This window comes from Alligator mississippiensis, chromosome 3 (genome assembly GCF_030867095.1).
Source record: "Alligator mississippiensis isolate rAllMis1 chromosome 3, rAllMis1, whole genome shotgun sequence".
NCBI lineage: Eukaryota > Metazoa > Chordata > Crocodylia > Alligatoridae > Alligator > Alligator mississippiensis.
Window position 1 is genome coordinate 204,445,151 of NC_081826.1, and position 72,089 is coordinate 204,517,239.

The window sequence follows — 72,089 nt, forward strand, 5'->3', positions numbered from 1 at the left end:
ACTGGCAGTGGTGACATGGCAGAGATACAGGACAGCCTCAGGTGGCTGCACCAGGAAGCACTAGCCATTGGGTGGGGGAGAAGCGGCTTTTCTCCTGTGCTGAGCACCAGTTTGTTTTGCGCCTCAGCCCAGACGGGCAAGCGCGGGGTCAGGGCTGCGTACACTCACCTTGCCTGTACCATGGGGCTGAGGCGGGGGGACTGAGGGTGAGTGGGTGCATGGGAGCCAGTGACAGCCAGGCAGGAGCACGGTGTCTATGCTGGTGCCCCAGAGCAGGGAGGCAGGGCTGCCAAGGCTCTATGGAGTTGGGCTCCCAGGAGGGAGATGGGGAAGCCAGGCTTGGATAGAGGCAGAGTTTGCCCAGAGCCTGCCCCTCCCCTCCTCCCACAGCAGGCAGATCCTCTGCCACCACTCCTGCAAGCCCACGCACCATCAGCTGCTCCTGTCGTCCCTGGTGCTAATGTTGCGCTGGCTGGCCAGTGGAGGAGTGGGGAAATGGCTGCGGCAGGCAGAGGGGAAGGGGCAGTGAGCGGGCTCACAGAGTGCAACAACAGCCAGGTGGGAGTGTGTGACTCATGCCGGTGTGCCAGTGCACCAGGGCTAGTGCCGGCAGGACCCAAACCAGGCTGGCAGGAGTGCAGGGCAAGGGCTGCCTGGGGCTCTATGGAGCCAGGCTGGTTCCCTTGGCTTCCTCCTGGTGCAGTGCAGCCTGGCTTCACAGACCTCTGCCAGTGTGGCCCTGTTCTGGCCACCCCGCCCTTGCCCCCACCAGTGCTAGCCCCAGTGCTAGCACAGGCCTCGTGCTCCTGCCCAGCTGTTGCTGCACTTCATGTGCCCACTCGCTGTCCCTTCCCTCACTTGCCGCAGCCATTTCCCCGTTCCTCCCCTGCTGGTTGGCCATCCAAGCTTCAGTGCCGGGGACAGCAGGAACAGATGGATCATGCTGCCTGAGCAGCGAGTGGCAGGGGAAGTGGGGACGGGGAAGCGGCAGAAGGGCAGCAGTGGTGGATGGGGCAAAGTGGCAGAAGAAGCATGGGGCTGTGCCAGTGACCTGAGGCCAGGAGTGGGAGGAGTGCAGCGCCCAGGGCTCTGCCTACCACAGAGGGGGCTGTGGGAAACCCTCCCCTTCCACCCAAGAAACAACCCTCCCCAGCCACCCTCCCCACACACACAGAACCCTACAAAACCAACACCCACCCACACACCTATTCCCACCCACAATATACAAGAATAAGACCTCATTTTAAGCTATGATACTATCACCTGTATGTACACTACACATACACACACTCACATGTAAATCAGGACAAAAATATTTTTTGAAATGAAATTAAGGAATGTTGTAGTACACATTTGATTTTTAGAATATAATTTGGTATTTTTCTGGTTCTGATAGCAAACCCCCCTTGCTGAAAAGAGTACTTTCAGGGGACAAGGGGAGGGACTTCTGGTGGCAAAGGTCAGAGATTAGAGAGCGGAACTTCCAGTCCCAGAATAGCAACCAGGGGGCAGGGCCCCTATCAAAGGACGAGGCTACCCATGCGGCCCCCAATGGCTTGCCAAAACTCTGCAAGCAGCCCTTCACCCAAAATAATTGCCTGCCCCTGCTCTAAGTACTAGCAGTTATTAGGGTAAGTTTTCCAGCTGAATTATTTATCAAGGATTCACTTAGTAGGTCTTTTTGACCTCTACTATAAGTCAGCTTAGACCCAAAGCTCAAGCACCATTAGTTTATATTCTAAATGTGGTAATTTAAAACATTTTGAAATTTGAAATGTTTATTATATTGTGTACTCATTTTTCCTTATAGGCACTGCTATGGCTGAAATTTAAAAATGCTAGGACAAGAAGCAATTTAAAGTTAGGTTTTAAAAGCACCAGCTATTCTGCTCCTCTTTTGGCATGCCTTAGCTCAGCATTTCCTCTTTGCTGGAGAGGCACGGCTTCAGATCTGAACACAGTTTTCCTTTCCAATCTCCAAATATCCAACCACAAATATAATGATCAAGTGGCTTCCACAGTATCATGTGAATATCTAACAAATTAAGCATGTAATTTAAAAAAAAAAAAATCACATTTGTTTTAGGTAGTGCTGGAGTGATACACCTTTGACAATACAGGAAATGTGTGAAAGGCAAGGATTTTTGTGGCTGATTTCTTCAGGATTGGAAGGCTGTACTGCATTTGAAAGCTTGTTGGAGAACAGGTCTAGACATACTGTCTTGCAGGAGAAAGTCTTCTGGGAGCAATTTAACCTTGGTCCTTTGTGGGGTTATTTTTTTTGTGAAAGGTAATTTTTACTCTGGGAGAAAAAGCCCTAACATCTGTACAATGGAGGTTTCTCTTGGGGACTTGCTGGGAAAATGACAATGCTGAGACCCTGAAGAGCGAGAGCTTGTAATGCTGACACTGCAGCCACAGTGAAGTGGGAGGGAGAATGACCCTGTGCAGATCTCCTCAGCATGCTTGGCAGGCTCCCTTAGCCAGCCTGGTAACAGAGGGCAGCAGTGCATACGTCAGCCCCAGTGATTGGCTACCCCAGACTGCCCACAGTCAGCCTGTGTTGTCAGCATCTTCAACACTGGGAGTGATTTAACCCTGGTTGTTCCCAGGTTACCTTTCACCTGCAGCCGCCATTTTTACTGCAAATGAAAAAACTCCAACATATGTATGCTGGCAGTTTCTCTTGGGAGAGCAGCAGCAACTCTCCCAAGAGAAACTAGGAGCACCTGCAGGAGGCTGAGCTGGGTGTCTATCAAAACAAAAACTTAGAAGTCTCCCCGATTATTTGAATGCACCGACACAGCCAAAAAAAGTCTGTACATACACTGAATGCCTGTCCCTGGCCTCATGAGCCTGGCCCAATCATGCAGCTGGTCCAATAAAAAAGATTATCCAAAAAAGACCCTTCTGGTTCTTTCTGACAGCCAGTCTGCAGCTTCTGTCACCTGACTAAACATAAGACGGCAGAGGCAGGTCCAAACCCAGATTGTCCCTGCTGGACCAGTCAGACGCGCAGCTGCTGTTAGGACCCTTCTTTCTGTTTCCAGCTTCTGCTTCACAGCTCCTCCCGCTGTCACCTACGCTAAGCAGCGCCCGGGCCTGCGCCGGCGACCGCCGCTGCGAGGCGGGGAAGCGCCGCGGACAACACAAAGGCAGCGGTGGGGGGCGGGCGGGGAGGAACAAACCGCGCGACCGTTAACGGCCAGTCGCGAGCCCGAACACGAGCCCGCGGCGCATGCGCAAAACGCCTCCGTCCGCCCGGCCCCTGTTTACTGCAACCAAACCGGGAGCTTGCTGCTTCGCCAGCCCGCTCCCTGCCTCCCGCCTCGGCACTGACCAGCGTGAGGGCGGCGCGGGTGGCCTGGATCTTCCTTTTGCTCACGGCGCGGACCGTGGCTCTGACCACCGAAGAGGCCATCTCCTCCCCCCGCGCCTCAGCCCCGTCCTCTGCCCTCTGCCATGGGCACCGCCGACGTCAAGGCACTGCGCAAGGCGTGACTGCGCAGTGTGTTCGGCAAACGTCATCTCCCCCAGCCGGTTCTGCCTGGCGATTGGATGGAAGCGGGGGACCAATGGCCGCTCTACTCCTCCGGCCGTTGCTAAGCACCGGTGCGTTTCTTCCGGTCACCTCCCCTCTCAGTGCAACGCTAGACCCCAGCGGCTCGTGCCTTGCTGTGGGGGGGCTGACACCCGCCTCAAGGCGCATGCGCAGGGGTGGGAGGAGGTGAGCTCTGGTACGGGTTTCTGCTGTAGGGGGCCCAGGGCAGCACCTCCTGCGCATGCGCCGAAGTGAGCAGCCGAAGTGAGCGCCTGCTGCAGAGGGGAGTGCCACGTTAGCCCTGCCCCCTCCTCAGTTTACTACCAGCCGCACGTACAGGTTGCCATGTGACTTATGACACACGTGTCACCAGTTAAGAGAACACAAGAGGCTTTGGTGCAGTGGGAGAGGAGGAAGCCCTGCCCATCTCTCCTTAAAAAGACAAGGCTACAAAATGCATTTATTGCAACCTGCTTTGGCTGCAAGAGCTTGGTCATCCCGTGCATGTTTTCCATACAGAGATAGTTTGCTGGCCTCAGCAGCAGGCGAGCCTGGGTGGTCCATCAGGGACTGACTCCTCCAGAGAGGTACCGGCTTCCCTAGCCAACCTCGGGGTCGGTCATGCGCTTGTCCTCAGTCACCAAAAAGCCTGGAGTCTGTTCACATGGGCAACTGAAGGGCAGGTCGGGACCCTGCAGCTGGATTCCTAACCAAGGGATATGCACTGGCTGTGGGTTCAGGGCAAACAGGCATTAAAACAATGCATCTCAGTCTCGGACAAATAATGGAATGATTTTACATTCCTTGCTCACCCAGAACTTAATTCTACTCCAAAAGAGATTTTGGAGGGTATTTGGGGGGGGGGGGTAAGAGGGGGAAAGTTGGGTAAGGATTAGGCTCTAAATTTGCTTTAATCACCTAGGAATGTCCCACAGAACTTAGTCAACGTCAGAGGAAATGTATTCCAACTATGTACCTGCGTGGTTAACATTCAGTGTGATATTTAAAAAAAACAAACAAACCTACCATATTTGTTCATGTAGGCAGCACGTTTAGTAGCTAGGGCACAGCCAAACTGTTAAAAGAGGAGTGCTTTTTTTGGCCAGCCACTGACTCTCTGAAACATCGACCATGTTATTCTACCTCTAAAATTTTTAGCTCAGGAAATCAAGTCTCACAGGGGCACTAGAAAGATTAATTATTGGCTCTAACCTGCTTTGGCCATGCAATACAACACATACGTGCCATTAAAAAGTATGTTTGGTCAAACATTTGGTCAATTTTTTTAACTTCTTGATTCAACTTTGGATAGTTAACTATTTGGCTAATTAATCGGGCTTCAGGATCAGAATCGCATTAATAGCCATATGCATTAAAGAATGCTAATCGGGTGCCCTGAATAGAAAAACTCCAGACAGTTCTTTGAGTCAGATATGCAAAAGATAAATGTAACTACTTAAGTAAATGATTACTGAAAAGAGACTATCCCAAGTTGTTAACAGCAAATAGAAACAAAAAGTGCAATATACTGCTCTACATGTGTTTACTTGAATGCCCAATGCCTACATGTAGAAAAGGAAGGGTGTTACCCCCAACACAGAGAGCTTTCACAAAGATAAGCAGATGGGGGTGGTGGTAGCATTAACTGCTGGAAAAAGCACTTGGAGACTCCAGCCCTAGTTCCATAATTAGGAACGGTGTTTTTAGGGATCTAATTCCTGTTGCAATCAATGGAATGATTAGGATCGACTTTAACAGGAGCTGAATCAGCATCAAGCTTAAAACGCAGATGAATCATTTCAATCGTATTTATAAGGAAAAGTAATCTATGCTACAAATCTAGTTGTAGAACGGATCATTATAGGATGCTCTATGAGAGTTTACGTACAATAGGTTTTCTTCTTAGCAACAACAATGAACCGAGACAACTGAAAGATATGAACACTTTAGAAATATTCTGAAGCCTTCAAATCATACAGTGGATAGCCTGGGAATGCAGAAGTAATATGTCTAGCTAGCATGTGCCTGTAATAATCAGTAGTCAATCAAGTCATCCCAAAAAGTTTTAGATTAATAGATTCATAGCTTCATAGTTGGTAGGGTCGTAAAGGACCTGAGCAGATCATCAAGTCTGACCCCCTGCCATGGGCAGGAAAGAACGCTGGGGTCAAGTGACCCTGGCTAGGTGCTTATCTAGCCTCCTTTGGAAGACCCCCAGGGTAGGAGCGAGCACCACTTCCCTGGGAAGTTGGCTCCAGATCCTAGCCACCCTGACTGTGAAGTAGTGCCTCCTGATATCTAGCCTGAATCTATTCTCAGTCAACTTATGGCTGTTATTCCTTGTTACTCCAGGTAGTGCTCGGGGAACAGGGCCTCTCCCATTGCCTGCTGGTCTCCCTTGGCCAGTTTGTAGATGGCCACCAGATCCCCTCTCGGTCTTCTCTTGTGGAGGCTGAACAGGTTCAGGTCCCGCGGGTAGCCTCCCCTCATAGGGCCTGCCTTGCTGCATCGATCATGCGGGTGGCCCTCCTCTGGACCCTCTTGATGCTGTCCACATCCCTCCTAAGTGCGACGCCCAGAACTGGACACAGTACTCCAACTGCGGCCTGACCAGTGTCTCATAGAGGGGAAGGATCACCTCCTTGGACCTGCTCGTGATGCATCTGTGGATGCATGACAAGGTGCGGTTAGCCTTCCTGACTGCGTCCTCACATTGGCGGCCCATGTTCATCTTGGCCATGTTCATTAATCAATAATGACTTCAAGATCCTTTTCTGCCTCTGTGCTGACAAGAGGTTAAGAGACTCAAAAGCCAACGTCACATTTTAAATAAAATCTAATACATTCTCTCAAGCAAGAGTCTACTCATGAGTAAATTTCACGCACGCTTAAAGACATTCATGTCTAAAGACAAAATTGTTCAGAAGAGTACAAGCATGTGAAAACAGGAAATAACAAGCTCTCTCACAAATTGAATTACAAAGGGACATCACACTAAATTTTATTTAGTATATGCAAAAAAATCCCATTTTGTTTAAAAAATGTTAAAAGTGAAGTTCTAGTCAAATCTGCATGATTCCTTCATAAAACAGCTTCATTGCTAAGCAAACATCCCATGAGGTGTAGTGCTCCTTTTAAGCTGAAAAAAAATCATTTGTACTTCAGTTTTATTAATAGTCAGCATTTTTCTATAAATACTGGTGTTTGAGAGAATTTTGGGACAGGATTCTAAAAATGGGAAGAAATCCACAACAAGGGAATCAAGCAACCTTATTCACATGTCCTACTGCCAAGTTAATATAAATCAGATATTTGCATAGGCAAATACATGCTCATTTATAGCTCTGCTAGCCAATTTGTTTAAGGTAAGCATTCACAAACATATTTTTGGGGATATGCAATAAGATCATATTAGTTCAAAAATGCTGGTAGAGACTGAATATTCTTTTTTGCTCTCAAGTACAAATCATGATAGCAATTGCTTGAACTGCCCCAACAGCATTTTCTTTAGTTACATAGGAAGAGTATGACCTTTATGCACGTTCTTTAAAACACATAAACAGAAAACCTAGTATTAATACCATCTCTTGTGAAGCTGTTTTGAAATATATGTTTATACAAGGGTAAACAGAGTAGACCAAATACAGTTTAGAAGCATGTACCAGTCCCTAACTTGTTCCATTTACTCTGGAATAAATTTGACTCTGGGGGAAAAGTGGAGCAGACTTATGATGCACAGCCATGTTACACTACTGTATTATAAGTCATTTTACTGTTGAAGTTACCCCTCAAAAAGTAAGGAGTAACAAGTAAGTATACATTCTGGTGAATTACATTGGTATACTGGCCACATAGTACACCAATTCAGTTCTATTCAGTTTCATCCTGGGGTAAATCTTTACTTAAAAGTGAACTGCGTCCTAATGTTACCACCTAGCGGCGCAACATTGTAAATGCCTACCGAGAGCAGTTAAAGCAGGGATGAACAAAATTCAGCCCACGGGCTGGATGCGGCACGCCAGGCCATTCTATCCAGCCTGCAGGGCCCCTAAAAATGTGGAAAATTAATATTTCTACATGAGCTGCCTGTCATGTGGCTCTCAATGATTTGCCAAAACTCAGTAAGCGTCCCTCCACCCAACAGAATTTCCCACCCCCGAGTTAAACCTTTGGGAGGGAGGGCTTTATATTCCCAGTTATATCTGAGCTAGATTATTCCATAGCAACTGTGTCGTGTCCATTTCCTGAGACCAGGTACAGATGAATCACCTTCCTTGCTATCATCATTCTGCTTTGTAGGTTGAAGACCTTTGCTTCTTCTGTTGCCTTAGGATGTTTCATGTCTCAGACATCTCTCTGTTCACTGTCCCCAACACACTGCTGGATATAAGAGGTATTCTTTCTGCATATCAGGACTGGAAATTACATTATTTTGGAAAGGAAGTCTTTTTCTTTACCAATGTTTAAAGTTTTCCAGTATACTATGGAATCTGTCAATATCCCAAGCACGAAGCAACTGATAGGGTCATCAGAAAGGGTGCTTGGCAATTTCATTTTACAGGAAAGAATATTTTTTGTCAGCAGGCATTCATTATGAACAATTATTTGTTAAGCACAAAGATAAATAGATTAATATCAACTTATACTCTGTGTTAAGCATTTTTTTCACAAGAATTGCAAATTAGCAGTGCTGCCTATTTGGAGTATATAAATTGTCTTTTTCCAACACTGGCAACATCTTTTGGTACAGAAAAAAAAACAATGTGGAGTTCAGCCAAGAGAGCACAAAAGAACTGCTGCACATCAAGGTAAATACAGCAAACTGTTTTTGTTGTTGTTTTTTTCTTTTTCTTTTTTGGGGGGGGGGGGGGAGGGAAGGGTAGGAATAGCACTCAGCTTGCCCCCTGCTTCTTTTTTATCTCACTGGAAGAGCTCCATATGAGATGGCACAAAATGGATCTTTCCCTACAACGCTCCAAAAAGACTATGAAGATGATGGACATGTTCATCTCTGGTAACATCCTTCAAAGTATACACTACAAGAGTAAATTTAAATGTTGACTGTTCTTGCCAGTCCTTGATCTAAGGCTCCCAAAAGGCTATGAGGGCTCTGAAATCCTTTACAGCTAGTCAAAAGGGAAATCAATGTTTGTACTACACAGAGAAAAAAAATATTGGAAGTCAACTGGAAATAATATTAAAAAATTTTGCTGTGCATGTTCTGTGAAACTGAAATGCATTTTGAACCTGTGACAAAGGCTACTGTGTAGTTTTTTTTCTGGGAATGATTGTTTATAAGAGAAAGGTTTGTATAGAGTTTTGTTAGAATAATTTCTTGCATGCAAACCTATAATTTTTTAATATAGCCATAAAACAAGCAAAATCCTATATAAAAAAAAATACAAAGTAGTAACTCACAATTCTTCTACTTTAATTTTCAGCAGTAGCTTTAAAGTTATACCTTAAAAAAATTAAAAGATGTACACTTTACTCCTTTCCTTAAATCTCTAACAATAAATAAAACTATAATAATACATTAATCCAACAGACGTACATCCAATTTAAGTCACCATATTCCTCCACTACAGCCAATCACATCAGTGTATTAACTCAGTCCCAGCCTTATGGCATACATACAGTACTTGTGATACACCACCCAGGTTTAGGGTTTTAGTTTGATGGTTATGGGAGTATTCTGTATTTATTGATTTATCAGGAAGGAGAAGAGCAAAAATGAGTTGGCTTGGGAAATAACTTTAGAAAAGCAAAAGGTGGATCCATAGAAAAAGCCTTCACATGATGGCAGTTGTCATGAGGAAGGCTTCACACTTGAATGCTTCTTGGCAAAAGGTGCTAGGAAGAAGAGGGTAAACTAACAGCAAGCAGAATTAAATTTTCTGAATATCCTTGATATATGGGGAGATGTGCTACTTCAGATGTGATTCTGCTCCCTCCCCATAAGTTTTTCTCCTTTACTGCTATCCACATACCAAAAAAACCTTTAAAAGGCAGAATTAAAGAAGCATATATACAAAGCAAGACCACCTTTTATACACTGCTGTCAGTAAACAGCACGTTCAGAGTCATAAGTAGTCTGCTTCTGAGAGAAGAACTGAATGATTTTTACATTTAGTTTTACAGTAAGTAAAATGTACCTTAAGATACAATGCTGAAGTGACCTCGATAAATACCATACCATCCAAGTCAGATGATTTCTCTGCATTTATTTTCTGTTAGTCTCTGGGTAAGGTTTAACTTGATGCATGGTAGAGAGATAAAAAAGCATGTGAAGTAATGAATTTCAGAGTATATTACAGCTAGAATTTTCAAAAGGGCGTAAGGGAGTTTGAAACGCCATAGAAGTTGGGTGCTCAAATCTCTTAGGTCCCTTGAAAAATCTTAAGATTAACTGAAAAACTATTTATCTTAAATATAACATTATTTAAACAAACAGCCATAGCAGAATTACATTCTCCTATGCTCCTATTCAATTTTGTACTTGTAGCAAAAATACAGGGAATTGTAAGTACAGTGTAAGAAGAGAGGTAGATAATCTAAAGTTTGAACTTTTGGTTTTTTATTTCAAAGTCATAAATAACAGTGGTTTCATTTTTTACCATGGATTGGTTATTTTCCTGAACAGGGTTTGATGGTACAGTACCAACTCCAGAAGGACTTTGAGAAAAAACTTGAGATGACGACACTAATTACATCCTTGACTGGCAGACGGATCCTCTTCTTTTTTATTTTTTTGTAAAAAGAAATGCATTTACCCTAAATTGTTGAATATAACTTATTTTTTCCCTTAAAGCAATTTTGTCTGTTGCGTTTTGAAGGCCATGAGAAAATTCTTAGCAGCATTAAACAGGACTAACCTGCTTCTCAGTCTTTTTCTGTACACAAGCACAGCAGCAAATTAACTCTCTTAAAATCACAGAGGAGGGGAAAAACCCAAACTCAATGGCACTGCTTGTCCACAGAGGTTTTACATAAAAGTTTACTAAATGTCCATGTTTTCAGTTCTCCACAGGAAAAAAAAAATGTTTGCAAACACAGCAGTAGTCCACAAACATTTCAAACACTTTTACACAAGGATTCAGTAAACAATCAACATTAATAAATATCATTTCCTCCTTCAAAAAAAATTATTTTTTGAAGAAAAATATAACATTATATTTGGCTTGCACACAATTTTAGTGCATTTAGGGCCAGGTTGAATGATAAAACCTTGAAAATGGTCCATTTTGAGTACCTGCCCTTATCTACCAGTTTTACCTAGTAAACGAATATAAACACCATGGCTTTCTATTAAAATACTCAAATAATCTTTTAAGATCAGGAGTCCGTGGTTGGAGGACTGCATTAAAATCCATAGCTGCTTTGCCTTTTAGCAATCTAAAATAAAATATTGAAGTTTTTTTTAACTGAAGTTGAAGATAGCTTTGTGCTGCTGTCCTGTGAATCCAGATGGTTTAGCCAAAATAAACCTAATTTGAGTGCATGGACGGTCTGTATTGCATGTTATGAGCTTCGGTCCCTCATGATTCTTGTTGGGTCCTCTTCTGTGAGGCTTTTCCCTGAGTCATATATTTATTGGAAAGACTGCCTAAATAGAAGAGAAGAAGTCACATTACTACATTTGCAACTGAACCAAAAAACAATCTATATACAAACCTTTTTGAAAGAGATTTTAAGGTTCTCTCTAAATTTACTTGTCTAACCTAGAGAGAAAAAAAAAAAAAATCAACAACATATTTGGATTAAGCTAGAGTAGCCCTAGTGATGAACTAATTTAAATGATTATATTTTTTTCCCTTTAAATTATGTCAGAAACAAGGGTAAGACAACTTCATGCATTAAATGATCGCTAATGAAAGCCTAAGATGGGTTAAGTAGGAAGACTGAGGCTTGAATGACTTGGAACAAACTAGTAATTTTCCCCTTTGTTTAAAAACAATACATTTTTATGAGATAAGACCTTCAACTACAACAACCAATAAATAAATAAATTCAAGTCCTCAGGAATGACTTGTATTTAGCTTTAGACACTTTATAGCAATCTGAGTTCTACCCAACTACCACTTCATTTTCTTTCCTGAAAGTGTCTAGCACCCATGCTACAAAAAACTACAGTGCCAGGTTGAGCACCTCAACACTGAGATAACTTAAAACCAAATTGTTTAATGAAAGAAACTTGCAAAAAAAACCCTCTTGATTTTCTCTTCAAATTATAACTTACTAAATGTTTGAAACCTATGCAAGGCTGTGTCAGCAGCATCCTGCTTCTAACAAAATATATAGAGTTAATCTGGTCCAAGTATAACCTCCTACTGAATCTTTTTCCTGCTTACATGGCAAGACAATTTCTAAGCTTTCTTCTGAACCTAACTATCCACCTTTCACCTTTTCCAGTATGATCAAAGGATGCATTTCCTTTAATACTCCATCCTCAGTTAAATGATCATAAAAAATTCTAGAGATAGACCATTCATCCTATGAGGTGGTCTTACAGTAAAATGCTCTGTGTGTACATCCTAATAGACACTCCTTCAAAGCACATATTCCCTTCTCTCCAGTAGTCAAGAACAGGAAGAGAAGGGAGAAGAACTTATAAAAAAAATACTGCACCCTGCTACCAAAATTCTCATCAGCAAAGGTTAATGGATAATGGGCAAGAACATGTTAAGTTCCCCAAACACGGCTTTAGCTAGTGATTTTTTTTTTTTAAACTGAAAAAGAGTTACCAACCTGACTGGGGACTCAAAAACACTTTTCCTTTTTGTTTCTTTTTTTCTTCATGTAAAAGCATTCCCTAAAAACAACACACAGTGATGATGAATGAACATACAAATTACAACATGCAACCAAAAGGGTGCAATTAAAATCTTGACACCAGCTGCAGTGGATTCCTGTGAGCAGGTTAAGTATGCTTAAACAGAAGTGATACAGAAAACAGGTTATGTGGCATTTACCTGATTTAGTCTACCAGCATGTTTAACAGCACCAGGTGAAGAAGGGGATCCACACAAAACTTCTGACTTTGAACAACCTTTGAGAATAATACAATAAAGAATTACTCAGAGTTACTTATCAGAAACTGCAACAATTTCCATCAGCCTATCTTAAGTGCCTATATGGCCTCTATCACCACATTATCCAAGTGCCTTGTAATCTTATATTTAGTTGGAAGGGCATTCCAGGTACAGGATTAAAAAGATGGGAGACAAGGGAAGGGATAGATACTGAGGATAATGTCAATGGCCAAATGAGTGTGAAAGGGGCGAATGTGGAAGAGGATCATAGAGTCCCAAGGGCGAGCAAAAAAAATTCAGAATACATACAATGGTACATGGAGAGCCAATGGAGCGACTCAGAAGGTCAGAAGCCAGGCAAAACATCGATCTGAAACCTAATTTCAAACCCATGCATTTGACGAGAGTCCATGAATACCCTTTTTGACCATCTATGCAATTAAGGTGGTTTGCTAAGCACATCTGTATTATTGGAAATTTAAGGGTATTATTGGAAATCTTTAACACCTAAAATTATATAATTTCCCTCCTGAAAGGAGGACTGCAACAGTCTTGAATGATATCAAAATTTCTCACTTATGCTTCATGAGTATTCTACCAAGATGGCATTCTTATTTAAGCTATGCAGGACAGTTCAGTTTTGAGATTCTTTTGTATGCATAGGACTCCTTATTACATCCAGGCCATTTAAAAAATACTCTACACAAGTGTCTTTTTTTTAGTGTTTCTATTTAGAAACATTTCAAATGGGACAACTTATTAGCCCAGGAAACAGTTCAGTTTGATATTCCTTTTGATGATGGAGGCTAGCTGAAGAGCACCCTTAAGTTTTCTTAGGATAGGCTTCAGCTTCATACTTCACTTTGCTGAATTGATACTCTCTTTCACTGACTGTTTAAGAGATTGAAGAGATGTCAACCTAATCCAGATAATTTGGCAATTGGCTTCTAGTTGGAGGAAATACTTGGTGTCACCCTAGGAATTCCTCATCAGTGGTTTTCAGCTAAAATAGCTATTCTCCCCGTGGTATTAAAGAAAAGGCATGTTTCTTCTGTCTGGCTGCTGACTTGGAAGAACTTTACAGATTGCCACATTACATCTAAGTATGAACTAAACTGTACAGATCTGCAGCAATTTTAAACTACTTATGGGGGGAGAAGTAGTTTAGTCTCCATTGCTTAAAACATTTTTAAACCTGTGACAGATAGCTGGGGGTCCAGTTTTTACTGTTAGTAGATGAAATAAAATCTTAAATTTGGATACTTATTTAACAGATATTATGAAGGGAAGTAAAATTTTAATATCTGACTTTTTCTAACTGGAGCTTGTCTTCTGGGTTTAAAGCACAGGTTTTCAACCTGGGTGATGCAAGAACTTCTCAAGGGTGCTATAGTGAGGGTGGGCGCTACTGCTGCCACAGTTGGGTGAAACTCCACCTGCAAAGCCAGAATGGGAAGTGGCTGTGGGAAGAACACTCACTCTCAAAGCGTCTCTCTAGAAACAGAGGCAAGCGGAGCAGATGGAACAGTCCTACCTGCCTGTTTCAGGGAGGAGTGTGTGGGGTCAGACAAAGAAAGGGTAGGACAAGAGCAGCTGCTCCTGCCTCATTTGCTTCCTGGTCTGGTAGGGACCACTTGAAAGCCACTGCTCTTAGAACAGGGGAATATGCTGACAGAACACACGGTATTTGTATGGCTATGTTTAAAAACAAAAACCCAGTGTTTATTATGGCAATGTTTATTCAGCACTCAGTCTGAATTTTAAGGGTTTCACAGCCTCTTACTGTCTTGCATAACCAAGAGATGAAACGTGTGTTACATAAGCTGTGACAGTAGTTACATTTATTCTACTCATAACGACCCAATACATATCAAGGAGTTTCTCACAGAGAAAACAATAGAATAGCACTTGATTTAATTTTGTGCTTCACTGTGGGTTTTGTTTATTTATTTTTTAACCTGAATATGGATAGGAGACAACTATTAGAATGTTGTTGTTGTGTGAAAAGAAAAAAGTTAAGGGTCCGGTAAACTCCTTATTCAATAAGGAGTTATCTTGTAAGCTGCAGCAGCACAACAGTGGTTTTCAAATGGAGTGCTGCCAAAAAAAAAAAAAAAAAAGTTATGGACAAGTGCCCCCCTCTAAAAAAAAAAAGAGAGATCCTGTCTAGCCCTTCTCAGGTACAGAATGTCATTTAATGTAGGTGAAAGACCAAGGAAGGAAGTGGGGCTTTTGTTTATCACCTTCCTGAAAAAGCAGGAATGATCAGCACACATTAGTTACTAAACCTGATCCATTTAGTTAGCTAAATGCATTAAATACTTCAGAGAGTTATATGCTCTGTTTGAGAAGTGCTCACGTTGAGTCATATCAGGGTTTCTTACCTGCGGGTCCTTTATAGTGTGGGCATTCTTTTTTAATGTGTCCTTCTTTTCCACAGATGAAGCAACGTTTTTCTCTTAAGTCTCTGTCCTCCTGCCGTTTCCATTTCTCTGCTGACTGCCTGGGGTTCTTATCTTTTCCCATTTCCACTGTTCCCTTCCCTAGTTTGTTTTTCTGAGATGCACCTAATTGCATCTTTCCCTCTTTGACTGAGGTGTCTTTTTCTGTGGTTTTATTTTGTAGTTCTTTGTCCTCTTTACTTCTTTTCTCTTTATTTTCTGGGTACCTTTGGTTTCTGATATCTTCGTGATCATGTAGCCGTCTCACTCTGCAGAAGAGAACAGCAATTACACCTTATGCTAGTAGATATAGGAGAGAATTAACAAGTATAACTTTAAAAGCATTTCTGCAACATGTAAACATGTAACAAAAGTGAATGCACCCATCCTTTTATTAAAGCGTAGGTGGGATGAACTTAGCAGTATTTGCTCATACACTCATGGCAAATTGTCTGCTGAAGCCCAGCTGAAAAAAGGCATTATGTACACTAGGAGCATCATGAAAAAAAAACCCAAACAAACACCAGTATCTTTTCAGAAGAGGTCAAACAGTATTAGTAACTTTTAGGAATTTGAGCTGGACAAAATGCTTCCAGTTCACAGTCCATAGCTTAACTGCTTCAAGTTGGACCATATTTGATTTGATATTATTCAATCATGAGACGTATTTGAAAAATGTGGCCATAGTTTCATACTAAATGCTAGACGTATTAAGGAAAAAACTTTTAATTCACAATCATGAGTCCATCCCAGCCACTTACAATACTAAAAAATAAAGGACTACAATTAAGAGTTTGACTGAGTAATTTTGAGCATACAGGATTTAGTTATGGCTTACTGTACACTCCTGGAAAGCAGAATGGCTCATTAACAACTTCACAAGACTAGGGAAAATTATGTCAAGTCAGATTTGCAATTAAGGAACAACATTAAAAAAAAAAGATGCTCTCTCCTCAAATAATTTAATTTTTTTCCCCATAAACTGGTATCATCCTTCACAAAAAAGGATGCCATAGTTCCAGTTTGATAATATTTGGTTAGATATTATTCAATCGCGATGCATTTGAAAAAATACAGCCCAAAATTAACAACATTAAAGAATTTTAATGTGGGTAGTAGATTCAAAGTGCCCATGATGCTTCAAAATCTACAAATCTATTACAAAATTCATTAACTGGTACCCCGAAGCCACTTAAATGCTTTTGAAAATCTGCCCTATAGTCTTAACTACAGCCACTGTTACACATGGATCGCTTACTAACTTGGTATCACATCAGTACCCACATCAATTCCCTAATTAAGTTATAAAGCTACGTAGTACAAAAAAGGATATTTAATCAAAATTAGATGTTCCTTCTTCTTGAAGTAGTTATGTAATTATTTTTTGTTATGATTTGTTGAAGGTCTTCTCAGAAAAGGTGTATTGTGTGTGTGTGTGTGTGTGTGTGTGTGTGTGTGTGTGTGTGTGTGTGTGTGTGTGTGTGTGTGTGTGTGTGTGTAATTACAAGCCTTCAACCTGACTAGACATACAATTGAACTAGGATGATTTTCTCTAGACAAGCCTTTATTGCAATAGCCCACTGGTGGACAACCTTTTTGTCTAGCATGCCACAAATTAACCTGACCCTCCATGAGAGCCACTGTATTTCCCAACTCCCAGAAGTACCTCATGGAGTCTATACCCTAGGAGGCCAGAATAAACACAGAAGGGCTTGTAGCTTGTGGGTACTTGGTGCAAAGTGGGAGAAAGAAACACTGCTGCAAGCAAGGTGTCATAGCTAACAAGATTAACACTTCCCTGGCTTTGCAACTGCCCCAGTTTTATATGGCAAGCAAGGATGCAAAGGCTTGAATTTGGTGGCAGCTGCACAGCTAGAAGAGAGTTAAACTGGCTCTTGGCAGTGACATCTGACACCTCGTCCCCTAGTAGTGTCCTGCATATCTTCCAGCCGCTTTTACTGAGTGCCTGGGTTTTCATATGCCACATAGCAACTCTCTGTGTCATGGCACGCATGCCACAGGTTGACCATCCCTATAACAGCCCAAATTCTTAGAGCTAGAACAAGGGAGGGGTAGGGGGGAGAAAGTCATTGACCTATGCTCTGCTCACAGGAAACTGAAAATAGCATGTATTCATACCTAGAGAATGAAATGTCTATGGATCTTATTCCTGTCACTTCCACATCTGTCTAAGTAACGTAGCCCCCTAAAAACTCATCCTGCTTTCTCATCAGATCTCAGTACTTCTGGAATCAAACCATTTACATAAAAATCTGTTTATTTCCTTTCAAACAGCCAATACCCTATAGGCCTGGATTTTACTCTTCCAGGGTATTAAGGCTGCAACAGAAATTAATTTTCCATTCACCTCCAACTAAACCACACAAGCTTTTATGATTTCCTCTTGGATTTTTATTTTAATGTCACCGTTTTATGATTTGCAATCCTTAATTGCTTCTGTAGAATTAAATGCAGACATTAGAGTTTACCATCTAAAGTCCAAGAAAATCAATTTTGCATTCATTTTCTACAGTAAGGCATTTATTGAATTTTGGACATCTGTTACCAAGTCCAGGAAGCCTTGTTCTTGTGTGTAAGCTCGGCTCAGTTCTGGTGAACGGGTGTCTAAAAAGTCATGCTGTGGTGCCCTTTACTTGCTTTTTGGCATGATGGGAAGCATGATTCAGTAAACATCACAAAAGGTACCTTTGCTGGGGAGCTCCAGGATTCTATAAATAGAAGCTATTAAACAAAAACATATAGAAAGTTTTCATGAGCTCTCTCTTTCCAGCACATCACTATTCATCTTTGCATTCAGATTCTCTCCAAATAATGCTTTCCTTTATTTAGGCCAGAACAAATATTATCCCTGAAATTGCTGAGTAGTACCTTGGGTAAAATATACATTTCATCAAAGGTTATAACATATTTTTTTCTATAAAAAAACTCAATTCTGATGATAATGACATAATAACAGTGAAATCCAACAAAAGCCACAAAAATGCAAAAAGTTAAAAGGCACATATTTTCAGCTTAAGAATTAAAACAAAATGTGCAGTGTGAAATTATTATTTTAAATCTAAAGTTATTAAAACAATCTACCTTAAAATATCTAAGGAAACCTGTAGTACCAAAGAAAAAAACATCCCAAAAACTATACTTACTTTCTTCGCATGGGGCAGTCTTTCATGAAATGCCCAATTTTACCACAAATTCTGCAGCACCTATCATTTGGGGCCAGTTCTCCTTCTGTCAGTACCTCTGGGTCAAAGAAGTATTCCTAAAAGGGGGAAAAAAAAGTTACAGGCTACAGACAAATGTCACATTTGTCTTGGGAGAAGCCATTTTACCCTTGGACAAAAGTGCAGCTGTTCAGACATTCATGTCCATTATCCCAGAATGAGCATAAAAAAGGTTAATGGGATAAGACGTGCTAACAGTTTGTTCCAGGACATTGCAATGTGTCTGATCCACTGTCCCAGGACTGCATAACAATCAACAGCAGAAAAGCAGCAGTACATTTGGCTGTTCTCTAAACCCTGACTGGAAGGGTGATGTGTACAAACAGTTTCTGGGACATTTCTGTTACAGGACAAACTCAGGCACAATGTGACCAGGGACAAATGCAATGTCTGCTGCTAGCCATACAGGCAAAACTAGAAACTGAGGCCACATCAACACAACAAGTGGACCACTTTCACCAGAAAGGGCTGGGATGATTTACCCAGAAGGAGTGAGAAAGTGATCTGTATCATGTAGTGGTCCACACTATAGAATGTGGAAGGCCATTAACTACAGCCTTCCTAACTTGATACACAACTACTATGTTCCCTATGAAAACAAAAAAGGCACAGCTTTTATTCCACATGCTAATTTAGCAGTAATCCAGAGCTATGGAACTGCATAAGTCCTTGCTTATAACCATAAGCCTGCAAGGTCTGATGCTTTCTGATCCCCTGGCTGCTGCTACTTCCCTCTTAAAGCAGCCTGCTCAACCATGTATATTTTAGACCAGGGGAGGATACCCCTGGCATGGATGCCAGAGCGTGGCATGCAAAGGCATTTTGCTTGGCATGCATGCCTAGGGGTGGACAGTGGGGGAAGGGGCTGAGGCTGCACTGCCACAACAAGGATCGAGTCCCTTGTGGCTGCTCTGCTGTCCACCTCGGCACACCAACATCTTACAAGTTGAGGCTGTGGGTGATTTTGGCACTCTGCCCAAAAACAATGAGCCCTTGTTCTAGACTAAGCTTTCCTGGAGGACGATGTAACATGAGCCTGTACAATGAAACTCCAACACAGTTAATGTTTCTAGGCAAAGTCACAATAAGTATTAAAAAAAATCCAACAATTTACAGTATAATTCTGAACCATGACTACCTAGGATACCAGTGAAATATGAAAGAAAAGTGTTAGTCCTTAACAGAGTGCAACTGTTTTTCCATGAATCCTGTGTAAGGCTTCATGGTAAGTAAGAGATACACACACACTTTCTCCAACACATCCTTAAGACACTTACCATCTTTGATGGATATTCTTTAGGAAATCCTTTGATTGGGGTACCAAATACCCTTCTGCCATTGATAAAGGCCTTCATTATAAAATTTGTCACTAGGAAATGAAAGCAAAAAATTAGTTGCTGACTAAAACAAGATTCCTGCCTCTATGTGCTATTTATGGATACTTGCTTTTTCTTGATAATCCGGCTCCAAGATTGTGGTTCAAATCGAAGGGATCTGTGTAAAGAATGTTATGGGATTATATTACTAAAGCTAGCGTGAAAAAAATCAAGTGATCCTAACCAGTTAAAATGTACATGAGCCATCCAACATTCTATTTCAACTACAAACTGATTTTTGTGTATAGAGTTTCTCTGTATATACCAAAAGAGAGCACACTCAAAAGGACACAGGCCCTGTCTGAATTAAATGCTGAAAATGCAATGAAGGGGCTGGGGGCAGGGGAGGGGAGAGGAAAGGATGAGAATGAAAACTTTTTTTATGACAAAGTCAGACTGGCCAGAATGTTAGTGCCAGCACTGACAAGCTTTGGAATTATTCTCAAACTTTCATGACATAGTTCCTGGTGCAACATTTAAGAATTTCCAAGTATTTAGGAGTAGTAGTTCTTAATCCAACAGGAAGAAAGTAAGAGACACATGGAAAAGGCAGATTTCTTCAAATGGATATTAGAGTAACCCCACGTATCAGTGACTTCTGCATTCAATGTCTACCTTCAATGACAATGTATTTGGAGGTCCACTGCTTCTTGAAGGTTGTAAGTAGACTTTTTCTCCTAATGCAGATAACATGTTCTTTGAAATCAAATTCTTCTGTGTAGAAACGGAGAAGTCCCAGCCATAGCTGTCCAACAGATTCAGTATTTTTATGATAGTCTGGCCAAACAGCTGGCTGGAAATGAAGAAAAAAAATCTTGTTCTGATATTCAGTGATTCAGACACAACCTAATGTAATACAGAAGCATGTTTAAAACTATTCTAAACACTTCCATCACTTCATATTTTGAAGGCTAATATTAATAAATTAAAGGTCATTTAAGTAGCATCAATATTAGCAATTTCTTTCCCCTCTCCCTGTTAAATTTTGCCTGCTCTGAAAAAAAATAATTTAAGCAGATTGTTCATTAAACACAATTACTCCACTAAATTTAAGAGATTAAGCTGAAGAGTTATGCCACGCATCAAAGGAATGTGGCAGATTGGCAATGATTTTTTAGCAAAACCTAATACAAACTATCAAATGCAAAGTATTCATGTTTTGTAGCTTTCACCTCCCCCCACACAAAGATGCACGTTTCATATATTCCATGTAAACAACTATGTAATGAAAGTCTGAAAAAAAACAGATATATTTAGCCACACTTCCATTATTTGTCCAATGTTTTTAGTTATCTGGCTATGTCCCCTACACTGCTTTAGAAATGTAAGCAGTACTCTCTCTCAATATCTCTCTAATACGAGAGAACTTAGGCATTTTTTTATTAGTTTAAAACAACAAACATGAATAAGTACTTTTGTACAGAAGTTTTCTGACTCTTCTGTTGCAAATAAATGTTACTTTTCTCCTTCAAATACAGTATATTTCTTGCCCTAATTTATGTGCTATTTATAAGAACGTTTTCTTATTCCTCCCATATGTATAATTCAAAGGCAAATGTGATTTTAGTGATTGGATCTACAACTCCTGCACTTTTAACACATGTCTTAACAGAAGTAGTTTTAGTTTGCAAGTTGCAGACCCCACCCACTTAAAGATCTATGGTTGATGTGAGCAGCTGTTTATGAAGGGCAAATAGTGCTACCCATTTACTCTCATATGTCAATGACAAAGGTACTATTTATACTTTAATAAGTGTGCTGGCTATTATGGACAGACTTGGCTGTCCTGGTTATTTTCAGTACTAATAGGCAGCCATGTTTTTAGCGCCCATATTTGAAAGTAGGCATGTGGAGAGTAAACCATGGGGCCCACTATAAGCACTGGGAACTGTTTTGTATAATACTATATCAAATGGAACGTGAAATACTCACCAATTCTTCTATTCTGTCAAAGAAATATACATTCCAACCATCAACTAAAATTTCAGGCTTCTTTGGTTCACTGTAGATCTAAGTACAGAGTAACTAGTTAGTATAGCTGTTCAGATTTGATATTTCAATAAAGATTTTAGTCAATAGTGTACCAAAAAACTGACTTCTACTAATTTACTTCTTGACATACTGTACCTCTTGAAGAACAGGAATAACTGGTGGATTTCTTTGCTGAAGAAAATAAAGCACCATAAGAGTATATGCATAGGAAGAAAGGCTACCTCTAGATGCATCTCCGATGTCACACATCTAGAAAGAGAAATGTTAAATGATATAATTTTTTGCTGTGGATGTTATCACTTCCAGAATACTTGAAGTAGAACTCACCTTTGTAAAGACTTTCATTGTATAACACAGATATTTCACTCTAGGATCAATGGCTGCGTAAGATGACAAGAGTCTTGTGTTATGCAGGGCCTGTAAATAAACAAGGTAGTCAATTCTGGGAACCAGTGAGTGATGTGGAAAATGTGTTAGCAGACTACAGCTTCTGTTGAGGGAAACTTTGAAAAAATAAAAGTCTTTATTTGGTAAAAAGTATCCAAAAATTATTCAGTCACTCTGGCTGAAAGGCTTACTCCTCCTTTATATGCATGTACACATCCAAACCTTTTCATTATTAGTTATTATAAGCTAGACTTTGAAAACAGAAATTCAATTCTTCCAGAAGGAATTTTTTCTGGTAGAAAAACAGCCCAGGAGCTAAACTGTACAGAAGTTTCTCTAGCCCCATGGCTGGAGACCTTCACAGGCAAGTTTACCAGCCAGGGGGACTAGAGAGCTGCTCCCTGCTCCATCCCACTTAGGGGAGCCCATTACTTAACAGCCTGTTGTCTCCCCTGCCTGGGAAGGAGGCAGGCTGTCAAGTGGCAGGTGGCACCTGCTGAAAAGCTGTAGTTGCCACAGCTGGGGAGGGTCACCACCAGAGAAGAATGTCTCCCACATCCCCCCAATAAGTTGATATGCAAGAGGGTGGACATTCCTCCATGGTGGAAACCATTCCAGTTCTCTCTTGCAGGAGAACAGCTCCTTGCGCTCCTCTGGAATGCAGGGAGAGAGGAGAGCACTCCTTCACTCCGAGGTCATGACAGCCTGCTGCGCACCACACTGCTCCAGCCTGACTCAGGGCAGCACGGGTGAGGAAGGGGCATTTTGCTGTGGCAGCAAGGCTCCTGAGCCTTGCTGCAAAAGCACAGTAGCCTGCCTTACTCTGCATTGTTCTTGGTCAGCTGGGTGGTGTGGGCAGCAAAGGGAAGCTAGAGGGGTCAGGACCTGGAAGCCAGGCTGGGAGAAGCCTCTTATATCTGCTCCAAAGTCCCTCTGGCTCCCCTGGCCATCCCACTGCCCAGCTGAACAGCAATTTTAAAGCTGGCAGCTGAGAAGAGGGCTTTGTCCCAGAGCCTTGCTGTAGGGGTGGAATGTTCCCCATCTTTCCATCACTCCTCTGGGCCAGCCCAAAGTGCAAGGAATGGGAGTTATTCTTCCACAGGGGAGAACCAGGAAGGCTGCCACCATAAATGCCCATCCTTCTGGCAATTAGCCTTGCTCCCAGCCACCAAGTTTTAAAATCACCATTTTGCCACTCATCAGGGCAGTGATATAGAAAGGAGAAGCTGGAGGGAGTTGGCAAAGCCCCCTGCCTCTTCCCCAAACCAGGGACTACGTCAAAGAAGTTTGGTGAAGCGGCAGGGAGTTGTGGCTGCTGCTCACCTCACCTCCCAATCTATGAGGTAACCCCAGTTTCAGGAAGACATGAGAGCGTTTCCCCAAGCTCCATGCCTCCTGATCTTCAGGAGGAGAGAAGCTGGGGGAAAGCACACACAGATATTCAATCTTCCAAGAGAAATTCTCCTAGGAGTGATTTAACATTGGTTGTTTCAGGGTTATTTCTCACCCAGAGCTGCTTTTTTTTTTTTTTGATCTGGGAGAAAAAAAATCTAAACATCTCTACATTACTGCTTTTTACTGAGAGGAGAGCAATTCTCTTGGTAGAAACTAAATGCCTGCATCTAGCCTGTACAAAGTCACAGGCAAACACTGCAGCTACTGCATTCCCAGCAGCAGCAAATGCATGGTCCTTGACACTAGAAAGACATTTTATTGAGTACAGACGTGTTCAACGAGACGACAATGTTATGCTCTGTTAAGGAGACCTTAAAAGCACTTTTTAACATTTATCCGCTCACAAAATGACAAGATGCATCATTAGAAGGATATTACCTGACAGAAGTAAAGCATTAACCTAACACTGCACCTTCAAAAGGTTTCTGGAAGATGATATCTGGTATGGTTTCCAAACTCACATCTTTTCAGTCCAGAGATACAAGAACTATCTGACTGATCCATACAAGTGGGTAACCTTCAAGAACAAATCTTCATCACAAAATAGCATTCCTGAGATCTACCTCACACACTGATACAAAAGTTTAAAAACATTTTGCTAATACTTGACAAACTTCTTTGTTTCTTCAAAACCCATATTCAGAGTTCAAACTGAAATCTATAAACAGATTCAATTTGGACACACATGCCAGTAAGAGGACTTTAAGCTAACATTTTCTTCTTTTTACCAACCTAATTCCCCATAGCAGTCCAGGAGATATCTACTTATTTCATGACAATTCAGATAGTCCTGATACAAAGCAATCCTTGCTCATAAGACATGTGGCAATGGTCTTTTTGCTCTTTAGGATGTTATTATTTTCCCTCCAAAGCCTGAAGACAGATCTAAACACTCAAGGATTGGTATTATTAAACAGTTTACCTTCTTAATAAGAAATAGCCACTTTAAAGGTCTCAATTCTGTATTGGACTACCCAGGCAGAGATAAATGGTGGATTAGATTCTAAGAATCTAACGGCACTGGGTGATATACGACAATGATTACTGCATCATGAAAATAAAAAACATGCTAAATCCCCATGATAATGTCCCACTCTTCCCGTAGTTTATGTAAAAAGATTAAGAGATACTTACTAGCGTGTTATATAAACTGATGTCTACTTCAAGACCACTTCTGGCATGGATAAATTTGACAATTGGGACTTTAGCAGTTGTTATGGGCAAGACATTTCTTAGACCTAAAATGGAATATTGAAATTATTGATTTTCCACTTAAAGACAACAACACATGGAATCAAGTACTCCAATAATACTCCCCGAAGACTGCAGTAGGTTTCAATCAGTTGGGAGATATCAAAGGTATCCTTTAACTCCTTATTAAGAGTATAACAAAATCAATTTACATTATAACACTAATTTTAAAAACTCATCATAAAAACACAGAACCTATTCAATATAATGCAAAATTAATCTTTTAACATTAACTAAAAACTAAATGGAAATCATTTAAATATCTAATAACTTGATATGTAGAGAGAGATTAGTTCACTGTAACCATATATGATGTTTTCATAAAAGCCATTAAAATATAAAAATATATTCTCATTAATAATAGTATTAATGATAATAAATATTCCCAACTGTTTCAGTCATAATGTATCAAGAAATCGGTAGTTAAGTTTAAAAGTATAACTAGTGGCTCAGTCCTCAGTCAAACTTCAGCTTACAACTTGTTTTTATGTACAGTTTGCAGACATAGCATCTGTGTGTCTAAAATAGATCCAGTCCAAGACTCCTGGCAGATGTTACACTGAAGAAGTCAAGATTACTCTGTTAATCTCACCATAAACTGTAACCTTTATACATGTTCAAGGAATTACAAGGATCAACAAAATGGGTAACCAGCCACAAAAATAATCCACAAAAGATGTGTAAACACTTTTTTTGTGGCTGGCCTCCATAGTGCCTTAAATGGAACATGGGGCAGGGCAAGTGCAGTGGGATTTTAGGCTCATAATCCTGGGCTTGTCCTGCACTGGTAAGTAGTAATTGCCTGATGGGATCTGATCCCAAAATCATGCCTACTGCCACGCATGTGTACATTCCTGTCATCACACCGTTAAATGAATGTGTGCCAGCAACCTTATGAACATCATAACACTTAATAGATCTACTTAAGCAAATGAAGATATGCAAGTATTTATGGTCTAAGGCTTCCACCCCACTAATATTAGGCTCATTATTCCTCAACAGTAATTTTGCACTATGCCCCTTAAACCACCTCACTCTATGAATTATTTACAAATTTATGTAAAAAGAACTAAGACACTTATTTTCAGGAAAGATACCTGACTGTTTCTTGAGTACTTTTGCTAATTCTTCAATAATTCTTATGCAATCAAGCCCCTGAAATTAAATAAAAATAAGAAAGGATTACAATGTATAAAAACTATTCCGTGTTGATTACAAAAAGCTTCCCGTGAAATTTTAGAAAAGCTATGTATAATTATTGCAGTTAGAAAGGGTTTTAACCAAGTCATTTCAGCGGATAAACTTCTCTTTGCTCGTCATCAGTAAATGGCATATAATTATACAGACAATGGCAATAATACAAAACCAGTTTTAAAAAGTGCAGCTTAAGACAAGGTCAGCACTAACTGATATTTTAGTATTCTGTTTTTATGTAAATTTGCACTTAAAACATTTGTTAATTAACAGAGGAGGTCTTGCTCCTTTTCCACTCTTTGTTCCTTCTCTAGTTTATTAGGCAGCAGACCTGTAATGCTGAACCAGATGCATCTTAGTTTCCTTGAAAAACATCATCACTTCCCTGCAGAATTCATAAACAGAATTAAGCAGTGAGGGAGAGAATTCTTATAAGACAATGATATGGCTGACAGCGAGTGATAGCAAGCAGGAATGCTGAATCCAGCAACCCGATTTTTCAGACAACCTGAGTTTTTCCGTAATGTGAAGGTTCTTTTTAAAAAGATGTCATAGTCATAGAATCAAAAAAATTGTACAACTTAACTACATGTACACATTTGTACAAAAATGCGCTGCAAATTACCTCAGCAGTTTCCCGTCCATCAATTGTCATACAGATATCTAGGTCACTTTGCTTGAAGCCAAAACCATTTTTTGAGGAGCCAAACAAGTTCAGCCTTGTTCCTATAAAAAAAACATGACTTACAATCATGGTTTTGAACAGGCCCAGTTATACCATGTCTCTGTTAAACACTGAGCTACTTTCTAAAGGGGCTGTTTAATAAATAAGGCAAATTTCTTGTTCTTCTAAGGAAGACAGCCCTGCAAAGTTAATAGGTTCTAATTCAGTTAATGCAAGGTATCAAAAATTAAAAAGGCATTTTTGCCATGATGAACATTTATGTCAAATAAACCAAAAATTATGATCCATGTTTAGGTTAAAAACAGAAAAAGGTCCAGTAAACTCCTATTTTTAGAAATCAGACAAAAATAAAAAAATGTCCAGAAGAATGGAAATTCTGGAGCCGTTTCCTAAATCTGTCTTTTTAAAATATTTTTGAAATTCTGATTATGAGCTTGAAAATGGTTATCATGAGGTTTTAGCAAGTTTACAGGTATCTTGAAAGGATTAAAATGCTTTAAAATAGTCTCTTTTTATGCTAGCAAGGTGTGGCTAAAAATACTATACATCATATTTACTCAAATGCAAGATGAGGTTTTTGTCCAACCATTCAACATGAAGGGCATGCAGTGGAGCAGGGGGTGGGGAGGCATTTGCAGGGAGCAAGGGTGGAAAGTTGCAGGGGAGACAGGGCATGATGAATCTAAGACAAACCCCAACAATTAGATTTTATACATGGAAAAATATTTAAAATGTTCCATGTATAGAATGTAATTACTGGGGGGGGGTCCATCTTTAATCCAGAGACATCTTGGATTTGGGTAAATATGGTAACTCTTTTATTGAATTTCGACTGCTAGGTTCTTAACCTGCTGTTAACTCTTTTGTGCTGAGGTCATGTATAGCTATTTCTTAACAAGCAAAATTTAACACACAAAAACAAACTCCATACCAGTTTCAAGTTTTCCAATCCCTGCAACTGATTTTTTTAAAAGTAAGAATAAAAGAAATATAAAGAGAGATTGAGAGCATATGCCTTATTGGGGCAGGAAATGGTATATGCATAGGAACAAGACCCTATCATCATGTAGAAATTGCTATTAAACAACTTAATATTAAACTAGGAGAATCTTGATCAATTAAATAGGTAGGGTATTAAAAAAAAAAAAATCTATCTCCTTTATACTGACACAATAAATTTGTTGAGCTCTCAGCCCCCTGCAGTTAAAGCTGAAGTAAGAACATAAAAAACAACATAAAAATTACCTGAAAACTCTTTTCGGATGAAGCTTTCCAGGTTTTGACGTATGTGTTCACGAGCCTGATCCTCTATAATATTTGGAGCAAAATCCTCTTAAAAAACAACAGAAAAAAAAATTCATGCAAAGCAATATGTAAAAAGGGTCAACAACAAATAGTTAAGTGTTGCCACTTACAGAAGGGAAGACAGAGAAGAGATAGGAGTAGATGTTTCTTCTTGAACACAAATATACAGTACATTACGCAAAGAACAGATTTGGCCTGGTCAGAGTTGAAAAAAAAATTATACTGAAAAAACCAAGTAAATACAGAAATAGGCAGAGAACTACAAAGTTAACATGTTATTCCTTGTAAATATTTGTTCTGTTTGTTCTCCCTAGGGTTTTCTGTCACACGGTCACATCTAATAATGAAATAAATAACCAAGAAGAAAGGTATTGGTCCAAGGTAAGAAGGTCATTGGGGGTACCTGAAGTCAAGTCTATACGGAGATGCCTATATGAGGAGTCAAATATACAGAAGCTTACACTGACTCTACATTCAGATCAGCCTTCCAGGTCAGCCTATATACTTTAAAATTTTACATCCTTCACCACAATTTTGACGAGACTTATAATCATCTATGAAAAGTCAGGTGTAATTTACACATTAACCTAGTCTTGGTTCAGTACCATTAACCTATAGTATGTAATTTTATGACAATTCATTTTATCCTCCAGCATAAACAAATTGGGGGGAGAAGGGACCTTGGTACTGACAACTTACGGTAACACTGGATGCAAACTTGATCTAAAATATTTGAAAACTTGGGCGTCAATGCTGGCAAAGGGTCAAGTTCAATTTTTTTGAAGTCTTCTGGACAATCTCTCTTTAGATGACCTTCCCGTTTACATAAGCTACATACCACTGTAGGAGACTGTATGAATAGAAAGCAAGACGGATTTAAAAAAAACAAGCAAGCAAACATTTTTCTAATAAACCTAAATATTTTTATATCAATTTCTACCAGGTTTAAATTATGTTGCCAGCTGGTTAGATGTTAAATGTTTACCTTGCCCTTTGTAAAAATAAGTCTATTAAATTCATAAAAGAACTCAGATTCGATAAGTTGTTCTACTGTTGTGCTTCCTTCATAAGTACTTCCTTTTTCAGTAATATCCTCTTTACTCAAATCTACCAAGAGGGATTCTTCTACATTTTCTTCCAACTGTTTGTCTTCATATTTAACAGGGATGGACAATTCTTCCTCTTCCTCAGATAATGCTTCTTCATCTCCAGATCCAGCGTACGTGTTGTCCAGCTCACCTTCCACAGTCAAAATATCACCGCATTTTGTCTGGTTTAAGACAAGACTTTGTTCTTCCTCTTCATCCTCATCATCTGAATTATTGATTTCAGATATCTGGTCCTGTACTGAAGGTGCAAATTTGTTCAGAGATTCATCTAGCTCATCAGTACCTTCTGTGCTCTCCTCATCAATATCAGCCTTCTCATCCAGTATCCCACTGCACTTTAAGCCATATTCATCACTCTCTGTAACTGCCGTGTTTTGAAAGCCTTCCACGTCTGAAATATTGCATGTTTCAATATCACGCTCATTTGCTGTAATAGGGAGATCTCCATTTTCACTGTCTTCATCCAAATCCTGATTAACAGCTACCAAACTGTTTGGCCATTTTCTCTCTTGTTCGTGTTCTTCCTCTTCCTCATCCTCCTCTTCATTTCCACTTTCTGTCTCTTCACAGCTTGGTTTAAAGTCCTCATTATCACCAGAAATAATCTCTTCAATTACACAATCTGAATCTTCCTGGGTAATTTCCAAATGTCCTATATCTTCTGCCAATTCTTCTTCTGTAAGGCTTTCGGAGCCATCAAACAGCTTTGAGGGATCGATCGTATGAGCCTGAGGGATGTCTGAACATACATTTGTGTTATTAATATAGTCACCTGCCAACACTTTCTCTGTTTTATCACTTAAGTTTTGCACATTAGCAGTGTCATGCATTATGGCATTCTTTTCAGGTTTTAACTTTCGTGATATTTCTGTATTGGCATTAAGAGGGGTTTTCTTGCTGGATGATGAAGACTTTTTGTGAGGCAAGGCAAAATATTTGTAAGTTGCCCTTAAGCAATGAAGGATATATTCATAAACTAGCTGACTGTTCAGAGTTCTTGCCACGTTCCTTTTTACTGAGTAAGGGTCTAGAAGAAAAAAAAAAATGAATCGAGTGAATAGAATTAAGTCAGCATCTTCATTACCAAACATAACAGAAAAGGGTTTGATAAGCCCTAATTTGTCTTACAACATTAAAAATATATAAATATTTAAATTAACAAGCTGTATTAAAAGGCATGATAGCAACAGATTGGAGCACTATACTAGGCTGAAGGAAACACTATACTATGCTGAATGAAATACTAGGCTAAAGCCATTTGATGGCATCTGATAGATATCGACTGCTTAAACTGATTTTCTTTTTTACATTGTAGTGTTGCTGGGAGCTTGGAGGATCCAAAATGCAGAGTTTAACGATAAACTTCACATACCTTCTACAGCAATACGCTTTTTAGGCCAGTCCTTTGATTCACGAGACACTGCTTCTTTGAGTCGTATACTAATAACCAAATCAGCCAAGTTAAACTCCAAAGCATAGAAACGAAACAGTTCTACCCAGAGCTGCCCAATTGGTGCTGAACACTGATGTCCCAAATCAAAAACCAAGGGAACCTGTCAATTATAGAACAAAAAGAAATTAGACTTCTTCAGTTTTAATGTACATACAAAAAAAAAAAACACAACTTCTTGCAACGGAAGTTATATAAAAAGTACTAATGACTATATATATACACATACTGAGTTAAATGAGAGTATAACATAATATTTTAAAACTTGCAATTTAAAATGTTAAGTGATGTGAAAGAGACAAAAAAGAGGCAATAATCACTGTATTATTTTCTATTATAGACTGAATATGGGGTGCATTAGAAGGCAATGTCTCTGTTTTTCATAAATTTGTCTTGTTTTAGTGGTCTTAACTAAAGAATACTACAAAAAGTGTTACAAAAGTGTAAGTACATCCAATATGTTATCTTGAAAGGCTTAATTAAAATACATTTGTACTATATATTTTAAAACTGGTAGTGATTTTATCATCTACAATTAGGTATTTTTCATTTTTTCAAAAATTATAGCTAGCTATTACTAAATAAAATATAATTTCCACACTGTACAAGACACTAATGCAACTAGATTTGCAATTATGAAGTTAAGCTATTTCTCAGAATCATGATAAAAATGCTGACAGTTAGTATACAATCAGTAAGGGTCTCTCTCTTGGGCAAGCTAGGAAGGCACACCAACTTCCATATGTGATTTCCAGTACCAGAAGACCTACACCCATACACTTTGGCAGATCACCTAACTTCACAATTTTACTTGACTTAAAAAAAAAAAAAAAAAAAAAAAGAATTGGATTATTCACAGGTAAAAGTAGCAACAGACTCTCTTATCAAGCAAGAGAAATTATTCAGACCTTGCCCTTTTTAGGAGAAGCTTCTTTTGGAGAGGCAGAATCATCCACAGGATTCTGTTCCCAGACCACAATATAATTCTCAACCTTTTTAAGGTTAAAGATCATTAACTTGTTTAGTGAGAATCCTCCTATCTGGAGGAAACAGAAAAAGAGAGAGATAAAATATTTAATGTTTCATGCCTGGTGTACATGAAACCCACTTTTCCCATGGTATCCAGAAAACAGTCAATATGTTAGAGGTGATCAAAATCACCATGATTTACGATAGACATAATAAGAGACTGGTTAGGTTTTTTTCCCTAAAATCATCTCCCCCGAGTCATTCAAAACTAAGATTTAAACCCTGGCCCCACTGCATGGAAAAAACTCTTACTAACTTCAAGAATTTTCCCCTCAACTTAAAAATGCAGGCATAGTAATATGCAGGGGTTTAGGTTGTAGCCGTGTTGGTCTAAGGATATAGGCAGACAAGGTTGCTTGGGTGAATTTGATATCTTTTATTAGACCAACCCAAATGGCTGGAGAATAGTTATTAAGCAAGCTTTCGGGTTCAAAAACCCTTCGTCAGGCTAAGGACGCTGCAGCAGCTGCTGCGTGCTCTTCCTGGATGGAATGAAAAGTAAAGAAGCCAGGGGCTGGGCTGGGCTGGGGAGTCAGTTGCCAGGCAGATTGTAATGTCTCAAAAATCCAATGTCTGTATTTAGTCCCTGATCTCTAGTATCCAGCAGGTTGATGAAATGGAGCTCATAGGCTCGTCTCTGGGATGTGTTTTGTAAATTTCCCTTGAGGATCAGGACTAAGAGATTGGAGAGAGAGTGGCCCTCCTGTGAGAAATGTGCCCCCACTGGTAATTGGGTGTTTCTGTCTTTGATGGATTTCCGGTGTGCGTTCATTCTGGTGCGCAGTTGTTGTCTGGTCTCTCCTACATATCTTCCATCAGGGCATTTGGTGCATTGGATGAGGTATACTACATTTCTGGAGGTGCAGCTGTAAGATCCTGGGATGCTGATGGCTCTGTTGTGGGGTGTAGTAATAGTAGAGGTGGTGGAGATGTGGGGGCAGGTTTTGCATTTCTTGTCCTGGCACGGTCTGGATCCTTTTGGTGTGTTCTGGGGCTGAGGAAGTTTGCTTCTGGTGATGAGGTTGGCGAGGTTTGGTGCTTGTCTGAAGGCTAGGATGGGTGGCTCTGGGAAGATCTTTTTAAGAATAGGGTCTTTTTCTAATATGGGTTGCAATTTTTTGAGGATATCCGTATAGGTTCAAAGGATGGGTGATAGGTCATAACCAGCGGTGTGCGATTTGTGGGTGTTTTTCTTCTGTACTGCAGCAGTTCTTGACGTGGTATCCAGGTGGCTCTTTCAAACGTGCGATCTACCTCTCTGGAGGAGTGTCCTTGCTGGGTGAAAGCCTTTTTAAGATTGGTGAGGTGGCGATCCCGGGTGTTCTCTTCAGTACAGATGCGGTGGTATCTGAGGGCTTGGCTGTATATCACAGCTTTTTTGGTGTGTTTCGGGTGGTTGCTGGTTCTGTGCAGATATGTGTGTTGGTCTGTGGGTTTCTTGTATACTGTGGTCTGTATTTTACCCTTCTGGATACTGATCATTGTGTCTAAAAAGGGGATGTTGGTGCTGGAGTATTCTAAAGGAAGTCGGATGGAGGGATGGTGACTGTTGAATTTCTGGTGGAACTCAATTAGAGATTCCCGGTTCTCACTCCAAATGATGAAGATGTCATCGATATATTGTAAGTTTTAAAAAGTGCAGCAAGGGTTTGATGGTGCAGTTCTTGAGGAAGTCTTCTTCCAGGTGGCTCATAAAAAGGTTGGCATACTGTGGGGCCATTTTAGTGCCCATAGCTGTTCCCATCGTCTGGAGGAAGTGTTGATTATTAAAAGTGAAATTGTTGTGTGTGAGGGTGAAGTGTATAAGCTCAGTGATATCTTTGGGTCTGTATTCTGGGTTGTAATCTTGTTCCTGTAGATATGTAAGGCAGGCATGGATGCCATCCTGGTGTGGGATGTTGGTGTATAGGCTGGTAACATCCATGGTGGCTAGGAGTGTGTTGCTGGGAAGGTGGTCTATGTTTTTAAGTTTCCGTAGCAAGTCTGTGGTGTCTTGGACAAAACTTGCTCTGTGGGTGACAAGAGGTTTTAGGATGGATTCAACAAAACCTGATATTTCTTCAGTTAGGGTCCCATGGTTGGATATGATAGGTCTGCCAGGGTTCCCTTGTTTGTGGATTTTAGGGAGCATGTAAAAAGTCCCTGGGTTAGGTAGTGGGGGGATCAAGGTCTGTAGTTTTTCTTGTAATCTCAGTGGAAATGATTTGATGGTATTGTTGAGTTTTTTGGTGAAAAGGGGAGTAGGATCTTCTTGTAGTTCTTTGTAGTAGGTGGTGTCAGAGAGCTGTCTGTTGGCTTCCTTTATGTAATCCTCACGGTTTAGGATGACTATGGCTCCTCCTTTATCTGCTGGTTTTATTACTATTTGGTGGTTAGATCTTAGAGATTCTATGGCCTTTTTCTCTGGTAGAGAGAGGTTGTTGTGGTGGCGCGTGTTGCTGATTATTTCATTGTTCATTCTTTCCCTGTAGTCAATGTAGCGGTCAAGGTTAGGGTTTCGTCCACTGCGAGGTGTCCAATCTGATGTTTTTTTGGGTTTTTTGGCATTGATCTTTTCTTGAATGTTGTCAGAGGATGAGTTGTCGTTGGGAGTGGGTTTAGTGTGGTCGTGGAAATATTCTTTGAGGCGCAGGCGTCGGAAGAATTCTTCTAGTTCTCCACATTGAAGTATTTTATTAGGGTATTTTTCTGGACAGAAATTTAGGCCTTTAGAAAGGACAGATTTTTCAGTTTTGGTAAGCGTGTGTGTGGAGAGATTGATAATATTTGTGGGTTGGTTGCTGCTTGCAGTTTCATCAAGTCTGAGGTTGGAAGGTCGTAAGGTGTTGGTGTTGTTCCTCTGATGGTTGTTTTGTGGCTGGGGAGCTTGTTCTTGGAGTAATTTGTCCCATTTCTGCTTTTTATGTAGGATGAATGCTGTAGAAAGTTTTTCGTAGTCTCTTTGTATCTGCTGTATATTGTCAGGGAACATGCATGGATTTCTATCTTTTAAGTTGTTGTAGTGTATGACGATTTCCTTCCTGAGTTGGTCTCTTTTGGAGTAGAGTAGGTGAAGTAGATGATTTCTAATTTTCTCTGAAGTTCTTCTGCATAGCTGTGCAGCATATTTGGAGTTGTGTGTAGTAGTCAGGGGATTGTAGATGTTTAGTCCTTGGGGAATGAAGTTGTGTTTCTTGCAAAGGCTTAGAAAATATATGTCGCTGTTGAGTCTGGCTTCTTTCTTTTTCATGTTGTACAGTTTCCATTTCAGACGGCTGAATTCGATATCTTCCATGTTGCAGGGGTTTAGGTTGTAGCCGTGTTGGTCTAAGGATATAGGCAGACAAGGTTCCTTGGGTAGTATACCTCATCCAATGCACCAAATGCCCTGATGGAAGATATGTAGGAGAGACCAGACAACAACTGCGCACCAGAATGAACGCACACCGGAAATCCATCAAAGACAGAAACACCCAATTACCGGTGGGGGCACATTTCTCACAGGAGGGCCACTCTCTCTCCAATCTCTCAGTCCTGATCCTCAAGGGAAATTTACAAAACACATCCCAGAGACGAGCCTATGAGCTCCATTTCATCAACCTGCTGGATACTAGAGATCAGGGACTAAACACAGACATTGGATTTTTGAGACATTACAATCTGCCTGGCAACTGACTCCCCAGCCCAGCCCAGCCCCTGGCTTCTTTACTTTTCATTCCATCCAGGAAGAGCACGCAGCAGCTGCTGCAGCGTCCTTAGCCTGACGAAGGGTTTTTGAACCCGAAAGCTTGCTTAATAACTATTCTCCAACCATTTGGGTTGGTCTAATAAAAGAATGTGAATTTAGAACTAGCAGACACCTGTGGTCTTGCCAGTTAAGATCTCTAGGCGTTTCAAGTTCTGTTTCTGCATGTGCCTAAGACTGTCTCTACTGGCTTAGGCACTCAATGTCTCAGTATCTTCAGCATCTGTAGCTGTTTCACTGGCTAAATGCCTTAAATGCCCTCTAATTATATAACTGTTACATACTTGAGCAAAGGAGAAACCAGGTCCCAGTTTTCTTAAACTGCACACACACAATTAGTTAATTCTTTTGACTTTTAAGTTCTATGCTTTAATTCTTCTACCTGTAAAATGGAGATAGCCACCCCCCTAGCTTCTCAGAAATATTCCAAAGCAAGTTACTTTTAATATTTCTGAAGCATTCTGATAGGACAGTCATGTGCACAGACATGCATATGAGGAAATTAATAAATCTGCCTTCACAGCAGGTTTGAACAATGTGTTGTAAGTGAGGCATGGGGCCACACATTAAACAATGAGGGGAAAACAATATAAAAAGCATCTCATTAAGTGAGTACTTTCTGTTCTATGCAGTGAATGAGTCTGGAATCCTGTGGGGGGGAAAAATGATTATATAACTAGAATCTGTCAATACACATGCACAGAGAGGTGGAACTACATTTGCTCAGATAATTTTAATTCTGGCATTTCATTATCTGAGTTTGAAGAACTTAACAGTTCCCCTCCCCACCTTGCATTTAACATGTTTCACATGTTCTTGTTAAGAGCCTTTTCCACCTCTGACCCAGAAAAAGGAAGAGGTAAGTTATTACATACTTGTACCACAAAAATATAGAAGTTACCATATTCAGGTTCAAAATACTTAAACATGCATACCCATGATCCAAAATAAACAGGGAGAAGTGGTTCTTTCCTCTGCTGTAGAAAGAAAATCACCATTAAAGCAAATACATAAGGTGGCAAGCCTCCTTCTTCAGGACGATCAACACAACACAGCTATAAAAAAAGAAGGAATAATTATTAATGTTTCTCTGCCTCAGGCATCATATCACGTCATCTTTACAAGTATAAATTATTTCCTATTTGCAAAAGTCAGCCAATTTAAGTGCTGAGAGAGATTTAACACTTGGACAAAGCTATTTTATTTCCATATTAAGGTATAGGCTTGATTTAGCAGGGCTTCATGTATTTATTGTGCTTACTTCTACACTATAAACATACTGAAATGACTTATTCTATGTACATTGGTTCTGATAAACTTCTGGACACGGGAGCCAGAAGATACGCTATGACTGGGATTATACATGAAACGACAAGATACAGGCATGTAATTCCTATAAATCTCTGAAAAAAGTTATCCTTTTCAATTTAAACAATAATGATATAACAAACTCCAAACCAACTGCAAATCTTATTTTTGTAGTTGCACATTCTGAAGCTACTGAAGAAATGTATACCCAGAACACTAGGTCTGTGTGAATAGGGAAGTATTCGATTCCAATTTGGATTTGCATTCAGCCAATTCGGAGGACGGTTATTAAATTTGGTGATTTGAATCACTGTTCCCATTTGAGTCAGCCGAATCATAATTGAAGATCTGGTGCCAATTCAACAATTCGGATTGGCCAGGGAGAGACAGGCACAACTGGGCGGCTGCAGGTTCTCCTCCGGCTGTGCCTGCCTCTCCATGGGCAGGGGGAGAAGCCACCATGGCTGCCCTGCCCAGCCCCATCCCCTATTCAGCCCAACCTCTCGGCACTTAACAAAAAAGCAGCCCCACACTCACAGGCTGCAGCAGTGGGGATCAGGGCTTCTGAGGGCTCGTGGCAGAGCCCCCCCCCCACAGCAAGAGAACCTGCAGCCACCCGGCTGTGCCTGCCTCTCTCCAGCCAATCTGAATCTCCGAATCAATTTGGAGGCTTCAGATTAGATTCAGACCTTTTAATGGGTCTCTCAATTCAATTCAGAATCAGAGATTTGACAGCCGAATCGGTCCGAATCTCCTCTGAATTGAATCGGTGACCAAAGCTTTGCCCAGCCCAACAGAACACTACCTAACAGCGTAACCAAAGATGATTAATTTCACCATTATAAATAGACACTCTATATTAGAGAAACATACTCTATCATCATTCACATTTGGCTACTAGCATCACATAAGAAAACATCTTTCTTATGTTTCTTCACCAGAGCTCTTTCTAATTTCTATTAATTAGAAATGTGAAAAATTACTTCATTTGACAAATTAAGAATAAAGAATATTTTACATATAATCTGGAAAGAGCAGCAAACATCTCCTCTTATGCACCCAAAGCACTACTGCAGTTGCTGATCAGGTGCATGGAATAAAGATGAATAGATGCACAAAAAGATATAAATAGTAGTACTTTCTACATTGAAAGCATTGTTAGGAATTTAGCTAGAAGCTCAGCAAATACACAAAAAGGAGTTTGTTAATAGATCATTATAGTTATGGTAAAACATCTACTTGTGGTAAAAACCAAGATATGCCTATACTTTCATATACAGCTGACATTTACCTAGATGCATGCTTAAGAAACTCATCATATGTTGGATAAAAAGCATTACACAAGATAAAGACTCACCTTTGCCCAGTACCTGAAGGCAATAACTAGTGGTACAAGTGTAGGTTCTAGTTTTCCAAGCGTTGCCAAGTGGTTTGTTGTAAGATGGGCATTTTCATTCCCTGCACTTATTTTACAGACAAGGCCACTAGAAACAATGAAGAAACTAAATAAAAAACCACGCAACGGTCTTAAAAAGATGATATCAGAGGAAATCCTAAAAACCATTACAGCTTAGAGCAGGGGCGGGCAATTGTTTTCAGCAGAGGGCCACTTACTGAGTTTTGGCAAGCCATCAAGGGCCACATGACAGGCAGCCCAGGACAGATTAATACTGATTTTGTAAATTTTTTTTTAGGGGCCTCGCTGGCCAGACAGAATGGCCTGGTGGGCCACCTCTGGCTTAGAGCTATAAGGAAAGATTTAAACAGCCTCAGAGACTTAACATTTACAACTGAAGGAAGCAAGCAATGTGTGCGTTTTAGATTTGGAATGTAAACATTTTAAACCCTTTAAAAGTACATTTTAAATTTCTGGGCAGTTTCATTTAATTTCTGAATTTTCTTTTTGCTTTTAGTAACCAAGTAATTTTAGTTCATTGAACTAAATCTACTGTGAATTTACTTATAAGAAAATTATCCTAATTCATAGACCACACCCAGTTAAAAACAGTTTATAAACCATTTCTAGAGTATAGGGATGCATACAAGAGAAAGGCCACATAACAGTGAGCTACTGTGTCAATAGCTAATTAAAGGAACATCTCATGAATCCAAAGTGGTATATGTTAAATGTGGATAATGATAAATACTGTACATGTCTAGCCCTTCTCAACAGGGTATTAAAAACTAAACAACCAGCCCTCACATTTTTTTTTTTAATTTCCTAAACAAATATTAAATCTGCATTAATCAAGGAGAAGTAAGTTGTTTACTTTAGCTATCATCCCAAGAAGAGAGCAGGGTGCATGCTAAAAACAGCAGCTATTCTTTAGGGGATTGGTGATGAGGGGGGTGAGGACAGAATAACCCTTACCCTCTTATTCTAGCCTAATACTTATGGGCAAGTCCATTCCTAGTTTGTCTCTCAACATCCATGGAACTGTAATAATTTAGTACAGAAGCATCATTTACAGGCGCTGGTATGTGTAATTTACATTGCTATATGCTATTTAGAACAGAAAAATTGACAACTGAGACCTTTGCTTTTCTTTGCACACCACCACTGGTACTCTAGCATGGAAATCTGCATCAACATCAATAAAAGATTCTGGGGGGGGAAAAAAATAAAACACATTAAGAAACATTGATAAACATTTTTTGTGTTCACCTGGAAATTGATTTAGTACAAGGAATACAGATAAATAGTGGGGGGGGGGGGGGGGGGTCTCATTTTCCTAGATTACTGTAGAAATATACTGTCCACCAACTCTAGCAAGTAAGAGAAGTCTGTCAGGCCAGTGCTGGGATGATCTTATAAAGTAAGTTTTCAAAGTATAAAAGGGAAAAATGTGGTATGGAACTTGTACCACTTCTAACCTATACAGCATTAGTGCTGGTAGGAAAGGAAGTTCAGCAGTTGTGTTTAAGCAGTGCAAGGAAAAATGAACACTGCAGGGTCAATAATACATACACTAGCTATAAACAAACATACATGCTAAACATCAGTTTCAATGCATTTATCTAGTTTGTCATTTTACTGTAGATTAAAATTCATGAGTAAGTTCAGTACTTTTTAGAGGACTGTACAAATTTAATTCTTGAGCTGGGGTAGAGAATGAAAGGGCGGGAAGTAAATCTCAAATGAAAAAACAGAAAGAAGCCACTTAAGACCATTTTTCCTAGTAGCCCCGAGACAATATATCAATATACGACAGCAGACTATCTGACGTTATACTAGTCTGCCTTTAATAGGCCCTCTTCCATTGCCTCCTTTCATATTTGTGCTTTTCAGTCCTCTTGTATCTACTTTATATAATCCTCACTCCCCATTCACTTCTTTCATCAATCTCCTTTCCATTCTTACTTTTCCTTTTCAGTCAATTGCTTTGATATCACATCCCTTTTTACTTGCATTTAGAAAGTCAGACATTACTAAAATCCTTCAAGGCCATTTCTGTATTTTAAACTTAACAAGATTCCAAACAACTTTGAAATGAGCTAGTCAAAATGATTAGCACATCATTCTGTGTGCGAATAGAACTTTAAATTCTTGGGCTTAGTCTGTGCCTTAAAGTCAGAAACACTATGCCTACCCATGACACTATATAAGGTAACCCTAACAATCTAAACAATGGAAAGAGGCAGCAGAATTCTTTAAGTCTGATGGTATCTCCATCTCTAACGGGGGGAGAAAATAAAACCACACCAACGAGAATTTCTAATACATGAGAGGTACTATAGCTACCATAGCCAGAAACCTGAAAATACAACTGAAACAACAAATTTCTGTAGACATTCACATGGTATACTGCATTTTTAACCATTTACATTGTTCTATAAGTCAGGTAAGTGCCTGGTTTGATGTCTCCGTTTTAAGAATTATGGAACTCGAACTACTGGTAATGGTAAAAAATGATTTTGAAATAAAACGAAGCAGCAAAGTTCTGTTTCTTACCACTGTTTTTCAGACTTTCCTGTACAACTAAGAGAACATCTGGTTGAGCCATCTGCAAAATGATACCCAAATATATCAGTCAAATAATAGAAGTTACAACACTAAAATACTGAAATGTTTTTAAATGTTGTCCTGCTCTGAAAAATGATTCCTCACTCAAGAGATTGGTTTCCATATATGTGTCAAATTAAATCTATTGCCTTTACTAATTAAAACTATTTTTTTAATACTTTTTACATTGGTTAGTGGTAAGCTGACCAAGACAGCACAGGATTACATTTCTGCACACATGTGGAACACACCTTTGAAACACAACAGTGGTACAGATGTTGTTTAGAACATGATTTGGCTGGCAGAGCTTATTATTGGTGAAGATGAATGAGAATCAATCAGCCTTGTTTGGCTCTTGGATCACATCTGAAAGACTGACTTTGATATATTAGAAACTGAGATCAGAAGTCAAAGTGTTTAATATTTGAGAAAACTGAAACAAACATTAAGACCCATGATCACTGTCCCCAATCATCTCTCACATGAAAATCTTAATAAATGGTTACTGTGTACACCAGAGACAGATCAGGGGCAGGAAGGGGGGGGGGGGGGGGGTGTCACTGGTGCAGTTGTACCCTCTTTTGATTCCTGCTCCTCCCAAAGTTTAAAAACCAAACTGCTTGGCAGTAGCAGCAATTCTATTCAGGCAACTGTGAGTGTCAATTGAATTCATGGCTCTTTAAAATCTGATTCCTTCTAAATTCTTCATTCTATAGGTGTTAGTGACCCTGTCTCCTTTTTAATTGCCTTGATGTTCCACTAACCAAGCTAGCCTTTCTTCTACAATTCGGCTGTCTGGTAATGTATCTCCTGTTTCACACCCCTGACAACTGTTTTTAAACACATTTCAATAAAGTTATATTTGTTTCATCTTTAATTTTAAACCGAATAATATAGCCCTAGGCCCCTTGCATATTAGTCCATTTCCTAGTTTCTTTTTACCTGGAGAAAAATATGCGGTTATATTGGATGGTGTACCACACCACCTGCACACCCTTTTTCAAAAATCGGGAGATCCAGCCATGGTAGCATAATATTAAATACACCCCCACTCTCACACACACACACAAACACACACACGTATTTCAATATATGAAAAAGTTTGTTATTCTAATTCTGCTCTTATACTTTGGGGTATCTAGACACTAGTATTAAAGTTGTTGCTTTTTTCACAAGAACAACAATCAATACTTAAAAAAAAACAAATAAACAAAAATCCCAATTTCAAATTCTTACTGTGTCCCTTTCATAATGTCAGGGAGGGCATGGGGGATGAGGGGAGGAAGGACCCTACATGCAGGGAGGAAAAAAAAGTAACTGCACATAGGGACTATTAACTTCTAATCTTTGGAGTTTGTGCCATGTGACTTAAAAGATATCTGGGCAGCTGGGAGAGAAACACAGAGGTAACTTCAAGTTATACTATTCCCCAGCCCTACAAAAATTGCTACAGCTTGGGGGGGGGAGGGGGAAGGAAATCAATAAATTAAAAAAAAATAAAAAATCACATTTTCTATAAAACACTCTCTCCTCCAATGCACTAGGCAGAACTCGCAAACAAAGCTGATTATGTAGAGGAAGATAAAAATTGACAAAATTAATAAAGCAAACCAAATGGAAATATGCATCTGCCACTGCAGTTTTATTAGGCTTATTAGCTCTCAATCCTTCCTGCGTGTGGAATTTAACACTTATACTGATGAGTACACGTTTTACAGTGCATTTCCTGCCTTTCACTATATTGTGAAGAATTACTACAACCCTCAACTCCAGGGATGGAACACAAACCACAAGGTCATAACAGGCATAATTCTTGAATTTAAAGTGGGATTTATTTTTTTTTTTAGTTTCAAGACAAAAACAGAATGGAAAGTAAAAGAAAGAAAATAAAAGTCCAATACACCAATAGATTTCCAAAAGGTTGATCAGTGTCCTAAAGACCAACTCTAGGATGCTTTGCTTCTTTATGCAGTTTCAGAACTTAGACTATTTTTTCTCCTACACCTGAGCATTTATTTACTAAACAAGAATAAACAGGACTTGTTAAAATAAAGAAATAATGTACAAAATATTAACATGCCTTTTAAAATGTTTTACAACTATCCAGATTAAGAAAATACAGGACAGGAGGTTACTGTTCCTTTTATAGGTCATTACGAAAGCTTGCAATATATCCTAGGAAGTCAGGGAACCCAGAATTCTAGTTGCTCCTTTACAAGTCTGCAAAATTATCTTGTATACAGATCATCTAGTGCAGTGTTTCCCAACCAGTGTGCCACGGCACAAACGTGTGCCATCAGAAATGAACAGGTATGCCATGGAATTTAGCCATGGCAATGAGCTACAACAGGTATGAGGATTGGAAATGCCTTAACAGGTGTGCCACAGAAAATTTTTACTAATGTAAGCGTGCCTTGGGCTGGAAAAGGTTGGGAAACACCGATCTAAATCAAGGTTGTCTTTAATCATATAATAGCTGAATAAACTGAGAAGGAACTGGGTGAAGATACTAAACCACAGGCACAGGAATCTGCAAAGAACAAGATATTTAAGAAAATAATTTTTTTAAGCGTTGCGCCTTTTTCTTTTTGAGAACTGCTTAAATGTATAACTTTTAAAACAGCAAAGTCTTTAGGCCGATGTCAGGAAAGTGTCCTTTCCTCCTGAACCATCTCAGGGTCTTTAAGCATATTTTATCTGTTGGTAGATACACTGCCATGAAAAATAGTAAAACAGTCACTGAATCTAAAATATGAGACTGTAACCTAGTCTTTGGTATTAAAAAAACCCACCCTTTTCCTGTGGTTTTTTTTTGTTTTCTTAATTGATTTGTTCAAAGCCTTAATAAAATCCAATTCCAAGACAGAACAAACCAGTCAGTGACAGTGTGTTTCTAACCAGAACACTGCTTGTCCGTGTTCTGGTTAGAAAGACAAAAACTTAAGTGGCATCATTTTTGACAGATTTCTAATATTCAGACATGAAAGACAAAGATTTTTAAACTGGTGGTCTTCCAGTTAAGCATCTAAAGTAACTGGTCCAAGTTTCAGAAAGGTCAAGTAATCTACAGAAGTTAATGGGAGTTGTCAGTATGTAAAGGCTTCTTAAAAAGAATTTTTTATTTTAAGGATATAAATATGGATTGAGTTGCCTAACTATCTGCACCCTGGTTTCAAGAAAAAGTTAAACAGCACCCTGATTTCCAGAAAAGATTATTCCATCTCATCATGTAGGTATACTGATGACAGCTACAGATGATGGGGTAAGACCTGCATACCCCAGCCTGTAGGCTTTGAAGGGATAAAGTGGTCAACTGTTGTGGTTCTTCTCTACAAGCAATGTGACACTAGGTACCAGCAGTCTCAAGGTTTCCTATGCCCTAATGCAGAGTTGCATGAAAGATGGAGTTTAATTATGCAGCTATCAAACCAACTATTACTGGGGAAGGACAAGGACAGAATCAAATGCCTACTGTAGTCTGAAGTATCTCTCTGCTATACAGTATTGAACTGCACTAAAAACAGCATAAAAAGTGCAAAGTTGGATTTCTAATTCTTCATGCCTTTTGTGGTCAAAGCATAAAGTGACTGGCAAAAAACCCAAGGTGTATTCCATTTACTGAATGACCTACTGTAAGATACTACCTCATTTTACAGCTGGGGAAGCCAGAACCGGAGATAAATATCTCCATTTGCTTCCTGGGCTGGTAGGAGATGAAGCTTAATTCACTAGTGTTTATGAAGTGCTTTGGGTTCTTTGGATGGAAGATTCTATTCCCAAAGAAAAGTAATAATATTACTGCTACAAGTAGCGCAAACAGGAAAAGGAAAACGTTATTTTTAGAGCAACATTCAATAGGATGACTTTCAATTAGTTGATGCATTTCAGTAAAAATCTTATTGTGATTTTGCACTATTATGAAGGCTGTGCGTGTAAAATAAATCCAAAATCAGAGACACATTTATAATAAAAGCTGTCTTACTTACACTGGCTGGAAACTGGATATCAATGTTTATGTCAGAATTTTTGAAACCAAATCTGCTACCTGAAGAACCATACAGCCTTAATGAGCATTCTGCAAACAAAAGAATTTGGTGCATTTAAATCAATAGCAGTCTACATCCTAAAGTGGGGAGCAGATACTTTACTGTACTGCCAGCAGATTCCAAGCCTAGAGCAGGTGTACATAGCTATGGGAAGATTGCCCTGAGTAAGGAAGAGTCTTCCCAGAATAGGAGCTGACCTAGCAGCTCTGCCTTTTCCTTCCCATAACCCCGCTGGTGAAGGGGTCAAGGTCACAGCCAAACCTAGGACTTTCCTATGTCCTGCTGATCCCAGCTGCTCCTTTATTGTCACTGGCACCTGATATGACTTAGAATTTTCAAGCTGAAATACTAGTCACATATCCCCAAGTGGAACATATTATGCTAGCAAGCATATAATAAATACTATATATTATAGCATACTGTTATACTAAAATCCTATATTCATACTACAACTTATCAAATGTGATATTAAGATTACTCTTTTGAGAAAGGAAAAAAAATGACAGACAATAATATCTAGCAAACAAACAAAATGGCAAAAGTAATACCTGGCAATTTTTGATGTAGTAAGGTTTCCATCATTATATTAATTTTGGACCTTTGCTCCAGATCTTCATTATTTAAGCCAAATTCTTGCACAACATTTCCAATGGCAACACCAATTGCTTGTATCTGGGAAGGTGTTGGTGGAGGTAGGGTAGTCAGCAGCTGCTCTTCTTGTTTTTCCTTTAAAGTTAACCATACCATAACATATTTTAGTGGTTCTTTTCAGTTACTCTACTGAAGTTTGGGGTGAATGCACATTATTTATCCCAATTAGTAATTTTGTATCCTTTTTTATACTATGGAGCTGGGGTGTAGGCCTTCGAAATAAACCAGGTCTAGTATGATGAAACCAAGAAAGGTGCAAGAAATCAGAGATTTCAACAATTTACAGAAATCATAGAACATTAAGGCTGGAGGGGACTTCAGGAGGTTATTTAATCCAACACCCGGCTCAAAGCAGGACCATCCCCAACTAAGTCATTCCAGCCAGGGCTTTGTTGAGTTGAGCCTTAAAAACCTCCAAGGATGGAGATTCCACCACCTCTCCAGGTAACCTGTGTTTCAGTGTTTCACCACCTTCCTAGTAAGACAGTTTTTCCTAATAACCAGCCTAAACTTCCCTTGCTGCAACTTGAGATCTTTGTTCCTTGTTCTGTCATCTTTTACCACTGCTATCTCCACCCTCTTTGGAACTACCCTTCATGTAGTTAAAGACTGCTATCAAATCTCCTCTCAGTTTTCTCTTCTGCAGACTTAATACGCCCAGTTCCCTCAGCCTCTCCTAACAAGTTATGGCCCCAGCCCCCTAACTACTGTTGTTGTCCTCTGCTGGACTCTTTCCAACTGGTCTACATCCTTTTTGTAGTGGGGGGGCCTAAAACTAGGCACAGTACTCCATATGTGGCCTCACCAGTGCTGAATAGAGGGGAATAATTACTTCTCTTGATCTGCTGGCAACACTCCTACTAAAGCAGCCCAGTATGTTGTTAGCCTTCTTGGCAACAGAGCAGTGTTGACTTATATTCAGCTTACTGTCTTTTTCTGCAGCTGCTGCTTAGCCAGTTGGTCCCAAGCTTGTAGCAGCGCATCAGATTCTTCCATCCTAAGTGCAGGATTTTGCACTTGTCCTTCTTGAACCTCATGAGATTTCTTTTGGCCCAATCCTCCAATTTGCTGAGGTCACTCCGAATCCTAACCCTATCCTCCAGCTTATCTGCTACATCCTCCAGCTTGGTGTCATCCGCAAACTTGCTTAGGGCGCAATCCTTCCCATCTTCCAGATTGTTAATGACAATATTGAACAAAACAGGTCCCAGGAGTGACCCCTGGGGCAATACATTTGGATACTGGCTGCCAACTAGACCTCGTGCTATTGATCACTACCCGTTGCGCCTGATGATCCAGCCAGCTTTCTATCCCCTTTACAGTCCGTTCATCCAATCCATACTTCCTTAGCTTGCTTGCAATAATGTTGCGGGAGACTGTATCAAAAGCCTTCCTAAAAGTCAAAGTATATTACTCTGGGCAATAAGTATGGCAAGAACCAACAGGGAAAGACTTTAGAGGCAACTTAATTATTATCAGAATAAAAAACAGTTTTACAAATCTATGCTTTATATGCATTTAGCTGTTACTAATTTACAGCTGTTATTAACTCACCTCCATGTTTTTCTTGTGCCTTTTCTCTTTAATGTGCTTATGAGCAAATGCCACAGACTCAATCAAAGCATCACACAATTTGCAGGTATACTTGGCTGCTGGATAGTTTCGAGGTCGCTAAAAAGTCAACACACTAAGTTACAAGAAAATATTGCCTTCATTTGATATACCAGAGTTCAGTCTAGTTGGATGTTCTAATGTCAAAAAAAGAAATGTCTTCCCTCTTTTTTTTGATTCCAACCTTAGAGCCTAGCTATCTGGATATTCAAGAGGGGGATGCAATAAACTGTAACAGTACACACTGAAAATAACAAAGGCATATAAGCCTGCTGTTGAATTTATTGTTCTTTTTGTCCATTAAGGGCCCATTTTATCACAAGTAAGTTTCATAGATTTGATCATTAGTAACAGGCCTTTCAGTAGCTAAATAAAGTGTAATTCTTAGGTAAGCGGGTGCCTTGGGTTCTTATTTGCAGACTGATAAAATATGAAACTAGTATATACGTAAAGCCAATGTCACCTTCTTTAGCCTGTAAATGCAGTCTCGTTTTAATCGTTCTTCAGCCTGCTGCAACCCTAGTCGTTCTTTTACTGACAGCACAGATTCATCTATGACAGGACCTTCCATATCTTCATCTTGCTCATAGTCTTCTTTTCTAGTAGTTCTTCTTGATCTCCTTGGTTTCCTATGTTTCTTCATTTCTTAAAGAGTTACCAGAACACGTGTTGTAAGATAATGATATAGAACCATTCATTCTTCTTTCTATTAATGCACTTGCAGAAGCAGACACAAGTACCTGCTGGTCACAGAATTTGCTTTTCCCTGTCATATGCAAGTCATCATCTTTGTAAAAAAATGCAATAGTACACTTTTGCATATTTTCATGCCATATCCTATGACATGTTTATTTAGATTCTTACCGGCTATGGGACTTAAGTTATAGCAACCAACCTTTGACCCATGAAGTCAAACAATTTAATAGCACGTTCTTGTCTGAGCAACAACAGTTAAAAGACAACAACAGTTTCTACTGTCAACTTGATATGCATAAAATATCCCAAGGTAATAAACTGAGGAGACAGAACATACCCACTGATTAAAGAATACTGAATAAGTCAGGGAAGGATTATATTCCATTTCTGGACCTACCTGCTTCCATCTACTGGTGCTGAAATTGCAATAAATTTTGAAACTTAAACCTACCTGAGCTCCTCACTACATGAAGCTCAAGTTAATGCCACAGAAGCTAAATTATGCCCTGACAGCATTCTGTGCAAGTGTCACATGAGAGGTATAGGTCCAAACAAATACAACTGAAGCAATTTAACATACATTGAAGATGTTCCCTCTCAACTGAAGTCTTGATATTATAGCAACACGTTTTTATTCCCCCAAAAGGCAAGCTTTTAGAATTGTAAGTACTGCAATACACTGGGTGAAGTTACCTTTAGACTTTTAGACTACAATAATCAATTAAATAACAAAATAGTAGATAAAGCACACCAATAGGTCTTATCTGCTAAAACAACTCAGTGAATGCAACTGTAAATGTGTGCACAAGAAATAAACTATTAAGTTTATAGCTAAACTTCTAGCAGAAGTGTGAATGTAAATATTGTCTCCAAACTGCATCTAGCTTTGTCAGCATTTGTGCAAAAGAAATTGTTTTTGGTCTAAAGTATACAGGTAAAATGTAATCTTTGGCTCCAACAGAAGTGGGTAAATGTAAGCCAGATTTCAGGAAGCTGAAATTACAGCTCTCCTCTCATGCAAATACCAAAATATTGGCCAGAATGTTAAGATCTTTTAAAGGCTTGAATGCCTCTGAAAAAATTCCCTCAACTTCCTTTCTTCTTATTATTCTGAAGTTCTCACACTGGCAACTGATTTTTGCTTGTACTGATTTTAAGCAGGAAAACTTCAACAAGTATAAAGAAAAGGTACCAAGTGTTTCAGGGATACTACCTGAAGGCTCCGACTTTCAAGGGAGGCAGGTTACATGATAATTCCTTTTTTTAAAAAAACAAAAACAAAAACAGTTATAGGAAATACCTAGAACTGCCAGGACAAAAAAATTAGAGAGCTTTTATTTTTCCCCAGTTTTGTGTGTGCATTGACTAGTGCTTTGCCTATTTAGCTTCTCACTGATGTAGGTTTACAAACAAGGGTTAAGTGTTTTTTTTATTCATTCCTTTAACAGGGTAACAGCCATGTATGAAATGCCAGAACTGGGAAGAGAGTATGCCAAAACTACTTATACCCAGCACTAGTTCAGATTTCAGTTTGATAAAAAAGGTGCCATATAACTTTGTCTACTAGACGTTTTATAAATCTACAACTCAAGAAAAAGAAGAGATGTTGTCTTTATTTTCAGTGTTCCCTACTAGTGACTAACTTCAGAGTCTACCTCTGCTGTCCCTATCTTTCCATAAAGAGGATTATGAATATTTCACTGTTGTCCATAGCAAGGCCTGCAAAATGTTACCTTACTCACTCAATAACTATAATTACTAGACTTGTTAAGCAGCATCTGCATTGCCACACTTCCTGCTGTGCCTTAAGCTATTCCTGTTTAGTCTCCAACACTCATCCCTTGAAGGACATTTAAGTTCTGCCACTCTGCCCCAATACACTGGCTCATAATCTGACTCCAGGAAAAAAAAAGGTCTTTATTACTGCCAAAAGCTCATTTTTATTCGCTTTGTTACACAACTTAAATACAAAGTGTTTGCTTCCTAATAATCAGTTAGTGCCAGAGCTGCTTCAATACATCACGTAGTACCAAAAACTCCTGCTGCCTCTTGATATACAGAAGACCCTTTAGAACAGGGGTCAACCTATGGCCCACAGGCCAGAGGGAACTGGTGGTACAGAGCTGCGCTGTGCCACCTAGCTCCTCTGCTGTGGGGCAGGGGGAAGAGTGCAGAGATTTCAAGCCCACAGCCATGGCTAGTTCACTGGCAAAAGACCGTCAAATCCCTGCTCTACTTCATACTTTCATTCAGCAGTAACTTGGGGGCTACCTTTCTTCTCCTGCCCATCAAGAAAAGAAATCAGGAGCTTCTCTGCTTCATTCAGTCCATTCATCTATACAAAAATGTCTATTCACTCAAAGAATTCTGGCTCTCATAATTCTTAAAAGGCAGTCCTGATGTCAATTAGAGCTTTTGGGTTTTACTCCTCTAGTTTCACAAAGTTGTCAGCAAAGTCCCCTGGCTGCACATAAACCACCGCAGTGATTTATGCAGCGGGCTTCTTGTTTTTAAAGCTTAAAAACCTGCACAAGTTAACAGGATAGGCACCAAAGGGTTTTACATGCTCTTCAGAAGTCTGAAATGCAATGGGAGTCCCAGGTATCCTAGACTCACTGATTTTATTTATTTATTTTAAGTCTGTGAATATCCAGTTACTGCTTCAGGACTTAACTAATCTCATATGACAATGAGAAATAGGAATGAACCTTGTTTGCCAGGTTTCTAACACATCATTTCTAAACTTTGTTTGTTTTATAAAAGCAAGAAAACAAAATTTGAATTAATCTGTGAGCCATATTTACTGCCATGTGTGAAGCAATATAGTGCTGTCTGGTCAAGTACACAAGACAAATTCCTGCACTACTATTCCAAATGCTGCTTACTGCCCACAAAGTTACTGATGAGAATAATGTATCATTCAGCTGCTTTCTCCCTTCCAGAAGCAGGCTGGCCTGGTGGTCTTCAATAATGCCTGGTGTCTACAAGCCAGGAGCTGACAGAAGAAAGAACCCTGCCAGAAGTCCTAGTAAACAGAAGAAATGGATATCAAAAGTTGTTTGCATTTGATTTCTTTGGTGTTACCCCATCTCTTAACTTATTTCACAACTACTCTTCCCCATAAGTGTCAACATTTTTGAGCTTTCCATGTTATTCAGTTTTACTCTCAACTACCTCACCTACTCAGAATAGATGGATCTGAGTCTAAAATTTAATTTTTTTAATATTAAATGGCTATACATGAAGTTTTGTTGCTCATGTCAACTGAGTATTCATTTCTGCAAGCAAAGAAATAGCTGTTTTAAACAGCAATAGTAAAAGTGATTTGAGACTCATAACACCATTTGATGGTGGATGGTTAATACTTAGTTTATTAGTCTACAATTACAGGCAAAGCAAGCCAGGTTTTCATGGCTTTCTTTTTCTTTTATTTCTTATGAAAGAAATCCTATAATTCCAGTCTTTTGCCATTTTAAGATGATATTCTTACCTGTCCGGTTGAATAGCTTGCCCGTCAGAGAGAAAGTCTTATAATAGGGTGAATGGATTTGCATGTTCTCATTAACCCAGTATATTTTAGATTCATGTACTCACTAGGCATGAGTCAAGTACAGAAGGAGTTTGAAATAGAAGCTATAGCCACAAAGAAACAATATCCAGATCAAGCTACAATCTAGATATCTAGTTTTCTTTCATTCATTCAGGATTGTCACCAGTTCAGTGGGATTTAAACATCAGTCAAGCAAAAAATGTTGCCTCTATTAGGAGGAAGAGACTGTGATTGATAACTTGCAAGCTGTAACTTGGGTAGCGTTCCAGGTTCTATGGCAGTTTAACAGAAGGAAGGAGCTGATGGGGAGGTGGAGCAGGACTCAGAGAAGTGGTAAGACGTGTTAGGATCTTCAGCGTTATTTAAAAAAAGTTAGATTTCTACCAAGAAAGGAGAGGACTATCACAAGGAATCAGAGTGAGAATTAAATCTGCAGGGACTGCTGTTGTATATTATTTTAAACGTGATTCTACACAGTTTAGACACTTCAGACTTTTCCTTTAAATTGGGAGATTTAGTTTGCTGTTTATAAATCCATGTATTCGTTATATGATACAAGCATTATTTCCTGTGAAAAATTTACTGAAGTTATCTTTTAGAATAACCTAGGAAAGGCATAATTATCCTAGATGAGACAGACAAAAAGGGAAAAGGAGAGAAAAGTATTCAGAAATATCACTACTGCGTGTCAAATGGTCCTATTTAATCTCTAAGAACTAAAATAGAGGGAAAAATAGTTTTTCCATCACTGCTCTATTTCTGCCTCTTTCCAGTACTTCATTACACCTCCACATTGTTTTTAATCTTGCCTATATTAAAAGCATTCCTTGTTCATTACCTTATTTATATCTTTGAACACAAATCATCATCATCAGTTTAACAAAATCCTCCTTTAATCATCAAGTTCTACGTCTCTCTCTCACAGTTCTACACAGTGGCATTTGGGAACAAGATCTAAAGGAAGCACGAATAAAGGGACAACAAGTATACCCCATGTCAGCACAGTTTACCTCCAAAAGTTTAAGACAAAGCATGGAGGAAAAGACAGATACACAGTACCTCCAATACGTTTTGGCAGGGGAGGCCTAGGATGGCACTCAGGGGAAGAAAAGAAAGAAAACTTCATAAATTAGAAAGTTCTGATCACTTATTTCAACACACTGCCATAACACTGACAAAAACTGTGAATGCACTGATTTAGCATGGACTTTATTCTGCTCTCCCTTAGGGAGGAATATAATTTTCAAAATCAAAGTGCTCCAGTGACAGATTCTGATTTAGCTAATTATATCACAAAATGATCTTCTTGGAAAAAAAAGAACAAGGTATTTATACATTGACTTTCTTCTTTTTAACCTTTTCTCCCAATTTACTGAAAGAGTTGCATGCGACTTTATCATGTGCTCCTGTAGCAATTTCTTCAATCCCACCTCATGAGTTAAATTTGATCACGCAGAAACTGGGAAAGTGTGAGAATTGCAGACTGGGCCATCACAAGTACATTATCTACATGTTTATAAACTTGCCAAACCAAAAAAAATTCCCAGCAGGCCAAGTAAGAAAACAAATTCTGCATCACGTGCTGTAACTACATTACTTAAAGAATTACAACTTAGTACAATCAAAATTTTTGCAACTTCTACATGTTATAGAACATTATTTTTTATAGTGAATTTTGAAGTCATACCTCCAAGACAAGCACACAGAAAGCAATCGTACTTGAAGAAACTATGTAAAAGTGTGTTCATTACCAGAATTTCCCTTTTGTACGTCTGATATTTCTTCACCTGTCAAGTCTTTCTGCTGTTGTCTTCTTACACTCCTGCTTCCTGTACCTTCAACCTCCTGAAAAGAGTCTTTTCTTGTCCTATTGAGCATGGGAATCCGGACTGTAGATTTGTACTCTCTCCAGTTCTCTGAAGTACCACGATGGTCATCAGATATCCACTTCTTAATCTGGTCTTTTTGAGCATCATTTAACTTTGCCCCTTGACTATGCCCCAAACTTTTAAATGAATTTGGGCTACTCAAAACACTGTGTGCTCCTTTTCGGGGACTGTTTCCATAATGAAGAGGTGGTCCCTTTTTCTTCTGAAAGCCCATTTCGGTTTTGTTGCCATGGTTATTTCCATAATCATCCATGACTTGGAAGTCCTGTTGTACAGGGTTTCTCCTTAACTCATCTTCATTTGAGATTCCTCGTTCCTTATTTCGTTTGGCAAAGGAAGGTTTCACAGCATCTCCCATTGTAACTGCTGTTCAATTCAACAAGCCACACCTGAAAATCAAAGGAGGCAGCATTAATCAAATCAAGACAAGTAGCTTGAACAGAGATACATTTACGAAACACACAACTATTTTCCTCATTACACATCTGCTCAGGGCCCACATCCTACGTACTTAAAAGATAACTCCAATGGTGGCTGACACTTGGTGACACCTGTCTCATCTGCAGATTATCATATTTCTGCATATTAAGGCTCTACTACTGATTTCAGATTAAAATTAGACTCTGAGCATGTTTTTATCATAAAGGGGTCTTTTTAAGGTTGCTGTAGCCCAAGTTTTAAGACTCGATTCTACCAGGACACCGTGTGTGGAAGGGCTCAACCCAGGCATCAACAAAACAGACCACTGGTGCGAGAACATTTAGATATATCTGCATAGCCATGAAAGAAAAAGACCTGGCTACAAAGGAGCTTAGGCAACTGAAAGTGCAGAGGGACTTCCAGAAGGTGCCTAACCTAACAAGGGACTCTTCGTGAATCTTTTCAGGTGCCAAAACCCCTTTGTAACTTTGTCCCAAAGCATTCTGTACAGCTTTTGTGACAAGGGAGCATACCAACTGCCCCCTAGGTTGGAGTCAGTCTTCAACACTTGAGGGGCCTTTATGCAGCTCTTGAGGACAAAGCCACCACGGCTTGGCCAGTGTGCGCTAATGCCAGGCCCCTGCGGCCCTGAGTGGATTCTGCCTGTGCAGAAGCTTCTCAGGGTGTGCAGGGCCAACAACCAACATATACTCCATGGTCTAGCAAAGAGCCACTGGGGCCACCCGCGAATGCCAGCGTCCTGAAACACATGTGTATACACACACACACAGGCACACTCCAGCAGGCGCCCCCGCCCCGTCCGTGCCCAGGCAGAGCCGCGGGGGGGGAGGTGGGAGGCCACAGCCGTCCCCTCCCCCGCGACCACAGGCCCGACCCGGCCCGGTGCCACCGCTTGAGGGCTGTGGCAGGACGGGGCCTAGGCCGCGAGGCGAGGACTCACCACGGCGCCGTGACCCCCGACCGTTACCGCTCCGCCTCCACCGCGCGCGGCGGAAGCGGCCGCGGACCTGCACGGCCAGTCCGCGCAACCCCTTCCGGCAACACGCCCCGCCCCCTCCCTCCGCCACAGCCCCGCCCCCGTCGTCATCAGAGCGCGCCGCACCCTCCGCAGCGCGCGTTGATGATCTCACGTTGTCCGCTTCCATGACACTAGAGGTACTAGGAACATTTTCCCGGCCCTCAGCCGTGACGCTATAGGCTGCGGGGGTGGGGGGAGGAGTAGGCGTTCCATGGGGCGGGGCCACTGGCTTGTCCACTCAGTTTGGCTGCTGCCTCCTGCCAGTGCAGGGGCCTGGGCCGGGTCCAAAAGATAGCACGCCTGTGGGGCACCTCGCTCCCTACGCACAGCCCCCTGGCCGTGCTGGTGCCCCCTCACTCTCGACCCGCAGCCCCGTGTCCATCCCGGGCTCTCTCAGTTCCCCTCAGTCCCAATCCAACATCCGCCATGCCCCTGGGCTCAGCCCCTCGCTCTCCATCCAGACCCCCTGTTTCCTCCAGCTGCCCCCCTACTGCCCCGGCCAGAGCACAGGGGCTACAGCAGCTGTGGCTCATGCGGGTGGCAGCAGAGCCAGTCTGACCCTGGCACAGGCTGCAACAAGGAGGACAGGAGGCCTGTGGCACCTCCCGCCCTGGGCTGGGGCTCTAGCACCGTGCCAGAAGGCCTGGCCACAGCTGCTATCCTGGGCAGTCCCTCCCAGCCAGCCTGGCCACAGAGCTCCCTGCCGTTCCCAAAGTGTCCCCCGCCCCCTCCCACCGTTGGAGGGGCAGGCATCTTCCCCCCAGCCCTGTGCTGGCTGTGTGCACCAGTGTGTGTGTGCAGACACGTAGTGCCCACGTTTCCATTCGCCGCTAGCAGCACTACATTTTTCTGCATTTTTCCACAGAAAACAGAAAACTCGAATTCCTAATGCTCTCCACTAGGCGAGCTGGGAAAAGTTCTACTTACCAGCATCCATGTTGAAAAAAGACTAGTGGAGGAAATCCCAGACATTTGTTCATTTTTCAGAAAAACACCCAGATGGATGTCAGAGGACCCCAAAAGAGGACATGTGTGGGAAAACCTGGATGCATGGTAACCCTATGCCAGATTGTTGCATAAATTGCTAGTTTCGTGCCCCTGGAGGCGTTATCCAAATACCTCAAGGAGGGAGTCACACGCTCAGGCTGGGTCCATTATAAGTTTATTGATTGTGCAATCGATCGACAAAGGGGTTAAGTAACCCAAAGCAGAGTCGACCCCCAGGCACTGTTTGGGGGTCCTTTTATAGCCTACCTAAACAAAGAACCGTGTTGTGTTATCCAGCTATTGGTTGTCTTACAACTTCTACAAGCGTCTATTATTTCGTCTAAGTTTCCGCAAGACGTCACAGTTTCCATGGTTATATCTAAGTTTCCATAGGATGTTGAAGTTCAAAGGTGGCTATGCTCAACTTGTTATGGGCTATGTGGTCGCACCTGTGTGTGTTGCACAGGGGGTACTGCGGTAAACTTGGCCTCTAGTAACCCTCTGTCTTCGTGTAACTCTAGGTCCCTTGAGACAGTCTTATATGTTAAGCAGGCCTTAATCTATGTGTGAAAGTTAATGCAGAAGCTATTTGCAAGCCATATTGGATACAGAAGCATGTTGCAAAAATAAAGCATTATGTCTAAATTTAGGCGTTGTGTCTAAAATCTAGCGTATTTGTACTACAAGATGTCAGCAATCCCCGGCACGTGTGCCGAGCACGGCACGCAAGGCCATTTTGCTTGGCACACCACTGCCAGCCTGGGCTTTAGGCAGCTGCTGCCAGCTACAAAGCCCAGGCTGCTCCCAGCAGATGGCTGGGTGGCTGCAAGCCCTGCTGCAAGCAGACTGGGCTCTGTGGTTGGCAGCAGCTACCCAGAGCCTGGGCCAGTTGTAGCCAGGAGGCTGCAAACATCTGCTTTGGGCTCCAGTATTAGCTCCGTACCAGTGGGTGCACACGCACCTCAGAGTGGATGGTGGGGGAGTGGACTGAGTGGCAGTACCCCAGCCTCTCCCCCTCTGCTGGCACAGACCTGATGACTGGGCTCTGGAGCCCAGTGCAGCTGTTTGTAGCCAGCCTGGGCTCTGCGCAGCTGCAGCAGGCTCCACAGCCCTGGCATCAGCTCCATGCTGGCAGCGACTGCACATGTACCTCAGAGTGAACAGCGGGAGGGCTGTGCTGCCTCAGGCCCTATTCCCACCATCTCCTCCGAGGCGCTCATGCACCTGCCGATATGGAGTTGATGCCGGAGCCTGGAGCAGCTGTTTGCAGCCTCCCAGCTGCAGCTGGCACAGGCTTGGGTGGCTGCTGCCAATCACAGAGCCCAGGCTGCTTGCAGCAGGGCTTGTAGCTGAGCCCCCCTGACTCCCACCTGCTCTGAGCCCAGTCCCAGCCCAGCCCCGCCCCAGGATGAGGCTGGTGCTGCTCCTAGCCAGGAGCATTGCACCTTTTGCAGGCTTAGCTGTGCAGGGTGGATGGGTGTTTGGGCTGATGGGCAGGCTCTGTGGCCAGGGCCTTGGCCAGCTGCTCTGCAGCCCAGGGGCTGGCTCCCCAGGGAAGCATGGGGGCTCTAGCAGGACCAGGGCATTGTTGGGTCGGACTTTGTCCAGTGGCCCAGGAGCCCGGCTCCATGCACCCATGCATCTGGTTCTGTGTGTTTGTCTGCCTCTGTCCGGTTCTGTGTGTCTGTGTGCACATAGATGTGTCTGTTTCTGGATGCGTTTGTGCATGTGTCTGTTCTGGGTGTGTTCCGGTTCTCTGTTTGTGCACCTGGTTCTGTGTGTGTGTGTGTGTGTGTGTGTCTGGTTCTCTCTCTGCTCTGCTTTTTCTTTCTCTCTCTCCTCTTTCTCTTGTCTCTTTTTTCTCCCTCTTTCGTTGCAACATGCTCAACAAAAAAGGAATACACAACAACAAAGGCAACATTTATGATGATTAAATATCCTAATATGCAGTGCATCCTGCCATGTCCCCTCCCCCCACTTCTGTTTTTCTGGCATGCTGGTGCTCTGGCACCTTCCAAGATAGACATTGTGGTTTTTTCGGCACTCCGGACAAAAATCATTGTCTACCCCTGCCCTATGCCAATGGCCTCGTGCTCCAAGCCTCCTCCAGGGGTTTGACTTGCCCCTTCCCAGGCCAGGCTTGCGTGACACATGTGGGACCCAGGCCTGGCTCTGGTGTAGCACCAGGGGCAGCATAGCTTCGCAGCCCATTGCCACACACTCCCACGTCACCCCGGCCGTGGCAGCCTCCATCTCACACCCCCAGAGGCAGGTGTGGGAGGCACCGGGCTCCTCTCCTGTCCCAAACAGCCTTATCTTGCAGTGAAGGGATGGAGCCATGTACCAGTGGTGCCAGTGTAAATGTACCTGCTCTGCCCATGCCTGTCAACTCCAACATGAAGTGGTCAACCCAGCATGGCGAGCAGGTGGTTTACTGCACCCACACATTCTCCACTTGGCTGGTGCCTACAAGAGACATGCCCTTTAGATCAGTGGTGTCCCACCTTTTCAGCCTACCAGCTAGATGAGCAGTGCCAGGTTGTCTTCAGGTCAATTCAGCTGGAGCCCAATTCAGCCATGTGGAAACATCCCCACCAGTGATGATGACCAGCATTAAATCTCTCCTTCAGATAAAATTAGGCTGTTACATGGCAAACTGGAGGAAGCCAGAGGAGCTCTAAAAATGGAAAGGTTCGTGCTATACCAGGACATCAGCTGACTTTTGTGGGCGCTGCAACTTACCCCTAGAAATTAAATGAAATATTCTAGTATATGTCACCAAACAGATACAAGACGGGAATGACATTCAATCACTGCAAAATGTGGGGCAGATTAGTGCTATAGGTGTAAATTAAAAAGGTTCTGGAAGAATACATCAACACTCTGAGTGCGTCTATAAGTGCATTTAATTTAATTAAATGCGCGACTAAATTTAATGCGCATTTAGCTAACTAATGGGCACTTACACATATGTGGTGAGTCTGCTTCAATTCACTGGAAATCCAATGTGTTGGAAACAGACTTGATTACTTGAGTCTGCTGGAGGAAGTAAATTAATGCACCTGCCTCTGTGTCAGGTGCAGGTGTGTATAAGTGGCATAGCGTAAGTCAGCGCTGAGAAAATAGCGGGTGACACACTTTGAACAAAAACACATTTGATATGCTTTAGTTCAAAGTGCACCACCACCATTTTCTCAGTTCTCATGCACGCTGTGCCACTAATATACCTGTACCTGATGCAGCACTGGGCCTTTTTAATTAGCATGGCTTGCTAACTAAAAGCACCCAGCACTGTGTTGGGAACACATGCAAGCAATTTTTGGCAGGTGTCTACATGTGCAGGGACTTGGTGCTAAAGTTAGCGCACTTCACATTAAAGTTAGCGTACTTGACACTAAAGTTAGTGCAAAGTCTCTGCAACCCTGCCACATGCCCCTAGCATCCCTTAAGTTAGTGCTGGGTCATGTCTACACGTGTGTTAATGCACTTTAACTAATCACACCTAAATTTGATACCTGCATTTGCATTTGCGGGTATCAAATTTAGGCACAATTAGCCTAATTTTGCCATTTCTAATGTGCATTAAGGGTGTGTACTTGTAGACTTATATCCGTAATGTGCATTAAATAAAGCTAATGCGCATTAACACATCCCATGCGCACCACATAAGTACCAATTAATATAAAAAACTGAAAATGCTTTGGTTGTCTTTGGGCATTTTCTTCTGTGTATAAATGTATTATGTTTCTAGAAATATTGTAGTAGTTGAATTTACTGGCAGGAATATTCATAGAAACAGTATTTTTTAATGCTAGGGGATATTTATTCAGTGATTATATCATTGAAAACAATCCCATGTGCCTAATCAAAACCAGTCAAAATGTAGGATATCTCCACACTGCAGTAATAGAAGAGTAAATTTACCCATGTTGAGTTACATCCTGTCTCAGCTAAACAGCTACCAGTACATGAGCCAGGCAATTTAAAGCTATATTGGGTACCTCTACATTACGATCATGGCTGAGATGGTATGTGGTGAAAACCTAAAGTGCACAAAATGTCCCTTAGAAATAGATGTACCAAAGAAAACAGGTCAAAGGAAGAATGACCAGGTCAGGCCCAGTCAATGTTTTGCTGTCCTTGGTGGTACTAGAATGGCTTGTCTTGAAAAGGAGACTAGAGGTGCAAGGGCAGCCAGGCATCCTGTGCAGAGAGAAGGAAAAACCTAAGTCCCACTGTTTGGTTTGATGGAAAAGGGACACTGCCTGTGGCTTTTCTGCTCCTCTTTCCTATGTCTTCTCATTATCAAGGGAGACTTAGGAATGTTGTGTGACTTGAACCCTCTCAATCTCTTTTCCTTCTGGGACTGTAGGGAAAGGGAATGCAATTGCATTTCCATTACCTGCTTTCTTCTTTCCTGTTTCCAGTGATGGGCTAACTTTATCGCATCCCGTCATAATATTTTCTTTCATGCACAAACAGAACAGAACCCCAAGGTTCTTGTCCACCCTCAGTAGTGGTGCTTCTACTTGAATTTATCCTCCATTTCTAAAGCTGGGCTCCCTAAGGCACATCAATTTAGATATAAAGATCTTAGGGCAGAAGAAAAGTTAGATACTTCTCAAAATGATAAGTTGAACGGCTACCTTCTGCTAGGAATGCAGGTATTTGAACCCAGGGTGGCCAGACCAGAAAATGGAGGTTGGATCCTTGGTGCCACATGAGCCCCAGCCCAGTCTGGTACCAGTTATAAGCTCACTGGAAAAAATAAAGGAACAGTTCAATGAAATAAATAATCATATTACTATCCATAGAAGCCAAAATATGCTATAGGCCAATGTTTCTCAGCCCATGGGTTGAAACCCAAAAGTGGGTTGCAAGAATATATGAAAGGGTCACAAACAAACTTTAAAAATGGATTCTCCTTTAAAGGAGAAAAACAGGAAACTCTAGCTTTTCCCTTGCAGGCTGGCAGAGTTCCAGCCTAAAAGGGGCTGCTTGGGCCACCCCATGCCCCATACCCCTGTGAGCCCCTGATAGGAGGGCTATAAAACCCTTCCTACTTTCAGTAGTCTTAGCAACATTGCTTGTGTGTATGTGTGCTCCTTGTACCTCTGCCTTGCTCCAGTCTGATCCCAGCCTCACCACAGTTCCTGCCCTCTCTCTGTTTGGACTTTCTGGCTCTGATCTACCTTCTACCCTGGCTGTGATACTGTCTTAACCCTTGGCCTGAAGACCTAGACTGAGACCGAGACCTGGTATGACCCAGGTAAATCGCCGAGTGACCACCTATGGCCTGGCCAATCCTGACACCTTTCAGGAATTGCAGTGCTGTTGAATTGCTATCAGGGGGTGGGAATGAGGAGTGGTGCATGGGAATGAGGACTGGTGCAGTGTTATAAGCCTGAAGGACTGACCAGGCACTAATCACTAGCTTAGTGTCCGCACATAATGCTGAAATGGTTCAAGGAGAACTGGTTCAAAATAATACCTAATTATCCAAATATATTTTGAAGTATTCTAGGAGGTTTAAACTGTTCTAAAATGGCTTGTATATCTGGACACTTGAGGTTTAAATGTCCTTTATAAAGGTCTACGTTTCACGTGTGTCCACACCCTAAGGTGTAATTACAAGACTACAAACAGGTACTTCATGTCCACATGTAATGCTGAACTGGTTCACAGTGTACTGTTTTAAAATAGCACTTGATTTGCCAGGTACACTTTAGAACCATTCCAGGTAGCTTTAAACTGGTTTAACAGGCTTGTATGCCTGCTTGATTCAAGTTCAAACCTCATTTCAACTGTTCTACATTATATATAGTCCATGCCCTTAGAAGAGTCCAATTTGCAGGCAGATTGAGCTCACCTGGCTGAGGCAGCCACTGCTCTGGTGCTGGTAGGAAGGCCATCAGCAAAGCCCATTGTCTGGGCTGCTCCAATGCCCAGTGGTTTCAGTGCGAAGCAAATCTCAGAGCTGCACTTGACTGGCTACCTCTAACATTAAAGAGGCTGCTTTAAGACAGTGACGCAATGTCCTGGAGACGACAAGAGTGTTCTTTGAGGGGACATCAGGGTAATACAGGACCCCAGCTCAGTTCTTAACCTATTTGGGAGACACTCCTGAATTGTCTGTTTCCTTCTTTCTTGTCTAAGAAGAGATCGGTAGCATAGCAGGCCCTCATTGGGTCCTTACCATGAGAGGGAGTCACTGTGCTCTGCTCTCCTCTCTTTTCCCCTGCCCTGACTAATGGTTTTGCTTTCCTACTATTTTTTTTCTAAAACAATCTATCCCTTGGAAGAGTAGTTTGCTCCCTGCTCCAGGGTGCCAATTATTATAATTAATCTCTAGCTGTCAAGGTTTCCATTGCTTTCACTTAGGTGTTCCATCCTTGGGGAATGGCCTTATTCAAATTCTGCCATCAGGTATCCACATCTTGCCCACCTCCCCTCCCCGCAAGTCCAGGGTGGAAGTTAAGCCATTTAACTCCAGTTTATAACAGTTTACAAAATGTCATGGAAAATGAGTCCACACTTGTCACAAACATCTGAAAAAGTGGCCCCACACAGTCACTTAAAGCGTGAAGTTTCCCAGGTACTGTTTTAAGAGACACCTTATTGTGTCTGCTAGTCACCTGATCTTCCACATGGGAAGATAATTAACCCCAATATTATTATCCCTCTTTACATATAAGGAAACAGATGCAAGGTAACAGAATATCTAGCCCTAGTCTGTCATCAGGAGCAGGACTTCCTGAATGACAATTGTACACCATGCTTATAACACCAAGCAATGCATTTTCCAAACTATTTAATTTACCTACCTCTTCTCAGTTCTTTATTTTAAATACCTCTTTTCCAATTTGTTGTGCTCATATATTTTAGTAAACATTCTCCCTTGGTAAGGATAAGATAACTACTTTATGCCCTAAATTTTGCCAGTTTACATTCCACTGCCTGTGGCTTTTCCCTCAGTGTTAATTTAGCTTTTCTGGCACTATATTGGCTTGTGCATCACTGTCCAACTTAAAATTAATAAATATTTCATCTGTTTTCAGGCTGATAGTCCATTCATTTTCAGCCCCAGTGTTATCTATTGCCCCTACAAAGAATTCCCTTCAGCTTGTGAAAAATATAGTTACCTTTTAAAGAAAGGCAGGTTGACTATGGAATATCACACCTATGTGATTTGCTCTCTAGGGGCTCCCAGTTAACTTATAGATGTACTATAAAGAAAACAGAAGAGGTACAGTAACTGAATTATGCAAGCTGAGAACCTGACCCAATAAAAAAGTGATGCAATCAGTACTTTTGGAAATTAGGCCACTTTGATTTAGGTATCCAATATTGATTGAAGTGTGTTATTTTATTATTAGGTATCCATTCAGCTTGTAGCCATATTGGTCTAAAGGAAAAAGCAATCAGGGCTCATAGTAGAGGTGATAGTTTTATTAGACCAACAAGATTTTTGCAAAAAAAAATCTTTAATTGCAAGCTTTCAGGCACAAACACCCTTCATCGGGGATCAGAGAAAAAATTGTAAAAGTTCTAGGTAGAAATGAAAGTTCATCTTTCATAGGATTTCACAGAGGAGTCAATAGATGGAAAACTCCCTTGGGCAGGCAGTTCTTAGTTGGTAAGCAGTCTCTCAGCTCTTGTGAGGCTCTGTGATGATGCAAATGATCTTGAAACAAAGGCAGGAGCAGTATCTCAGGTTTCAGGTGGTCAGAATTTCCTCGGGAAATTATGAAGATTTCATTTTAAAAATCGGCTAAAATTTTATATTTTTCATGTGTAGTCGTATTGGTCTAGAGGAAAAAACAATCAGGGCTTGTAGTAGAGGTGATATCTTTTACTAGACCAGCAAGATTTTTGCAAAAAAATACTTTAATTGCATGCTTTTGGACAAAAACATCCTTCTTCAGGCAATAGAGAAAAGATTGTAAAAGTTCTCCTAGGTAAAAATGAAAGTTCATATTTCATAGGATTTCACAGAGGAGTCAATAAGTTTGCAATTAAAGATTTTTTTTTTTGCAAAAAAATCTCATTGGTCTAATAAAAGATATCACCTCTACTATGAGCCCTGATTATTTGATTATTTGTGTTCTATTTTTTAAAATGCACTACATATTTTTGGAGCTACACAGGAGATAATTATTCACAGGACTGAACTAAGTAAATATCTGAGACGTCAGAAGCACAGCAACTGGCATTGTTCTGCATTAATACTGGAGGAAACATATTTGTCAGAGCTAGCCTAAACTAGCACTACCTATGCATCTAGGAGCCCAGCATGCCAGTACCAAGGGTGCACACACATAAGCAGTAATGACACTACAGGCCCCTAACAAGAGGACAGAGATTTGGAACACCGAATTTCTCACTTCTCAGAGAAGCTTAAAAAATATAGCATTGGTCCTTATGCCTGCCAACTATATTTTGATGCATGTTGAAAACTTCATTTAAAATATTCCTTTTTTCTCACTAGATGGCAGCAGATTCAAAATAATACAGTATAAAGTTGATCACCCAAAGAATTGGCCTATATGCATAACCTATGAAAGAATGTACTTCTCTGTAAACATGGAACACTTGTGAAAGTTTTGTTTATTCTGCTCCACTGTTACCTGACCCTTTCCTCTTCATATAATGAGGCATAAAATATTTTCCTGCAAGAAATAAGCAGTATTTCAGCTAATAACTCTCCTTCCTTGAAAAAAGAACCCTAAAGAATCACTGTATCTGATCTTTCCTTGACATGCCATGTCATGGCATGACATTCCTGACATGCCAGGATCTGTTCTTGACATGCCATGTATTTATGAAATGGGCATCTTTGGAAATAAAGAGCCCCACTTTGATCTAGTGCAAAATTGGTGTAAGTAAGCTTCCAATGCCCACTTTGCTTGTGAGCATGTGAAAGATGCATTTCTTTATTTTCTTTTCCTCATTTTCCCTGCAAGATTAGCTAGGTTCAAAGTCAGGCAGAATGTATCTCACAGGGTGATGACAACAGGGAGTTTCAATGGGCTGCTCTGATTTATATCTGTATAAATCAGACATAATTCCAGTGAAATCAGAGGACAGTTTAAATTGCTGTATACTGTATGTGAGAGGACAAAAGCACTCTATGAATCCTCCATGCAGATATCAGAACAGCAGGAGACTGATTCAGCATGTACTGTACCATCTGTGATCGCTTACAACTGTGGAAATGCTAGTATGCACTAATACTGCCCAAGTGCTGACGGGATAGGGTAGAAAGCATTGGAGAATCAGACCCACGATCTTGATACCGGGGCTTCACTTAAATCAGAAAGGGCTTGCTGGTACAGCTTTATCAGTGTAGCTATATTTCAAGCCCTTGATTGTCAGCAACACTCATAATGGAGATGCTGCCTTTAAGGCAAACAGACTAGCTTATGTGCTGCTGGTGTAGTTTATAAAAAGCTCCCTGAATGAAGGACTTTTTGCTTTCAAAAGTATAACTGCATTATACTAGGGATTTTACTGACTTAACTATGGGCATGATTTTTCCACAAATGTTTTAAGTGTTAACCAGGCCCCAGTCACTGTAGGCATCTGTAAGGAGATGATACATTCTGTGTCAGTGTTGTGTGGCAGCCATTCCAAGACATGTGCTCACCCTATAAAATGTACCTCCTACTCTTACAGCAACCAGCATTTTTGATAAAGTTGATGATGTTATGGAATATTTTAAGTAATAATCCTCTACACCCATCTGACTCTAAGTCACTCAGCAAGCTAACACATTTTATTACAGCAAATTATATAATATAGTTTTCTACAACACCCATATGCTTTCCATGACCATATTATCTAATTTTTAAATGCCATCAGAAATCATGAATTCAGAGTATGACAGATGATCTGTAAAATGGCAGTAAGGAGAAGAAGTAATGGCACAACTGAACTTTTAATTTATTTTTATTTTTATAAAGAATGTTTAAATTGCAAAGATTAACTATAAATGACAGATATATACATATTTGGTTTTTACATATATATAATAAGGCAGATCCTTAGCTGGTATAAACTGATGTACTTTTTTCCATTTAAGTTGGGGGTCACTACAAAGCTCAATTCAGGAACAATATGAAGTAGGCCAGCAGATTCGCAACTGGCCTACTTTATTCCTTCCTTTATTTCCCACCCACTCGAGGTAAGTGTTGACAAATGGAGTTAGCCCTTCATTTTATAATAGTGTTGCTACTGGGTTTGGTAGGGCCAGGTGACCCTTTAGCTCCATCAAAAACCTAATAAACAGAGCTTCACTTTGGGGCTTTTTCTCCACAGTAACCTTACTGGGAGCATCTACACAGATGCTATGTCGCTGTAGCAACAAGCTACAGCCGTGTAGCTCATTGCTGCTGTAATGTAGCATCAGCTGGCACTAACTGTGATGCCACCTCTACTGCACAGTAGCTCATTGCTACTGAGCAGTAGGGTCAGAAACTACATATGTGCTGCCAGGGCTACACAGCACTGGTGGGTACTCCACAGTCATTTAGTACTTTAGCTAAATTGCTAAAGGAAGTACTAAATGACTGTGCAATACCAACTGTGCAGTGGGGTGCACATGTAGATGCACCCACTATCCTCAGTAGCAGTACTCCTGAAGCAATCTGGGTTGATTAGAGCAGGTTGCTTCCTAAACCAGAAACAGTGTCATCAAAGCTGCACAGTGCTTCAGATTGGCTAATTAGGTACTGGAGAGTGACAGTGTTGGTTAGCCTGCATACAAGCTAATTGGCCAATTAGAAACACCCTGCAGATGTGGCTAGATAGTTTCTAGTTTAGGAGGCAGCTTGCACGGAGTAGCTCAGTGTGCTTGAGAGACCACTGTTGGAGACACAGAGATGGCCTGGATATTCCAGTGTGTCTCATCTTATTTTAGGAATTAGAAGGATAACGAATTACCTCTGAACTCCCAATATGACTCTGTGCCTGAAAAGGGGACTACAATCTTTAGTCAAATAAGTAGGGCAATATCAAGTAGGAGCTGAGTTCTATATACAGTATTTACAAGACCCTCTACTGTGTGCAATTCTAGTTTTCATATTTCATAAAAGTTGATGAAAAGTTGGAAGGTGCTCAGAAATATCTTAATAATGATTCAAGGTTTGGAAAATCTGGTTTATTACAAGCAATGTAAGAGGTTGGATCTATTTAGTTTAGATGGAGGGTTAAAAATCACAGGTGTCATGATCTACAAATAATTACATGCTACTTACAGCAGAGGGCTTTTTAATTTATTAGAGAAAGGTGTCATGAGACTCATGGCTGGTAGCTGAAGCTAGATTAGAAATAACGCTTGGGTAATTAACTGCTGAAACAATTTTAGACAGAATGTGCTTGATTACCCATACAATCTAGATTGTATGTCTTTTTAAAATATATGTTATAATTCAAATAGAAATGATGGGCTCCAGGCAGAAATTACTGCATGAGGATTAATGATCGGTGTTATGTTGGAGGCCAGACTAATGGTCGCTTTTTGCAGTAAAATCAGTGAATCTATTACCGGCGTTTAGAAAGTAAGCTTTTATGGCAAGGACTGACTTTTCATGTACAGTGCTGAGAACCCTGGCTTCACCTATCAAATGACAAATGAGTAGTACTAAATAATTAGACTGATGAGCCTTATGTTTTACAGGCTCAGGTGCCCCAAGCTAAGAGGTTTAGGATTAATTTGTTTTCTCATTAAACAAGATGCCTTGTCAGGACCACAGCTAAAATGTGAGATAGCACTGGTTGGCAAATAAGCATATATTAAGGTGCTTTTTGCTGGATATTATTGTTATATAGATTGCTTTAGCACTTTTTATGGATTAGCAGTGTTTAAACATAAGGATGACAGTCTGTGCTCCAGAAAGCTTATGGAAGACATGATGCAACAAGCTGCAAACATAAATCCGGGAAACCAGAGGATGAACAGATATCAGTATTAATATATTAATAACTCAAATCAGCATTTAATTTGGGGGAAGAAAGATAAGATCTTTAGACTAGTTTATTACCCCTCCCTAGCTGCTATGAGAAGCAGAAAACTGATTTAGCTTGTTATGGAGAATTAACTTTGAATAGGGGGAATCCTTGTGCAGCATACAGCTAACGTGATGGTCTACTTCCCACTGTATTCAGATACTTTTTGCTGAGAATAGGGGGCACAGTTTCTAGAACAACTCGTAGGACCTTTGGCAGATGAGTGTAAGCAAGATCAGCTGCAAGGTGCTGTAATTTATGCCAGGGATCAGACTCTGGCCAGCTCCAGAATCAATGGTCTGAGTCCTACTGTGGAAATCTGGCATTCATACCATATGTTGCATTCTTATGTATACTATAGGCCAAAAATAAATGTTTTTTAGAAGTATTTTTGAGTGTTGCAGAGATGAACAATCTATGACCAGGATGACTGAGAATGATTCGGATAAAGTGTATTAATCTCTAATTCTTTCTTTTATATGTTGGTGACATTTTAATAATGGGCTCTGATGAGCCCTGATAGATTCCTTTACCGCACCTCTGGAAATGTGTCATTTCCCAGTGACTGTGTTTTGAAAGAGCTCTTTAGCTCTGAATATGGATTCAAAAAGTCTTATGGTAAATCCATTTTTGTTCACAATGTTGTGTCTGCTTTTCCCATAGGTAAAGACAGACAGACATAGTTAGGAGGTCACTGGGGTCCTCTAACTCAGTATGACCCTGTGCTGCATAGGAAGTGGAGTCTAACTATAAATAAGACTGAGAGTGGAAAAACTTTTTAACAAGCTGGTTTATATAAAACTCAAACATGGATACTAATAGATATACAAGATCAAAGTATATTTTACTATTACATTTCAATGAAGGAATGAGATTTACTCAACATCTTACAATTTTCAAGACAAATTGGCAAATATGGAATAAACATAAGTCATTCTTAATATCCTCTCATAGGTAACAATATAATGCTATGAGACTAGTTTCTGATAATACAGAATAATGGTCAAATTCTGTCCTCACCGACATCCATATGCACCATTAATTAATAGAAATTAATAGGAATATATGCATGTACTGGTAACAACTGGCTGAGTTTGGCTTTATGGCTAGGGACAGACATTAAAAAAAACCTGAGCCTGAATTGATTCAATCTTTGTGGGTTAGTCTAACCTGGCTAGGTGGAATCAATTTGTAACTGCAAAGACATCCCAGAAATGCAGGCACATGCCTGTAATGGCTCAGGCAAGAAGCCAGGGGGTGCTAGAACAGCTCTTCCTTTTCTTGCACAATGGTGAGCTGAGGGGGGTGTGGCATGAAGCTCTTATTAGGGAGGGGTTCCCCCCCACCTCCTTGATAACAGAGCATTTATCAGCTCTGTTATCAGCATTTAGGACCCAATCAGAAAACAAAGCCTCTCTCATTAGTTTAAGCTCTTAAACAACTTTTTCCAAGGAAGGGAACATTTCAAGGAGGGACATTACCAGCTACCTGTTGATTACCTCCAAAAAGCTCTAAGTGGACACCATCCTGTCTGCCTTACACAGACACCTCTTTGAATTACCTAACATACGACATGGTAGCTACAGTCAGTGCTGTGGGAGAGAGGGAGGCAAGGGGGGATCCCTGCTTGAGGAGTGAGCAGCGAGGTGGGATGCAGGGGAAGCCAGGCAGAGCCTGCTGTGCCTGCAAGTCTCTATTGGAGATCCAAAGGGATCAGAGGGGAGGGGCCAGCCCAGCTTTCTGGAGCAGAGAGCCCTGCCCTGCCCTGCCCAGCCCAGAAAGCATGCTGGGATTATGGGGGACTCTGTTTTAACTTAAACAAGGAAGGGGTCTGGGACAGACATTGCATAAACTGGTTTGAGCCAAATCAGTTAAGTCTGATACTACATTCAACCAGGTTTATCTCAAACTGGTTTCAGCCATTTTCAAACAGGTTTATGTGCACTGAATGTCTGTTCTGTTACAGGATTAAACCAGTTTCTGATCACTTAAACTGGTTTATGTGTAATGACTGTCCCTAGCCTATGGGTTAAATGCAGCACCTGGTGCAGCTAAGGAAGGACAAGTGTCCATAGGTCATCTCTGTGCTGCTCTTGAACCTGGACTGGCTCAGAAACCATGTCCCAACACCAGTTACAACAGCTACCTAAGCACTGCCTTATATATGTTTGAATAAAGTCTGCTATGGACTGATCTACCAACCAGGATCATCCTTCATTTCTGTCACCTTCTTCCGTTTTCCTCTGTTAGGTGGCTCACTGCCAATACACACACCCTCTTTGTCTTATACTGACTATGGGAAGCAGGTGGCACAAAGCTATTTGCTTTTGCTATCTGCTTTTGGTGTACATAATCAAGGGATTTTATCACACTGGGGGTCATATTAAACTGTACTAGTGGAGAAAAGTGCCTCTTCTTAGAGAGGATTGAGGATTAAGGTGTAATCCAACACAACCAACATTTGGATTTTTAATTTTTTTAAGGAACTGTATAATAAGGCCATACTTAATAGGGGATATTATTATTCAAAGGACTACTCTCACACCCACTGAAATATGATGCAGTTTGCCTGTATAACTGGGAATACAACTCTGGGCTCTTATGCCAGTACTTTTCAAAGATGGTTGGTTAAGTTATGCACCTTAATCCTTCTTTAGTCACCTAAATTAGTGACCTATTCAGATATGCTGATCAGCTTCAGCTGCTTTTGGTTTCAGTGCATAGTACCAGGCAATTCAGCAATAAAAGTCAGACTACTAATGGAGGCCCTTCTAATGGACTCCGCCTCCAGAAACAACCACAGCATCCCCTAGGGGCCACCCTGTGCCATTCTCTTACTCCAGGTTCCCCCATATCTGACCTCCACCTCTCACAACTATCATATCTTGATGTCAAAAGCTAATAGTTTGGGAGACTGCTTTCAGATACCTGGAGTTTGGCTTTCAGTACTTTGCCCCACCTGCTTATCATTAGACTGCCAGTCAGATGATGCTCACTGCCTAAATAAAACAGGGCTCTTTTACTCTTGCCTGCGCTCCGCTGGCTGGTCTCATTCTCACCTGGGCCTGCTAGACCTTCCAGGTTTTAGCCCCACTTTAGCCCCACTTCTGAGGCCCCTAGTGGCCCACTAGGTCCCAGACCCTGGCAAGTCTCTTTCTGGACCTTAGCCCCTCATAGTGTGGAGTGTCTCTGAGGCACTCCACCTGTGACCCCTCTAATTCTGGTCACCTTGTTTGGGCATCAGCTCTACCTGTCCCTGGGCATAGGCCGTTTGACTGCAGCCCCAACTGTGCTGCCTTTCAGACCACCTGCCTTGCTATCAATAAGACCCAGGTGCTGCTAATCCCCTATTCAACTGACCAGTGCTCTACTGCCTGCAGTCTTCAGGCTGGGTCCTGCTACCCTAGTGGGAGGCCCCTTTGCAGGCTGCATTTGCTTTGCAAACCTGTTCTTACTTCCTCCAAGTAACACGGGGAAGGGATCACCTGTTACAGCCCTAAATGGAACTGCTAACATCAGGCATTCAAGTTTGAAAATGTTAGGATAAGTTTTAATTTAAAAATTGCTTATTATTACTGACTAGCAAATTGCCCATCAAGAATGATGGGGGGGGCAGACGGGGATGGAGCCCCATGTCCCGCCCTGCACCCTCCCCCCCATTGCTCTGGGTCTGGCCCTGGTTCCCTCCATCACCACTCCGGGTCCAGTCCTGCTCTACTCCCCTGCCCCCCGCTGCTCTGGGTCCAGCCCTACTCTACCTCACCCTACATCTGGCCCTGCTCTGTGCCCTCCCTGTGTCCAGCCCCACTTTACCCCCTCCCCCCTTGCCGCTCTGAGTCCAGCCCCACTCTATCCCACCCCCCCTGCATCTAGCCTCGCTCTACTTCCCCCTCTCTGGGTCTGGCCTCACTCTATCCCCCTGTTTCTGGCCCCACACCCCCCTACTGCTTGGGGTCTGGCCCTGCTCTACCCTCCACTCCTGCCGCTCCAAGTCCTGCCCCATTTTTTCCCTCCCCCAGCCACTGTGTCTGCTTGACTTGCATTTGCCTGCCTCCTCTTCCCTCCCTCCCTCCATGCTTGCTGCTCCCCCTCCCTGCTGGCTGTTCTGAGGGGCAGTGGGGCCGGGTGATGGGGGGGCACTGTAACTGTGATCCCCCCCTTCACCCTCAGGCAGGGAGGTGGGGGGAAGCCCCACTACATGGGCAGCCGGGATGTGTTTGCCACCACCACAAACTCTGCTGGCAGTAGTGCAAACTTGGGCCCGTGCAGTCTGGGCCATGCAGTCAATTGCTGCCCACCCTCTCAGCAGTGCGTGCGCAGTTGCCCAAAAGTGTTACAGACAGACAGACAGACAGACAGACAGACAGACAGACTAAGCCTTTTAATAGGTTAAAATATGTTTCATATGTACTATGTGTTGTTATAGGGTGGATTCTTTAAACAGGTGAAGGGGAGTCTTTCTGTACTGCTACTTGCTGTTTCTGCCATCCACACATCTTTCCTTTAAATTATCTTTAAAAATATTCCTAAAGGCAATTGAGTAGGAGACAGAAGTGCAGCCTAAAAGAGAAGGAATGGTTTAGAGACAAAGAAAGAAGTGTTGGATTAGAAAAAATGAAACTTCAGACCTTTTTGAGAAGAGATATGGGCCTGAGACAGAAAAAGAAGCA

At 41.1% G+C, this 72,089-nt stretch overlaps 2 protein-coding genes across 4 annotated transcripts in view; both read right to left on the reverse strand.

The window, feature by feature from the left end:
- The window catches only part of ISCA1 (iron-sulfur cluster assembly 1), a 19,496-nt gene extending 15,996 nt beyond the window's left edge, over positions 1 to 3,500 (reverse strand). Inside the window, exon 1 of the mRNA XM_006271867.4 lies at positions 3,341 to 3,500. Coding sequence (XP_006271929.1) covers positions 3,341 to 3,421 — 81 coding nt within the window. The 5' untranslated portion in view covers positions 3,422 to 3,500. The remainder of the gene's footprint in view (positions 1 to 3,340) is intronic.
- Positions 3,501 to 8,951: 5,451 nt separating this feature from the next.
- TUT7 (terminal uridylyl transferase 7) lies at positions 8,952 to 54,451 on the reverse strand. Of its 3 annotated transcripts, none has more exons than XM_014608683.2 (29): positions 54,349 to 54,451; positions 52,866 to 53,356; positions 47,296 to 47,477; positions 46,776 to 46,892; positions 45,119 to 45,296; positions 44,511 to 44,599; positions 40,474 to 40,525; positions 39,057 to 39,126; positions 37,879 to 38,005; positions 36,149 to 36,268; positions 31,369 to 31,500; positions 30,383 to 30,563; positions 28,887 to 30,037; positions 28,601 to 28,751; positions 27,842 to 27,928; positions 26,537 to 26,637; positions 25,815 to 25,872; positions 24,601 to 24,704; positions 21,952 to 22,041; positions 21,760 to 21,873; positions 21,565 to 21,642; positions 20,248 to 20,425; positions 19,703 to 19,750; positions 19,534 to 19,625; positions 18,179 to 18,294; positions 14,958 to 15,283; positions 12,514 to 12,590; positions 12,290 to 12,353; positions 8,952 to 11,147 (listed from the first exon to the last, which is right to left on the reverse strand). In XM_014608683.2, the coding sequence occupies exons 2-29, from the start codon at positions 53,323 to 53,325 to the stop codon at positions 11,080 to 11,082; spliced, it is 4,611 nt and encodes a 1,536-aa protein (XP_014464169.1). In that variant the 5' UTR covers positions 53,326 to 53,356; positions 54,349 to 54,451; the 3' UTR covers positions 8,952 to 11,079. The 3 variants fall into 3 exon arrangements, with proteins under 3 accessions (XP_014464169.1, XP_006271928.1, XP_059580814.1); XM_006271866.4 differs by having other exon boundaries at positions 52,830 to 53,356; positions 54,349 to 54,450; XM_059724831.1 differs by lacking the exons at positions 8,952 to 11,147; positions 12,290 to 12,353; positions 12,514 to 12,590; positions 14,958 to 15,283 and adding an exon at positions 15,302 to 17,756 and having other exon boundaries at positions 52,830 to 53,356.
- Positions 54,452 to 72,089: the final 17,638 nt, after the last annotated feature.

Bases quoted from the DNA above. Each gene is read 5' to 3' on its own strand.
- TUT7 (XM_006271866.4), bottom strand. From the start codon at position 53,325: ATGGGAGATGCTGTGAAACCTTCCTTTGCCAAACGAAATAAGGAACGA. The intron at 30,564-31,368 runs GTCTGAATAATT...TATAATTGACAG, and splicing joins CTTCTCCTAAAAAGGGCAAG to GTTCCCTTGGTTTTTGATTT. The intron at 30,038-30,382 runs GTATGTGAAGTT...TTTTTCTTCTAG, and splicing joins AAAGCGTATTGCTGTAGAAG to ACCCTTACTCAGTAAAAAGG.